We start from the raw sequence: 72,089 nt of genomic DNA, 5'->3' as shown, positions 1-72,089 counted from the left end.
CTTAATATTTTGTATTTTGTTTAGAACAATAAAAGTTATTTAAATACTAATGTGAGTTATTCAGATAATAACTAAAACTTTCCAATTCAGTTCTTTATATATTGTTTTGTGTTCATTTTTTATTTTGAATTCTTGATTACGCTTTTTTTTTATTTTTTTTCTTGTGTGTCCTGTTAAAGTCGTCAAATTTAGTTTTGAGAACACAATTTGACAAATATCCGTACATAGATAGAATACAGTTAATATTAAAGTTTTAAACTACATAGTCACCTAAAGTTAAATAAATAAAAAACGAGAACACCAAAATAAAAATTTTTGATTTATAAGAATAAAAAAACTGTAACTTTTTGTTACAAACATCGTTTTTAACTTTAAATTAAGGCAAGCATTTTTTTTTTAAATTTAAACGTAGTATCTTAATAAAAAGTAATAGAACAAAACTTAACTAAGCTAGTAATAATTTTGATTGATAAGGAGAAAGTTTTGAACCAAGTATTCAGGTTAACAAATTACTACGCAGATTTAAACGATTACTTCTTACTACTATAAAAGCTTAAGGCTATTCGCGTTAATGAATTTTTAGAATATAAATCTAAAGTGGTATTTGTCAAACGCATTGTTTTTATAAGTTACAGAATTTGGCAATGATGAACTTTTTTTTATAAAACTTTGAAAATGTTGGCTTTTCTGGGTTTAATATACTTACATCCAATTTTTAAAATTTTTTAATACAATTTTTAAAATTATAAATTTTTGTCTTTTTTCTTCTGATATCCATTTAAAAAGAAGCAAATAAAGAACTTAACAGTTAGTTTTAATATTTTCAATAAAACCATCTTCATTAAAAAAACTGTTCATTTTATAACAATACAATTTGGGTTTTAAAAAAAAAATTAAATAATAACAAAATTCGATTTGGAAGTTTATCAAACTCGATAAAATGCTAAATAACTGAAGCGAATGTTTACCTTAACTCAAGTTGTTCGTTCTGTATACGTTTTTATTATATTTAACTAGTTTAGCCCGTTCAAACTTAAATAAAACTAAAGTTTTAATAATGTATGAACATTTTAATTTCTAATGTATTTTATCAGTCTAAATTCATAATTTTTTACTTACCATATTTACTTGCTGTTAAAAACATCATCAGTTTTTCTTTGCTATTTTTCAAACTACAATATGCTTACTTTTAGGTTACATGGTTGGCTACAAGGAAAAAAATTTTAAATCGAATATCTCATTTAAAAAGCAATAGAAAAAACGATAAAACAGAAAGTTTTAAACTTAAAATTTTTTAGTATAATAAGGTTTAATTTAGTATAGGTTTTTTCTAACTGTTTTGTCAATAAACTTGTAAGTAACACCCTTTATAAACATAAATGATTATAAATTACATTAGAACGGTGGTTGTAATCTAAGTGATGCGCTTTGTAGTTTATAATTAGGAATGTCAAAAGTTATAAGTAATTACAGAGAAATTTTTGTTTGTTAATTTAATCAATGGAGGAAAAAGGAAAAGCATGATTTTTTTTCGATAAAATTTTCTTGAAACTTTTTTATATTAAAATCACCACCTTTTTTTTTTTGTTTTTTTCTAAGTTAAATTTTTTTCTAAGTTTTAATTCTGTCTTAAATTTATGTTTGACCAATTCAACTTTTGTTTTATTTTACATGACAAAAAAGTGTCTTAATATAACAAAAAAGTTTAAAAAAATTTTAACTTTAGAATAAGCTAAGAAACTAAATAGGTAATGATATAATAAAAAAAATATATAAAGTTCCTAAATTTTCAAAAATCATTATTTATTTAGAAGTAGTTTGAAACATTTTTCAGCCTAAAAAATCGCAAAATAACAATTTTTATAAAAGGTTTGAATAGTACTGAAATGCTGTTTTAAAAAGTATTAAAAAACTTCTGTTGTTTCATTACACACTTGTTAAACAAAGTTTTAAGTTTTGTTTTAACGTTACAAAAACTATTATTATTTAAGTCATGCTTTTAAAAATAAAATTATTTTTTACCATAATACTTTTTAAGGGGGTAAAACAATTGTCACACTATAACCACTGAGTTATTTTAACGACTTAAAATTAGTATTGGCATTTTATTGCCAAATTACCTTTAATACCGTATAAATTTAAGTTTAGTCTAAAAATAGAAGTACAATTAGTATGCGCAAACAAAATATAAGTATATAGTGTTTAGCAGTAAACTTAAAACAATTATTTTAGTTAGGCTGGTGGTAAAACTTGATTAACAAATTATCCTTTTTTTGACACTTACTTTATTAAATTTCAATTATTTTAAATTACTTGTTATAATAATTTACAAGTTTATATCAGTTTATTAATGTTTTTTCACGAGACAATCTGAAAAAAAAAGTATGTTGTGAGAAATACTTTCCTTTTTTGTGTGTACTCTCTCATTTTAGAAATATTAAACTTTAACTTTGTTTATCATTGGTCGTTTACTGTTTTTAGATTGAACTAGTATAAAACTAAAAGTTAGAATAACAATAGTCTGTTGTTGTTTTTAGAGAATAAAAATATTTTTTTTGACTAACAAAAAAAAAGATGAATGAGGATACGAGTGTGATTTTACTTAAACAGGAATTTCAAATAAAATGTTTTTCAACAAAACATTTTATAAAACAAACTAGTTTTAATAATTTTCAAGTTTGTGCTATTTTTATAATTTAAAATATAACTATTTTATGTTTAAAATTAACTTTTTTTTTTGAAAATTTGTTAATCTATACTTCTTCAACTGAAATAAAACTTAGTTAGTTTATTTTACAGTGGTCAGAAAATAAACGGATATACTTGGTATACAGAAGTTTTATGATGTTGTATTCACTATCCTGGTTTTTAGTTGACATTATCACAAATGAAGATAAAATGTACTTCTTTCATGTTAGTAATTGGACAGAAATCGTTCAATGTATTTACTTTGGTGAGTTTTATGTAGTCAACAACATTTATGATGAACATAATAATATTTGCATAATTGCAAGTTTTAAAAAGTAAACCAGTAATGTTTATATATATGTTCGAATAAAAAACAGCTTATAAAATTTTATATTTTTAGGTTACAGTTTCATGACTGCTATTGCAAGTGTAGTTACCACAAATAAAAGTTACGAAAATGAAAACGACCAAACCTGCTACGGTAAGTATAAATCTTTGATAAAATTTTCATATGGTTTAAGAGGTTTAAGTTTGCATGTATAAATTAAAAATACGGTTTTAATTGGATTAAGCTTTACAAAATTAAAAAAAAAGATTTCTAAGTCAAAAGTTAATCTTCAAAAATGTTTAGTAATAAACTCAGTTTAGAACATTTTTTCTAAGTATACTTACATTAAAAGATACTAAAAATATTTTTAAATTAGGTAATGGGAATCAATTTTAATGAAAAAATTAAAGAATATGTAAAATTTATTTAAGATCTTTATTTTATTTTTATTTTATTATTTAAAATCTTTTTACTTCATCGATATCTTAATTATGTTTTTCAAAATAATTTTCATTATTATTTTTTTTATTGCAGATAAAAACAACAAAATGAGCAAAACCAACCAAGCAAGATGGATTTTATTGAATATATCAACAACTAGCAGCATTGTAATTTGCACTCTTTATTGGATAGGACAAGCAAGTGACCTTATTAACAAACAAACCGTTCTATTTAGTGTCACAATTCACGTTCATCTTATCTGCTGTGTGATGTCCATTATTGAAATATTTGTTGTAAAAATACCCATTAGAATACTTCATTTTTATCAACCAGTTTTGTTTTCAATTCTATTTATCATCGTTAGTTTAGTAATTAGACATTCATACCCACCAGTCTATAAAGTCTTAGATTGGATTAACGATCCATTTACAGCAGTAGTTTGTTCTTTATGCGGGACATTTTTAGTTGTACCGTTTGTTCACTGTTGTATTGTTTATCCGTTCTACAGACTTCGTGTTTTTATTGCAAAGAAAACAAAGCATTGCCAGACTCAAACTGTTAAAATAGACAAAGTGTTTTCAATTTCAAACAACAAGGTAGTTCAACAAGTGTAAACATTTTAATGAATTCAATTTTTTAGTCTTTTGGCTTTTTTTATGTTTCAATTAGAAAAAAAGCAAATAAGACTTTATTGACCGTTATTAGGTTTACAAAGTATAATAAATGTGTAAAAAATAAAACTAATTCAAAATAAGAATTTTAATATGTTACTCAACAACTTTAATTCTTAACATTTTTATAGACTTTTATTAAGTTTTCAAAATAATGATTTCTTTTATTTTCTTTTTAGACTAAATATTTTGATAAACTTCATTGTTTGTCATGCTAATTTGAATACAAAATTTCACGTTTTCAGATAATCATATAAACACTTATACTCTAAAATAACTTTAGTTTAATAGCATTTTTTTGATACTTTTTGTTAAGCTTTTTTTAATCGAATTTTGTACTGTAAAACTATGTCATACAAAAAAAACAAATATTTAACTAGTGAAAATTCATAACTAAGTAGTTAATATCTTACACTGTGCTTTTGATTTATATTTGTTTTTATTTTATAAACTTTTTAAGGCTTTTTTTAAATAATATTACTAGTTTTATGTTTTTTTTTCATGTTAAGTTGTATGTTTATTTTAAATTTCAAATCACAATATTAAAAACTAAAATTGCTATTTGTTATATTTGATTCAACTTTTAAATCAGTTTTAAATTAAAATTTATGTTTTGCTTTTAACAATAAAATGTTTAAAATGTAGTTATAAAACAAGTTTTATTTTTATTAAGAAAATAAAATTCTTTTTATACAAAAAAAAACTTTTATTTTATTTATTTCTACAAGTATTTTAAGTTTTGGAACGTAATAAGACAAAAACAAAGTACAGCTTTTTATTAAACAAAAATATGTTATTCCTTCTGTTCAATCAAAAAACTTTCGTAAACAAAAAGTTTTGTGTAATTTTCCTAAAGCTTTGACAATCCTAAACACAGATTACAAAACACATTAGCTGATATACATAAAAAGTTTTGTAGTAGATAACTTTGATTTAGTATTAATACTTTAATGGAAATAACTATAAAAACTTAATTCCGATATATTTTTTAATACGTAGTTTTACATATCAACTTTATTTTCTAATTCTTTTAATTTATTCTTAAAGTATCCAATTTGAATATGTTCTATTAATTTGTAAGAACTTTAAACTGAACTTTTATAAAAAAATAACTTTGACAGTTTGTAAACAGAGCACCACAGATGGTATAAAGATGTTAACTTTATAGATAAGATTCATATCACTAATACGCATTAGTGGTCGTAAAAGTTTGAAGATAAATTTTAGCTAATACCTTTCATATAATTTATTGCAAAGAAAGTAGTTTCTTCTAATCATGTTCAATTTTCATAGGTTACATGTATTAAAATTTTCTGATAAATGAATATTTTTGTCAGTACTTAAATCGATTCTTTAATAATAGAAAGCTTTCTGATAGTCAACGTTATTGAAATTTTGCTAAGTTATAAGCTATAACTAAAAGTAGTTGTCTGTTTAATTTGTAATTAACATATGCAAAGTACGATAAGTGAATAATAACATCTTGTATGAAAATAATTTAAATCTGTAGAAATTACGCCAAAATTAAAGTTAAAAGTAATAATCATAACAAACCAGTACAAAAGTATTAAAAAACACGTAATAAATTTAGATCAAATATTTAGGCAATACTGTAACCTGAACCTTTAGCTTTAACTAATGACGAAACTGGCAAAATTATGGTTCATATCAAAAATAGGACAATAACTTTTTAAGTAATTAAATAAAATCCCTAGAAATCTCTGTGAAGAAATAAATTTATAAAACCAAACACAATACCTGTCTTAAACAGTACTGTTACAACATAAAGTATTACTCTGTTTATTTTTTGAGTTATAGTTAAGTTGTAGTAGTGTTTAGGATATCAATTCAAAGTTGAATATTTTTTGTTTTAAAAAGGTAGAAAAAATAATTTTTAAATACTAGAAAATAACAAAAAAAAAATCTTTTTATATCGCTATTAATCCTCCAAAGTTAATGTTCTACTACGAAGTGATAAAATTTCTTAATCTTAACAAAACTATCACGCTCTAGGCTATTTGCGTGACTAAGGTTATAAAAAATGACAATATTTAAATTATTGTTTGTCATGTGGGCTTTATAGATATCATAAATACACTTCTCTTATGAAACTTTACCAATAAAAAACACTAAAACTACTTAATAAAACTTTACATCTTTTTAAACTTCATAAAAAAACAATTCTGTTTTTAAAAATCGCTGTATATTTAACTAGAGGTGTGATGCTTTATTTTTAGTTCAAAGCATAACCTGAATTTACGTCAATGAAGGAAAAAAGCTTTTAAAATACCAACTAAATTTTAACTATTATTTTTATTAGGTTAAGATATGATAAAAATATAAACAAAAAAAATTATATAAACAAAACAACCTTAAATGAAAATATTAAGTTAATATTTTAGTATTTCTATTATGAGTTATAAAGAAATGTTTTGAAGGAGATTAGATTTTACTTTATGTTGTATCTAAGAGAAAATATTTGCAAGGTGTTTCACGTGTTTCTTGTTTAAGAAAAAAAAAACATTTGAAAACAAAACCAGAAAATATTATTACTTATATATTCTCAAAACGTTTTATTGTAAAGAAAATTAAAAACACTTAAACTAACTAAATAACAGTTAATAAAGGTTTTTCTTAATAGAAATATGTTATGTTATACTTCTCAAAAGTTTCGTTATAAACTATTAATTTTATCAAACATTATACGATATACTATTTATTTAAAACGTTAAATTGAAAACTACTATTTTTAACTACGATTTATTTAGTCAAATAAATAAAAACGTTGGATCATTACTAGTAATGAACTGTAAGTAAGCTACTTGATTTTTCTAAATTTTTTTGCTAATGCTATCACATAATACTACCAAAACTTGTGTAAATTATTTCTATAAATTTAAACTCAAACATTTCAAAACTAATTTTAACTTAAATGATAAAAGTATAAATTAACTAAAACTATATAGTATAAAAGTTTGTAAAGTTAAATTCGAGCCATTTTTTTAGTTATTGTTATATGTCAACGTATGAAAACAATTCCAAAAAAATATTATTAATGACATTAAAAGTATTTAGAAAAAGAATGTAAAATAAAATACTTTAGTCTAAGTAAACAAAAGTTAAACTCTAATGAGCTTTTTATTATTATTTCATAATTTTCATATAAAGTTTATTTTTTGTTACAGTTCAAACATTACATGTATGGCAATTTAGAAACTTTAAAAGTTTTTTTTTTGACCAATTTTGAAGTTATAAATAGATTTTAAAAAAAGAAATCAAGATTTGAATTCATAATTCAAAAAAAAAAAACAACTTTAAAACCACACAGTATAAAAATTTATGCAAATTTTAAATTGTCTACATAGTGGAAGTAAATGGTAATACGTAAACTGAGTATTTAGATTAAATTTACTTAAATCCACATCCGTCATGTAAAAATAACGACGTGTACTACAAAATCCTTCATCTAAACTGCTTTAAAAATCGAGTTAAAACACATTTTTCTTGTAGACCACAAAATACAGATGTAATACTAATATGCTAAAAAATAAAATTTTTAGGTCTATAAAATCATTGCGACAAGAACGTAATTTAAGTATAAGTAAACTTATATTACATTTGAACAACAAACTAAAAACTGATTAAAAGTAAAATTCCTCTATTTATTTTTTTATAATTATATATTCGATTTTAGAACATCTTATCATTTAACGAAAAAACTTAAATTATCACTTATTTCTAGGAACATTAACAGTGTAGCACTGTGAAATATCATATAACGTTTAGTTTTGGACAATGTTGCATAAAATAGTTTTTATAGTATTTTATATATGGCTTCTGTTTATTTGTTTGTTATCTAATGGTTCAAAACTTTAGGCCATTAAACTAGTTCTAACAATTTAGAACCCAAAAAAGATTAACAAAAACACTATAAAGTGAGACTCATTTATTAATTTCTGCAAATGAATTAAAAATTGGTTTTATTTACGTTTTAAATATAATAATATTTTTCAAAATTGAAATTCAATTTTATTAAAAAATAATTTAACACTAAAATCCAAGGTTTCATTTTAATAAAAAACAAATATTTGTTATACAAACAATTAGAAACCACTGTTTAAGTCTATTTAAACTTTTCTTTATTTAAATTAGTTTGTTTTACTTAAAGTTAACAAAAAAAAGTGTTCTTAAAACTTTTTAAATAGTATATTCTAATCTTTTAATATGAAGTTTCTTTTGAAACTTAATACAGGGCCGACAAGCACCAGCTGTCAATTTATTATCTCTTTATTGATGATACATATGGATAAAATATTCAAGTTTGTTTTTTCTTACTGCGTACAATGCATATAAATCGAGCGTAGAAAATTTTCACTTGGATATAAATTACTTTTAAATAACTTGGGAAATTAGTATAGTTCCAACTTTATAAAAAATATATCTTTGTCTAAACTGGTGAAAAGAAAGACAATTTCCAGATGAAAGAAAGATGTGCGTTTAAAATTAACCGATGCGATTTGTAATCTGTGTTTACGACTGTCAAGCTTAGAGAAAATTACACAAAACTTTCTGTTTACAAAGGTTTCATGATCGAGTATTTGGGAATATCATCTTTTTGCAGCTTATAGTTTATTTTCAAAGCTGTACTTTTTGTCTGTTTGTCTTCGAACTAAATTACTTTTGTTTTTTGTACTGTAATTCCTAACTAAACGTTTAACCATTATAAATTTTCTTCGAGAATTAAATTTTAATGTCGAATCATTTTATTGATGTGTGTTTGGTTTAAAGTTATTTGAGTATAATATGTTTACATTTTAAACATTAAAATAAATGAATTAAATTCAGTTCAAATTTTTTCAATTTGTTTAAATTCATAAAATATTTCTGTTATTCAAACACAAACAAATACAATGATAAAAGCGATTGTAATAAAAAGAATAAGAAAAATGCTACAAATTTTTTTATAGTTCTCAAAACTTATATTTAATACAACAGAATTTTTGATTATCATAAACTGATTAACAATAATAAATTTAAAACACGTTATTAATTTCTAACAAAATTAACAAAGGTTTATTACTTAAAAGCATCTAGATAAATTTATTTAAATTGATAATGAAACATCAAACAACGAAAGACGGCAGTGATGCATTTAAATAGCTAGAATTACATCATTTGACAAATTACTTTGTTACTTAGAAATACTAATTAAGTAAAAATAGTTAGATTGAGTTAGAAACTAAAATAATGTATTTTAAAAGCATTTTACTTTAGATAAAAAATGTAAATAATTTTTGAAATTTTTACGATATGCATTTTGACAAGCTTTGGTAATTAAAATCTTTTAACTATTACCATAAATAAGTTTCAAAACGGTCTAATGAAAAAAAAACTATAATTTTTGTTTTATCATACTCTGTAGTATTTAATATTAATTAAAAATGTTAGCAGTTGAACTTTTTATTAAATAGCAACGTGTTCATATTAGATTGTTTATACTAACCTTGTATTATTATGCGAAACTGATGAAAAAAAGCGATACATCATTTTTATTAAATTGAATATAAAATACATGAAATGCAATTTAAAAACGTTGAATTGAACTTTTACAGATAAAATCTGTAACTTAAACTTTAATAAACTAATATTGTAAAAACCTATAAACAAATTTGAAAAATATAGTTTAGCTATTTATTTTTTTGCTTTAAAGTGCATAGTTAGTTACGTGCCTTTTATTATCATGTTGCTAGAGTTTTAAATGATTTTCAACATATAGTATGGTAATGAATGAAATTTTTTCAAACATTTAAAACATAATACTTATACGAGTGAAAAATATATATAATATAAAGTATTAAAAAAGTAGTATAAGTTAAGTTTACCTTCTTTTTATTAGCTACTCCTATATAGTTTTTACGTAATCTCCATTCTAAATTAACATATAAACTATCGAAAATTTAAACAAAAGTTTTTAAGGCAGTACTATATGTGAAATTAATTTATTCAGTTTTTAAAGATGTAAAGATTATACAGTTTGTTTTTCAGTAGCTGATACAACAATTTCTACAGTTTATTTTTCAGTAATCATTCTTCAGTAAATTAGACTAACTCTTTATTGTTAAACACTAATATTTAACATATAACATTATGGATTATTTCTTGAAAAGGTGAAAACTTAACTTTATACATTAAAGTTGATTTCAAGCAAAATTTTACAACCTCAATTGAAGAGGTTTTTGTTATTCCATTTTGATTTAATTTTTTTTTTAACAGCTTAAACAATTAAAATAGTAACAAGTAACACAAAGTTACTAAAAATATTATTACTAAACATATTTAACAACTTATTATTGTAGTCACGCAAATAGCTCATCAATAACTTTTTGTAACATAACATTTTAAGTTACTATAAAACAGTACAACAAAACTTGAACTAGTTTCAATAGTTTTATCTTTTACTCAAACACATTAGCTCCAGTTCAATAAGTTAATTAAATTACTCTGATACTTTAAACTTTTTTAAAAATTATCGATCTTGTACGTTTTAAACGAATAAATTGAGTTCAATCTGTGCTTTAAAAGGTTTAAATTAATATATTTTTAGCTCATATGATAATTATTACTAACTTATAGTTAATTTTTTTAACGAATTATCAATCATAAAACAAAATAAGATAAAATGATAATTAACTCAAAAATATTCAACTCAAAAATAAGTTTTATATAAACACATAAGTTAAACCAAAACATTTACAACAGCGATTATAGGTTAACTTTAATTCTATTTTATTAAAGTTATTTTCAAAACAACTTTCAATTAACAAAAAAAAAAGTGAAACTACAATTTTTCTTTAACAGTTATAAACTAAAAAATAATTCAGTAGAATTTTTTATTAGTATCTAGTAATTTGTAATGAAAACTTAAATTATCGTGTCTAAATACGTCAATTGTCAAAGTAAATTCTTTCGAATGAGATAAAATCTACAATTAGGCGTTTATATATTGTTTGCTATTTTGTATTTAATGTAATTTTTTTGTATAATTGAGTGTTTTGAAGACTCTACTAAACAATTTATTTAAAAATGTTTGAAGAATGTTAAAAATTAAGTATATAAACTTAAAGAACTTTTTAGAAGATATATTTTTTGCCAATAAACAGTAAAACCAATTTAGTTATTAAAAGCATATTTTAACTTAAAACTATAAACTGTGATTTTATGTTGTGTGTATAATAAACATTTTAACTTTATATCAAAACTAATACTTTAAAGTGTAATTTTCAACAGCTTAAAAAATAGTTGACAATTAAAACAAGCAACTAAAAGTGCTAATTCTATTTTATTAACAAATTTAGCTTGGTTCAATTTTATTAGCAGCGCATTTCCTCTATTAACGATGAGTTCTTTTTCAATATGTTTAATTATCATTTATCTGCCTTTATTATAATTGTTAATCCAAATGTTAAACGTTTGTTATTCCAAAATTTGTTGAAATGTTTGTTATTCCAAATGTAAAACGTTACAAATATGTTTAATTATCATTTATCTGCCTTTATTATAATTGTTAAAGCCTAGTGTACTTTTTACGTTGTGTTTAAATGTTGTTGAATATATATTAAATAGTTTTTTTTTGTTATAAAAAACTGTTGTGTAAAGTTAAAATAATAAAAAAACTATGTAATGCTTTGTTTAGTAAAATTGTTAGAAAAAATCATATGTGATTAAAATTGAAAAGTATCAGGCTATAGAAAATAATATAAAAAGTTTTTTTTGTTATTAGTATATTTTTTCTAAAGTTGTAGCTTCATTGTTGTTTTGTTTCATTTTGCTTGACATTATATACGAAGAAAATACGAAGTTTATATTTTGGAGAAACAAAAAAACTGTGAACAAAGGGAATAACTAGAAATATGCCACAAAAAAAAAACATGTAATTTCTGTAGCTGGCTTGAAAAACCCTAAATAAAAATCTGAACAAAATTAAATAAAAATTGTTAATTTCTAATATAATAAAAATTATATAAATTGAGACAAAGCATGTTGATAATACTAGAACTCTGACTGGCATCTTCGAGATAAGTTCTTCAATAATTGACATTACACAACAAATAAGATGAACGTGAATTGTGAATAGAACAGTTTATTTGTTAATAAGGTCACTTGCTTGTCCTACCCAATAATGAATACAAATTACAATGCTGCTAGTTGCTGATATATTCAATAAAATCCATCTTGCTTGGTCTGTAAGGCTAAATTTTTCTCATTTTTATTTAGAACATATTTAAAATTAAAAAAAAAATTCAGCAATAATGTTTGAAAATTACTAACTAAGTAAAAAAAGTCTTGCAGATAATGATAATTTAAGTTTAATTAAAACTGTAGCATTATCTTTTATGACGTTTAGTTTATATTCTTCTATAAAGTTATTTGTCTTAACTTAAAAAGATTGCTCAATTTGCTGAAATGTAAAGTGCTTATTTAATAAAGATCATAAGTTTGGTTAACTTCAAAAACTTAATGTTATTAAAACTTTTAAACACGTATTTCAAAAAACATTATGAAAGAATTATATTTATATATTGAGTTTTTTTAATACAAATTTTGTTATGAAAACTGCAATTTTTTTATTTATTTAAAATAATATTTTGAGCGCTTTATAAGATTAAACACGCAAGTTTAACCCGGTTAAGCCATAAAAAGCCTTCATTATAAATTTAATGCCGACCGCAGTCAATTTTTGTCTTGCACTTTGAAGTGTTTGTTTGTTGTTGAAACACTTTCTTGCGCTGTCACGAAACTATAGCCTGGAAAACAACTTAAAAATCGAAAGAAAAAAATTTAAGACAATTAAATTCACAACATTTTAAACATTTTTTAGTACTTTTTTAGTTAATAATAAGAATTATGTACTTACGTATTTTATTAAGTTTGCTAACTCAAAAATAACTAAGCATTAAGTTAATTCTGTCTCATTATTAATTTAAAAGCATCAAAATACTTATGTATATCTTTTGTATACTGTAAAAACAAAACATAAATAAGCTTAATTTTGATTCCAAATGTAAAACGTTACAAATTTTTAGTAAATAAAAACAAATTGTTACTATTATTTTAGCGTAATTTTAAAATGATTTTGCATATAAATAGAACAGCACAACTATTAATTACTTGAAAGTTAGTAAAGTTTATATATTTCGTACAATGTTTAGTTGAAAAGACATTTTATTTAAAACTATTGCTAAAAAGTCAGTTTTCTTTCTTTTCCATATCTTTATTTATTTTTCAACTATCTTAACTTGTAAAATGTTATGTAAACCACAACTAGGCAAAAATATTTATTAAATTTTTACACTTAACCTATTACAACATCAAGGTAGTGATTTATCAAACTTGTAATGATTTAAACTTATATTTTCTAGGAATTAGGAGTTAAGTAAAAACAAATACTTTTTCCAACGTCTAAGAAAACTTGTTTTTAGGTACATCATAGGAATACAATAAAACTTAAATAAACTAAATGATGAAGATTATATGTTAAAAATACAGATTGTATAAATTTATTTTATAGCAGAAACAGCAGTAAAATTAATTGTATATCTATTTTTCATCACATATTTAATTAAAAAGGTAATTATTTTTTATTAAACTTAAAAAATAACAAAGTTGACACTGCATAAGTAATAATTAAATCACAAATTAAATTAGATAAATGTTATTAATTGAACTTAATATGGTAGATGTCACACCGACTTTAAAATTAAGCTCTATAAAAAGCTCATACTTAACATTCTGAACCAATTTAAACAAATTTATCTAAATAGAATCAATTTTTTTATTCATTATTTAAAAATAAGAATTGTATTTAATAAAATGATAAAACTTCTTTTGAAGCTATGTTAAGAAATTTACTTTTATAGACTGCTCTAATTATTTGATCTTTTTTTTCGTTGTGATTACTTAAGGATATATAACAGTTGTTTAATTTTTCACATCAACAAATTTTTTAAAGTGTAATTGAAAATAATAGTATATACATTTTGTTGTAAAATAATTTAAACCGCTTTTTTTTAACTGGCTAATCCTGCGTAAAAGTCCTTAACGAACAAAACAACTGTTTTTAAGTTCAGTTATTGTAAGTGGGTGGTAACAAGTTTTATATGAGCTACTTATATAAAACTTTAAGATAAGTTAGACCTATGCAGGCACGTAGTTTCCGCAAGTCTGCAGCAATTGATTTCTTAAACAATTAAACTAGTATTTTTATTTTTGTGTATTGTGAAAAAGCTCTAATTTTACACAGAAAAAAAATAAAACGTTTTATGACTAAAAAACGTATCAATTTATTTTATTTAAAAAGGTGGCTATATTAACTGAATTGTTATGTTTGTTAAAAAAATAAAGTAAAATATAAAGTTTAATATAATATGTATACAATCAGTTTGTTTTTCAGCTTTTCATTAAATGAAAATTTTTTTCGAGTTTTTTGTTTCCATTACTAACTTTTAAAGTTTTGTCATTACTTCTTATTTTTTCTTCGTATCAACACGCTTTAGGGTGATTTAAAAAATTGTTTTAAATTTTAACTTAGCATTCTTTGCATTTTTCAGATATATTATTATTTCGATAAATATTTTTTAGTTTAACTTGTTTTACTACTGTAAACTTACTACACTATTAGTGGTTTTCAACAAGTTAAATAGTTTCAAAGATTCTTTTTAATGTATTTTTTTGAATTGAAATGTCTCAAGCCAACAAGTTGCTTATCCCACATTTTTGCTGCTTTTAAAATATTTTGAAATTATCTGTTTTTACAGATTTTGCTGCTGATTTTTTTGATCAAAAGTTCACGATTTTTTATGTGATAAAAATCATAGGGACTCCTTATTATGGTGTGTAAAACAACATAAATACCTTTCATACAGATATTTCTCATATTTTAGCATTCCTTATTTTGTTGAAGTTTTAAGATAATTGCAAGTTTCACCAAAAAACAGAATAACATTATATTATTAGAGGTAGTACGAAAACGCCATCACGCGTCGTCCCTTTACTTACCTGCAGATTCTTTTTCAAGCTAACTACATACAGCAGAGTTGCGTAGTGGAAGCGTGCTGGGTTCATAATCCAGAGCTCGATGGATCGAAACTATCCTGCTTTTTTTTCTAATATACATCACCTAATATTGTTCTGCTCCCTTTACGAATACATTTTAAATAGTTCGTTTTAATCAGTATACGTTTTTTATCATAACACCTATTTTTACGGTAACCTCTATAACAAGAAGATTTTATTTTTTACTATATCAAAGTCCTACACTTTATAACAAAATAGACAAAATATGTTTAGTCTAATATAACCTGCAAATGAAAACACATCCAATTGGACTATTTGAACAAAATAAATTAAAATATATTTAATTTAACTAAGTATAAGTAGAGTTTTATAACACTATTATTTCTCAATAAGAAAAACTAATTAAGAAGTTTACGCGTGAAGTATGAATATAAAATTCATAAAGTAGATAAAAAATTCTGACTGAGTTCAATTTTATAACATTTACATTTTGTTTATTTAACACTACTACATTGTAATTCATCTTAAGTAGTATCAATTAGTCTAAAATTTTCTTAAAACCTAAATTGTTTCAGTCTTAATATATAAACAAAAAAAAACGCGACTCACAATTTATTTCTATAGTATTGATGCATACACAATCAAACACTAACACGCTGTGTGATTCAACGCACATAATCCATAAGAACATTCAGCGTAATCTTTATTATAAACACTACCATCGCTGTACAGTACTGCACAACCGCGTTTTAGATCCGGGTTGCTTCCATGAACTCATTTAAAATCTTTCGTTTGAAATGCCGCTCCTGTTTCGTTGTAGTCTTCAGCTGACCCCATTTGAACCGGTCCTCCCCAGTGTAAGCGGTCGTTATGCTCATCCACAACCCGACGTCCTGAGTTTATTGGATCATTGCTTGCATTATACAATTAAAATTGTTTGTTCCAATACAGTGTTATAATTAATGAGTTTTTTAAACTAGTTGTGTTAAGTAATATTATCTTAACAGTGTGCTGCAAGCACTTATCTAAATATTCAATTTTTTCTAAAATAAAGTATAAACAAACAATTATAATGTATATCAAATAATTAAAACATACCTGGATCACAATCAGGATTCAGGGATGTTAATATGAAGTTTAGCACAATTTACTTATATTGCAGTAAATCTGATTAAAGTCAGTATTTTAGTAAAAGTAATCATTAGATAGCTTAGCTAATAATAATCTGTAAAAAATATATACCTGAAAAATAAACTTCTAACTAAACTGAACCTAAGTTTTAAACTTTTAATAATGTCAAACTAAATAAAATATTACTTTAAAGCAGAATATTTTAACTTCTAAAGTTCACAAAACTGTATTAAGATTTTTTTATTGTTTAAAAACTTATATTTTTTAAAACTGTGTTTCTAAAACTTATTATCTTCAAAAAATTTGTTCCACTTAATTTGAGACTAAAAGTGAAAACTACAGTTTTATTTTAACTAATAAATATACACATTTAGAAAAATTATAGCGCGATCGCATAGTAGTACTGTTTGTTAATCTTAGTATTTATTTTCTTTTAATATATATAAAGAGAGATTGTAAAATCACTAGTAAAGAAAATAACTAAAAGTATTTCGATAATAATATATATCATTTTTAACTTTACTTTGCATAATTTCAAAACGTTATCTAAAACCCTGTATACAAAGTTCAGTAAGTTAAGTCTACTTGGGGAGTTATTAATAATTTTGCTAAGCTCATGAAATTTCTCATGCAACTTCAAAAATACAAGATAAATCATATCCACTTATTATCAATTGCCTTATGCTGTAAATATGATTTTATACAAATTTAGAGATCATGCAAAAATTTTTAGTAGACTAATTGTTGTTGTTTAGTATAATTTGTATACAAAAGTTATCGTGACCATTGGGTTTCGCCAAGTTTCTAGTTTCTTTATATCATTTCAAATTATATAATACTTTTGTTAAGTAGGGTTCATTTTGTTCCCTCACTCTTTTAAAGATGCTGAAGTGGTGCCAATTTATAAAAATGGTAGAAAAAATGATATAATTAATCATAGACCTACTTTTCTTCCTTTTTTATTTTCCAATTTCTTAAAAATCTTGTACATGTGTTGACCACTGGGTCTGATAGAGTTTTAAATGATAGAGTCATTAGGACCCTACTCCATTATGCCAAACTGTCATTTTGAGTCATTAGTTTGTGAGAGACTTAAGATAGGGTTGCCAAAAAATCCAAAAACCTGGTAATACCTGAAATTTCTTAATAAAATAATTTAAAAACCAAAAAAAAATCTTGAGCGTTAAGCTATTATTACATTTAAAGTAACAAAATTTTGATTTGATACAAAATTCTATCATAATAATTACAAAATTTGTATAATTTCTTTTTTTTTTATTTCAAAATAAGAAACTTAAAAAATAATCACAATATCAAAAAAAGTAAGCCTCAAATTTTATTGAAGTCATAAAAAAAGGGTGACAAAACAAGCTTACACACACACTATGCTCTTTCCTATAATTAAAAACAATTTGTGGTGTCAATTAATTAAAATGGTAGAAAAAATGATGTAATTTATTAAAAGCCTATCTATCTTTTCTTTCCATTTCTAATTTTTAAATCTTGTTCATGTATTGACCACTGGATTTGATAAAGTTTAAAATCCTGTCATTAGGACGCTACTCAATTAGGCCACACATTAATTTGAGTCATTAGTGTGTGAGAGACTTAAGATAGGGTTGCTAAAAAATCTAAAATCCTAGAAAACCTTGAGTTTGACAATTTGGGCAAGAAACCTGGTAAAACCTGAAATTTCTAACAAAAATAATTAAAAAATGTAACAAAAATATTGTGTTTTAAGCTATTATTACATGTAAAGTAACAAAACTTTTATTAGATTGATACAAAATTTTATCATAAAGATTAAACAAATTGTATAATTCAATTTATTTTTTATAAAAATAAACACATTCAAATAAAATTAACAGTATTTTTCAATGTTTTTATCTATTAAAAACAGTTTTTTAAATTTAAATTTAATCTTATACTAAATATGTACAAAAAATACTTGTTCTGAAAAACCTGGAAGAAATTTAGAAAACCTGTAAGAAACTTACAAAAAACCTTTGACAACCTTGTTTTAATAGTAAATCTCTTAACTTTTTCTTGTGTATTTCAAAATTTTCTTAAACTATTTTCACTTTGAATAAGTAAAATCATAATATCAAAAAAAGTAAGTCCTAAATTTTATCAAATCATGTAAAAAAGGTGACAAAACAAGCTTACACACACATTATGCTCTTTTGTATAATTAAAACCAATTTTTGTTTGTTTATAAATTTAAGTGTGGCCTAATGGCATAGGAATCCCAATGCTGGCTTTTAAAACTTTCATAATTGAACTTGCAAGATCAGAATCCTGTGGTCAACATTGTGCAAAAAATAAGCTAGCCTTCATTAAATTTCAAAATAGGAAACTCTTTTAAAAGTTGATAGTCCACAATTTAATTAGTCTAAAATTACAACTAATTACATTTCTAAGCTAACATTGCTTGGTATGCAAAATTATTTCATTTACATAGTAAACTTATATTACTACACCGAAGTAGCTCTAACACTCTGATTAAGTAACTAAAATTGTTTGAGAAAATTTTTGTTCTATTTTAGAATCTTGTGTTTTATTCATTTTTGTTTCAGGTTTCATAAAATGATATTTAACTTATAACTTACTTACTAATCAAAATGATAAAAGCAAAACCGATTCTTAACTTCTGCTTGAAAATTAAATTTCAAAATCAGATATTAAAAAACAGATATTATGCAACAAAAGGTAAGTAGTCACTTTTGTAGTTTTATAATGTTAAAAAGTGAATACTCTTCTAAAAATAAAAATTCAGCACTTTGTCATTTAAGTTTATAGTATTTAATATATTTTACTGTAAAAAATTTTAATAAATCATGTGTACAATAGGCAATCTATTAGAATCTCTTGTATGTAATATTTTATATAACAATCAGGTTAGTTATGTACATAATATATTTATAAAAATAATAATGTCATAAAATTAGCATAATATTAACTGTTAAATGTTTTATTTAAGCAATTATAGATTTTAATTCAAAATTGTAGGTACCTCAAGAATATAGCAGACAACTGCATTTAAAACAAAATAATAGTTACTTATTGTGAACTTAATTTTTTTTTAATTAATTTTACAAGCAAACTCTAAGTAAACAATGTAAACAATATTAAATTAGTTATTTAACTTAAACTTAAAAGACTTGGTGGTAATTTATTTAAGCTTAAGTTTAATTTAAGTACATTGCAATTACAAACTTTGAAGTAAACAATTACAAATTAATTCAATGTACATAGCAAAATATATTAAAAAGTAGTATTTAAAAGTAGTTTGTTATACTCTTTTTTTAATTTAAACCTATGTCAAAAACCAATCCTAAATAAACAACAATTTAACTGTAGTTTTGCAGTCAAGTACATTGAAAAAACTTGATAGTAATTTGAAAGACTTAATTATTATTATTTTAGTAAGAATTCCCAAGTAAACACTAACAAAATAACTTTAGTTATAAATATTTCATACTAAAGTAAATTAAAATGGACTTTGTTGTAACATATCTCAAATTAGCTTTAATTAAAAAACTCAAACTACTCACCAAAGTACATTGAATAGAGTTTTGTAGTGATAAATAAAAAGAAAATTTAATTAATGTATAAATATACACAGTCATAGAAAAGGACTTGGTAGTGATAGGAGGAGGGTCAGGGGGGCTCGCTTGTGCTAAGGAGGCTGCTGATCTCGGTATGAAGGTTGCAGTGTTGGATCTTGTTACTCCTTCTCCCCAAGGTTTGATAAATAGTTTGTAAGTATTTTGTAAAACTTATCTGTTTTGAATATGTATCTTTTTCTGGATAACACATGTTGTTGTTAGTAGCATTACTTCATTTAATTTCCACAGGGTTTACTATTTGTATTTGTTATATTTTTTAGTAATTTTTATCATTTAATGCTATCAATCTTTTTCAACTATACTCAGTAAGTTTTCACTACAAGTACTATAATGAATTTAATCTTATACAATTTGATCTTTTGTAATTTTATTCTTATAAAGTTGTCACAAGTAGTGGCATAACTTTTTTATTTACCACAGGGAATTTTGTAATATATATACTATGATTTTAACAATATGTAAATCCAAATTATCAAAAGAAAATAATTTCTTTGTAAGCTTTTTATGTTAAATATGCTGTATACTTCTTGAATTTATAAATAGAATATTTTGTATGAAACAATAGCTTTCAAAATATATAAAGCAAACCTACTGACACTAAAATCTATTTTCATTGTATAGTCAAGATATATATTATTTTACATAAAAATTTTTATAACTTATCCAAATCATTTTAAATATCCCAGCTAGAAATTTCTACAGATGGCTGCAATTTTTGACAAAGCTTTTAAAACATTTACAAGAACTACTTATTTTTATTATGTTTATTAATTTCGTGATACAAAATGGGGGTTGGGTGTTATTAAATGCTATTTTTGTTTACAAACCACTTCCAGTGAAAAATTGTGCGTTTAAACAAGTTTGAAATTAAACTAAAACAAAAAATATTTAATTTTTTCTATTTTAAGGTACACAATGGGGACTGGGTGGAACGTGCGTGAATGTCGGGTGCATACCAAAGAAACTGATGCATCAGGCAGCCATACTGGGGCATTCGATAAAAGAAAGTGAAAAATATGGGTGGAAGTTATCAACTAAACCTACTCATGATTGGTGAGTTTATTAATAAGTATAAATTGTTGTCTTTGTATTGACTTTTATTTGTTTCCTAATTTGAATGGAATGCAGCATCAACTTCTTCTCATGATAGTTGAGTATTTAGTTTGTAGTAAATATTTTATTTTTTTCGTTCTTTGCTCTATGTTTTTAAATCAGGGGATATAAACTACTAAAATCTTACTTTTCAAATTGTGATTGTCTTTTAATTACTGTAAAATGTCAATATTTTTTTAGTACTTTACTATAGTATGCTTTATTACTTTGACTCTTTTTGTTGTGTTTTTTTGAGAAAAGGCGTCTTCAAAATCATAAAAAGTATAAGTTGTTGTAATTTAAATTTTCACTAACCACTCATTCTTTAAAGTTAACAAAACTTATTTGTTTGTGAATGTTTTTTTTTCAGCTAAAGAGTATGAAACATTAAAATTGTACTTTAAAACTTTAAATAAGAACACAACAGTGATTTATAGTTGCTTTATCTTAAAAAACTTTAAGTTTCAATAATAGGTCTGTAAAAAACTAACCAACCTAATAAATTAGTTTTAACATTATAAGTTTTTTTTAGTGATTTACTAAGTTTTATTAAAAATTAAGTTTTAATTAGTTATAAATACCTCATTTATATAAGATATAATACAGTATGAAACTAAAGATAATCTTTTTTGTAAATAAAATAGTTTTTCCATCTTTCAAACCAATATTAGTTTGTGTCCTTGTGTAAAGTAAATGTAAACAGTGTAATTTTTATATTTTAATAGTTTTTGTGCTTAAATAAAAAAATGATTCTGTCAACAACTAATGTATCTTAATTGGTTTAATAATTTTACTTTAGGTAGAAGTATCACTGATATAATATTTATTTAAAATTAAAGCGCTTTTCTATTTTCAAGTAAACAATTGAGAATCTGTAAATTAATCTATCAGCAAACACTTTAAATATCTGTCACTCATGGTTTCAAAAATAAATATATTATTGTGATCAGTTTTGCAACTAATTTTTAACAAATTTTCTTCTTTGTGACATTTTTTTTCTTTATGACTTATTTTTTTTTAGTTTTGAACTTGTGTTGTTCTAAGATCAAGTTGCAACTTCTCATGGTTTGAAGAAAACAGCTAAAGTATTTTTTTGTAACTAAACTCATTTTTATAGGGAAACTTTAGCATCCGGAGTTCAAAACTATGTGAGGTCTTTAAACTGGGGACATCGCGTTCAGCTGAATGAAAAGTATTTACTAGTTTTTTATATTAAATTATTTTTTTGTATTGTTTTTTTTATGGACCATAGTTTAAATTAGTTTCTTAGAAAATTTTCTTTTGGTAAAACCTAAATATCTTTTAAAAGCAATAAGTTGTGATGTTTATTGTTTATACTAAGTTAATTGGTTATTCTACGAAGTTGTTACTATTTTTTTTTTTTGATTTTAAATTAGGTCTTTGTAAACTAAGTTTATTTGTAGTTAAATTGGGTTTAATAGTATTTCAGTAAAATTCAATTTTCATATAAATGTTTAATTTTAATAAATTAAAGTCTTTTATGAAATGTATAATAAATTTGATTATACATCAAGTAATCTTTTAGATAAGTAATACTAAGATATTTTTATCTGTAATTTATTAGTTACATACAAATATTTGAAGTTTTTTGAGGTGACTCAAATTGAAAATAAACAATTTAAAAAAACCATAAAAAATAATTTTCCGACATAATTTTTAAATTGAAATAAAACCAAAATAAATTCTTAGAACTAAGAGAAGCTGACTATAGTTATTTTTCAAATAAAAATTTTTTAGAGGGGTGAGTAATCATTTACCGAAAATATTTAAGTTTGAACACGGACAATTCTGATTTTCCTAACATATATTTTTAATTTTGCTATTAGCTTCATAATCATTGCGTGTGCGTATTAGATAAACGTTTGTTTTATTGACATCTGCTTATTATGATTTACAGCTCAAACTTATGTGGCTTGTAAAACATTATTATAATGAAAAAAACTTGCATTTTCTTGCCCAAACCTAATTCAATAAGTTCAAGAATATTTTAGCAACTTTTTAACAAAGTTATATGGGTATGAGTAGATATAAAGAAACAAAGCTGGCAAATTTTTAACAACATAATTTTTTACAAGAGAAGTTGAATACTTCAACGGCAGAGGAAGCTTTATTGATGCAAATACAGTTAAGTCGGTTAATAAAAGGGGAAAAGAAACTTTGATAAAAAGCAAAAATTTTGTTATTTCTGTTGGTGGAAGGCCATCCCTGCCTAATGTAAGTTAAAATTATCAGTTAGTTTTAATTGTTCTATCCTTAAAAATTTCTCAACAAAATATTTTGGTAATTTAAGTAAAAAAATATTATTACTGTTAGTGTTAAAATAGAAAATCAGAGTAATAATTTGTTTTGTTTTTATTTATTTGTTACAAGATTTTCTTCATTACAACTTATATCTTTAAAAGCTTTAAATTAAGAGTTTAATGGATTTTTTTAATTGTTAAGTTTATTTCTCTATGCACTGACATTTATTAGTTCAATGTCTTGTCACAGTAGTTAACATGAAATTATTTAATAGTTTCCAAATAGTGTAATTAACACTTTTAACATTTTAATTTATTAGATTTGTTTTTGATTTTACATCTAAATTGTGAATGATTTAAAAGTTATTTTGGTACTATTTTTTTTTGTTTTTTTCAAATAGGAAAATTTTTGAAAATATTTGTAAAAATACAATTTGCCTTAATGCAAGAATGACTAAAGTTATTTAAAAATTTTAGAAGCATTACATACTTTGCAGGTTTCACAAATAAGTAAATAACTGGGTTAAATTAAACGCACATTTTAAGATAAACTCAATAAAAAAACTTGTTTTTTATGTAAAGATACAAGGTGCTAAGGAATTGTGTATTACAAGCGATGATTTGTTTTGGAAAACCGATTCACCTGGTAAAACGTCAGTTTGTTAAATATAAATACTTAAAATATTTTATTTTGTGTTCTTAATAAAATAAAAGTTTAAACAGTTTACCCTTATTAAATTTTTTTTTAAGAAATATCAATAAGTCGTTTGAATAAAATGAATGTAACTTTTTATAAACATTTTAAGCCCATGCATAAACAATTATGAAAATTACTATAACTTTAAATTAATCAGATTTTGATTTAAACATTCTAACATATATTAGTTTTGGAGGTTTATTAGTAATAATTAATAATAATAGATATGTTTTTGATATCTAAATAACTTTTAATCTGTTAATTTAACTTTGTAGGTTGGTCATTGGGGGAAGCTGTTAGTTTTTTTTTAAGTTATTTCCTCATTTTGAGCTCATTTTATTTTTTGTACTATTTTTAGAATCTTTTCTTTTAAACTAAGTATTCAAAGAAAGTTTAAATATCTTTTATAAATCTTTTTCTTAAAATGCATTTATTTTTATCGGATGAACTTAAATTTGATTAAAACTTAAATGTTAGGATTTCTCTTGAAATAAAAGTCTCATAATCATTATTTTTCTACAAACAAAAAAAAAATTATATACATATATGATGTACAAAAAAAAAATTATGTTTCAAATGCATTAATTTTATTTTTCAATATAAATACCACTTTTTTACAAACATTCCTTCCTATTCAAATGAATATTTTTACACTTGGTTATTTAAACTTAATTTCTTATTTCCCAATTGTGCATAAAGCTGAAAAAACAGTTTTTCAACAAACAAGCAGTAATATGTTAATAAATTTTTGTTTTATGAACACCAGATGTCGGGCTTGAATGCGCGGGATTTTTGACCGGATTGAATTTGGATTGTGACGTCATGATTAGATCTGTACCGCTGAGGGGATTCGATCAGGTTTGTACTAATTAACCTTATAGATTTTTATACTAATCAAGGTGTTTTATTTATTCAAAAAGTACTGTTGTATTTGTTATATGTTTCACTAATTTAGTAAAACCTTTGTGATTTCATTTGTACTTCCAAGGAATTCGATCAGTTTGGTTCCGATTAACACATATATACAGGAACCAAAAAACCTGGAATCATGGAATTTGACAATTTAGGCTAAAAAAACTGTAAAAGCCTGAAATTTGAGAAATTCTGAAAAAAACCTGGATTTTGAACAAAAATCACTAAAAACCTGGAATGTTGAACTACTTTTACATGTCAAGTAGCAAAATTTTGATTTGACACAAAAAATATATTGTAAAGATTTTTTTGTCAAAAAAAAAAAAACTGTTTAAAAACTTATTTAAAGAAGCTTAAAGATATCTTTTCAATGCTTTTATACTATTTACTATTTAGCACAGTTTTTTACCTTATGCTTAATTTAAAACTAAAAATGGACCTTAAAACGTGTAATTTTAAAACCTGAAATAATTTTTGAAAATTTGGCAAAAACTTGTCAAAAACATTTGGCAACCCTGTATATAACATTCTAGTTAGGGTATTTTAGTTATTTAAAAACAACAATATTTAACTTTCACAAATACGTTGTGTGGTTTAGTTCTGATCAGGTTTGTGGTTTCTACAACATGTACATTTGTTTGATACAGTCATAGATACAAACAGATTTTATTAAGTTTTCTTTTTTTGATTCTGGTTTTGGAAACTTAATATCAAATTTTTATTGAATATTCACCAAGTTTTGTTAATCATTACTGAATAACTATTCTGCCAAATAAATGTTTTATAACATTGTTTTAAATTAAGTTCAGTAAATTATCACGCTCAACTCAAATAATATTACGTTTTTTTTACTTATTTTTTATTGAATAAATTAAATACTAGTTACATCCCAATAAGCATTGATCTGAGGAGACTCGATGCATTATAAAGAATCAAGCCCGAAATGTGTATTTTATGTTATGTGTAATAAATTTATTATAGTAACAGTTAAATCAAGTTTACGTTGAGAGCTTTTGATGTTTTCATTGCATCTACTTTTACAAACTTTTTGTGCTTTTATATTCTGTAGTTGTTTTCATATTCCCTGTAGTATCATACTCCTAAAAATTAAAAAAAACTTTTTTTATATTATTTTACAAAAAGCACTATACTCAAAACTAAGCAAATATTACACAGCAAGTAGCGGAGATGTTAGTGGATGAGATGTCGTGTAATGGAACTAGTATAATGAGAAACACTACACCACTGAGTTTTGATAAGAAGGATGGTAAAATACTTGTCAAATATAAAACTGGTGATGATATAAGTGAACAGTTGTACGACACTGTACTACTTGCTACTGGTTAGTTATTATATTTTTCAAACAAATATAAGTTTAAATTCATACTTGTTAATAGTATTTGTTCTTTTTGCTACTGTTTAATTACTGTTGTTGTTTTTTTCTAATATTTTTAAGTTTTGATTCATATTTGTGTTGCTTGCTGGTTAGATTTTGTGTATTAGTATGTTTGCTTATGATGTAACGAATTTAAATATATTCTATAAATGTTTAACTATACATATCTATCATTTAAGTTAATTTTGTGCTGAGAACGTGTTACTATCATTTAGATTTAATTGCTACTTCTGTTAAATTAAATAAGCACCAATGAAATTGTATAGCCATAAATTCTCTAAAAATATAAATTTTTATAATTGAAAAAGTATGAGTAGTTTTTAGCTTAAGGTTATTTCAAAACATATCTGTAATTAATTTACTCAGTAATGTATCTTATAAATAATTTTTTTTTTTTTGTAGCACAAATTTAACTATTTATTATAAAATATTGCTGAAAATATGCTTTTACTACTTTGTACTCAAACAGGGCGAAGAGCTGACACGGAATTGTTGGGTTTGGAGAAGGCGGGAGTCGATTATGACGTCACCGATGGAAAAATCCCCGTGAACGAGAACGAACAGACGAATGTTGATAACATATACGCCATTGGAGACGTTGCTAAAGTTTGTTAATTTTTTTTTATGGAAACACAAATATGTTTTATTAACGTTGCTACATTCGATTCTTTACAAAATGAAACTTATACACTGTTTTTGAGTAAAAAATTTGCACTTAATGCTAACCAATACTGTTTAATGTGCCTTACTATTATAAGCTTATCAGACAAATTCAAATTAGTTGTCACATTTTTATTGTTGAACTAAATCCAGGACAGATTAAGTCTGCCCTTTTGGCCTACATAATAACAGTTTCTACTTTTTAACAACTTTTTTTCGTCAACTCTTTCACACAGGACAAATTAGAACTGATCCCTAGGATGTCCTAATTAATGTTTTACTTTTGAAAGAGAAAAAAAATATCGCGTCATTTGCACAGGACAGGTTGGAACTGACGCCGGTCGCAGCGATGTCGGGCAGGACAGTGGCGCGCCAGTTGTCAGGGCAACCGGCAACGATGGACCACAAGCTGGTGCCCACCACAGTGTTCACGCCTCTCGAGTATTCGTGCGTCGGTTACAGTGAGGAGGACGCACTGGAAAAATATGGACTAGATAATATTGAGGTTTGTTTGTGTTTTGAATATTTATTATAAATATTGTAAACTTATTCTATTTAAACAAGAGTTTTATTCTTAAAGAGGGTCTCATTAAATGAGTAGAAACTCAAGAATAAATTCGTTTTTATTATAAACTTATAAAACGTTTGATAAATTGATGGAAGTGATAATATTGAAGTTTGTTTGTTTTGAAGAATTGTTTTAAACCAAGGTTACCCAACGTGGGCCCCTTGGTTGCCAAAGGTTAGTTTAATAATGGCCTCATTTGTTAAATAATGACCTCATGCCCCCTTTGCTACCCCTTGGTTGGAGTAGCAAAGGGGCCATGAGGTCATAATTTGAAACATACACTAGATATTCTGGAGTTGATGATGAGAAGCAAAAAAAAGTCTCAGGCGTTTTTAATTATAGTTTTGAAACTGATACTGGATGTTATGTAAATAATTTAGAGAACAACAAGGCCAGAATTTAAAATTACACTACCTATTATGAAATTGATGATGAAGATAGAAAAACAAAAAAAAAAGTATTAGGCGTTTTAAATGGTAGTTTTTGAGAAGTCTTGTTGAAAGGGGCTATAGCTTTTTTGATTTCTTTAAACGAAGCTGTTTATAAAAAGTTTTATAACTTTTATAAAAAGTCGTTTATACTAACGAAACATTATTACTTATGAACAATATAAAGCTATAAAGTTGCTTTAAGCAGATACGGAAGTGATATTATTGAAATTTGTAGAAACCTTTGAATGAATATTTATTATAAGTTTTTAGCAAATCTTTGCTTGTTTATTAGAACATATTATATAAATAAACTTTATTTTAATACTTAATTTAGTTGAGGAATGTTGTGTTTTTATGAATAAACAATACTTGTGGATACTATATAAATAAATAGTAAAGTGTTTTAGATAACTATAAGAATAATATTTGTTGGCTTTTAGAACTCTTAAAATATTTTATTTGAAATAAACTTTCCAGACACAAGTAACTATAAAAATAAATCAAATGTAATAAAACACTAATTATAAGTACAATAAGAAAAATAAAACAGTAAGTTATTTTAAAGAGAATTTCTAAGTTTTATATTAAAATATTTTTCACACTGGGCTATATTATGAATTCTATTTTTTTGTGATTAAACAAAAAAAAAGAAAGATATTTTTAAAAAAAGTTATTACTAGTGTTTTAATTTGAATCTGTTAAGTGTTCTGATAAAAGTGTTTTTATACAGCATGCAAACTTAATAAAAATAATTGCAGGTATTTTAAGAATTGTTATTTTTGTGGATAAACATGTTAAAATGATAAAAATGTTTTCAACAATATACAGTAGTACCAAAGCCTTTTTCTGCAAAACTGGCCGAACACAAATCATTACATGAAATACACAAATAAATACAATTACAGGTGTTCCACGCTTACTACCGCCCGCTAGAGTTCAACGTATGCGACAAATCGTCCGACAACTGCTACATAAAGCTGATATGCATGAGTGATTTCCCGCGCAAAATACTGGGGCTTCATTTCGTCGGTCCGAACGCCGGAGAAGTCATGCAGGGATTCGCGTGCGCCATCAAGTTCGTTTGATTGAACATTTTTATTTATATTGTTTTTATTTTGTTGTTAAATACAACTCTGTAGTTGTATTTAATAACAAATAATCTTCTCTTTTCTATAATTGTTTCTTAAATTTTTTCAAATTAAATTGTTTTGGTATACTATCAAAGTCCACCCGCGTTCTTAATCCACCCTATTTTTTATACTCTTTATTAGTTTGTTTTATATATTTGCTGTGTTTTTTTATTTATTTTCACTATCACTGTTACCCCTAACCCTTACCCTCGATCGGTAAGCGGTTCTCGAATTTGACTAAGTGTTTTTGATCGCGGGTTGATTTTGAACAGGACCCATTTTTTTAATTTATCGTATGAGTTTTTTAAATATCTTTAAGATTGTTTCGTTTCATTATTTTAAACATTAGTAAATCTTTGAAAGTTATTTAAATTTTTACGGTTTTAAAAAAGTGTAAGCAGGAATTTGTTTTAAGCTTTTTTTATTTGTTTGATTGTTATATAAAAGGGTTTTGAACTAGTATAAAATGGTAAACTAATATTTCTCAAATTAGCATATGTCTACAGAATCTTGCATAGAAAAATTTTTTTTTTTATCACATAAGTTTTGATAAGTTATTGAAATTTTACTTATAAACGTGTATGTGATCTTAAGTGTTTTGAAAACAACTATAAAATATTTAGATTTCATTCAATATCAGCATCCATGCATTCTCTCCTTTAAAGATTTGACCTTTACGCATGATTGGATAAAATCATCAATGAGAAAAATGTATCTATATAAGTAAAGAAATAAAATTAATGCTAATATATTTCCTCTGTATAGAATCGAATTAACATACGACCAACTAGTATTAACGATGGGAATCATATTCAATAACTAAAAATAACTAAAAAACACAAAAATAGTATTAACTTAATTAGTTTATTTCATTTATTCCCCATTTATCAGTATGGAATTTAACACACGAGCAACTTTTATCAATGATATAACTAAAAATAAATAAATGAATCCAAAAGCATTACTTAATCAAATATAATGTAGTCGTTAACTATCAATGCAATTTACAGAATGGGTCTCACCTACGAGCAACTAATATCAACGATGGGAATCCACCCGACGTGCGCTGAGGAAATTGTCAGGCTGAACATCACTAAAAGATCGGGCAAGGATCCAAAAGTTACCGGTTGCTGAGGGTAAATTCACCTGCTAGGATTGAGAGTCAGTTGAACCTACGTATTGTTTATATCAGTATTTTTTTACAAAACAAGTAAAATTTAAACACAATTGCTGGTTAACTGCTGTTTTTAATACGTTTAAACGTTTAAAGAATAATTAATCTTAAAAATGAGCGCTCAAAACAATTGTGCTCTTATTGAAAAGATTTAATTAATTTTAGATGTTTGTGAATTGTTTATAAAGCTAACACTTATGAATTCATTAACATTAGATGAAGATACTAAGAAACATTAAACATAAAACATAATTAAAGTTTCATATTTATTTTCAGGTCTGTAAAATTTATGTTTATCTTTATTACCAGGTTAACCTGACGTTAATTCGAAGCTTAGCAGGCTTTATAGAAGCTTCATTTATATTCTATTATGACGTCATAATCTTAAATTCTATGGAAAGGAGAATGACTGAGCTGAAATATTGATGTTGCTTTTTCTTTTATCTAATTTATTATGTTTTAGTTTATTTATTTAGGCAGTATGAATAGTGTTTTATGTTTTTTTTTGTTTAACTGTTTTTTAAATATTTATATTTGATTTAGTTTAAAAAATTATAAACTTATTAATTAGATAAAAATGATATATTATTTAATTATGAAACAATGATGTATACAGTTCTTTATTTAGTAGTATGATTTTATTTGGTATTCACTGTTTATCTAGAACCTAATTGGTATTTTATTTTTTTGATACAGAAATAATTACGATTCAAACCATACTTTTGATGATATTTTTTGATGAAAATTTCATTTTTTTTGGTATAACATTTTTAATTGCTCTTTATTTTAACAGTTGTTTGCAATATTTAGGCATGGTCCGTATATAAAATAAGTTAATAATTTTTACAAACTGTTTTTGTTCAATTGTGTTAGACTTTATCTGATAGCCTAAATTTTAGGTATTTATTTAATGTTAGGCCCTAAAACAATAAAAAGTAAATGAAAATTTATTATTTTAAAACTTTTATTTCTTCACTTAAAGAAAGGAAAACTGTTTTTATTTTACTTGTTATTAATAGAAGATGTTATTTAGTATTTTGATTTAAAAATGATTTAGAATACATATTTTCAAAAAATATTGTTTCTTTTTATTTGATTGTAGTTCTAAAATATAATAAAAAGCAAGAACGTGCTAAGGTAATTACTGTAAACTAGTTTAAGATAAATACATAACATGAAAGTTTGAACAGTTTTCATAATCTTTTGGTAAACAGCTTTATTGTTTTTCAATTTTGTTATTTTTTACATAATTTATATGACTTATTTTGTTGAGAAACGCTTAACATTATAGTTAAGTTAGTTCATAAAATTATAAAACATATTATGAATAATAATTATTAAAATAAAGATATTTATACTACATATATATAGAAAATTATACCAGCATCTTAACTTGTATACAAGTGTAACATGGGTACTATCATTGTCTAGTATAGTAACGAGTTTAGTTTTAATTAGAATTATTTTTGGTTTACTTAGAGCATTGTATTTCAATTTTGCATAATAATTTAGTTTACTCAAAAATAAACATATGATAATGAAACCAGCTTTGATCATTTCAATACTTCTACAAACTATTTTAATGTATTTTATTTAGAAATTGTAAAGCTTATATAAACTTTATAATTTACGCAAACTATGTAAGGTATGAATAAAATAAATTTTATTTGTTATTGATCTAAAAAACACCATATTCATTTAAACTAGATTTATTGAACAATATGTTTTAGACTTTTTATAAGTTGTTTATTAAACTGTATCTTTTTTATTAATTATACAGTAAATATATAAAGTGTTAAAAACTGTTGTTTTTTAGAAAATATAAATGTTATGTAAAATTTATTTTAAAATTGAACACATCAAAATTAAATAGCACAAAATTAGATTTTGAACTAAAAACTACCACAAAATTAAGACAGGGTTGCAAAAAAACCTGTAATTTGACATTTAGGCTAAAAAAACCTGGAATTTGAGAAATAAGAAAAACCATTGAATTTTAAACAAAAATTATTTTAAGGCCAGGAATTTTAAGTAATTCTTACATTTTAAGTAGTAAAATTTTAACTTGACTTAAAAAATCTAGCATATAGATATTTTTTTTTATCAAAAGCTCGTTTAAAGTAGTTTAACAGTATGTTTTCAATTATGTTATAGTATTTTACACAGTTTGAAACTTAATTTTGAAGTAAAAATAAAAACTTTGAAGAAATTTCTCAAGAATACTTGGCAACCCTATTAAGATCTTATTCTCTAATTAGTTTCAACGGTTAAATAAGTTTTTGAGTTAATAAAGACATTTTAACTAACTCTCTTTATGTGCAAATATACACACGTTAACTTAGCTCGCTTATCATTTTTTGCAATTTTAAAAAAGTTTACAAACTTTAGATCCAATTTTTTCTTTAAAGCTAGCTTTTATTCTAGAGAACGCTCCTTTGCCTTTTATTTAAAAAATCCATTTGATTGGGGTTTGAGTTTTTGAGTAGGGCCCTTAGAAAAATTTTTTTTTTTTGGAATTTACTCTAACGGATGTTTTAGCCGAAATATAAATAGATATATTTTCAATATTCTTACTTTGCTGTGTTTTCAAGAGTTGTTGATTTTTTTCCAAGTTTTCTAATATTTTAACAATATATGCAAATATAATATTTTTATTATATAGCTCCAGTTCGACTTTTTAAAATAAAAGAGTTTTGATAATTCTTTAATATGTTATTTAAGCAAAACTAAAACAAAATTAAACTCGTGAGCCTTTTGAAGTTAATAAACTTAGTTTTTCTACAAATCCTAACTAACAATTAAGTATTAAAGAAAATTACTTGCATTTTTTGTTGAATCAATTAACATTATCGCTTTTTAATTAGTTTTATATTTGTTTATTTTAAAACAATATTAAAAAAGTTCTAAACTTACATGTATCTTACACTTTTCAACAAATTTCGCAACTTTGTTAAACTTTATTGAAGTTTAACAGTAATTATCAGTTTAGAAATAATAAAAAATACTTAATTTTTGAATTTTATTTTGTCCTAGACAAGACATTAAAAGATATCGTTGGTTTGCAAAGTTGGTTTGCAATTCGATAAGCAAAAAGATATTTTGTGCACCATGACTAGAACCAAACATTCTGAGCCAGTTTATTTTTTGTTCAATAAACAATGTTTTAGAAAATAATTCTAAATGTGTTATACTAACTATCGCGCAATTAAAAGTTCAAAATATAAAACACGACAATTAAACTTAAGTGTTTTTTTATAATTGTACTTAAGTGTTATAAATCACAAATTAACCATTTTTAAACTAAAATCACACATTATCATAAGTTTGTTATTTTTTTACATTTATAAATAGAATAGTATTATTATAACCAAAAAGCAACAAAAAAATATATCACAAATCTTTCTTTAAGTTTGTCTTAATTAAACAATAAATAATTTTTATATTTTGATCACTTATATCACTAGTATAATTAGTTTGTAGAAAAACAGCATTTTACATAAACTGTAGAAAAATAATTTTTAAAAAACAATTATCTTAAAAAAACTTTTTTTGTAACAAACTATAAACGTAATGTTTAGTAATATTAATATTGTTTTTTGAACGGTAAAAAAAGTCGCTCAAAAAGTTTGATCTAAGGATCTGGTAAACAAAAGAGCCTTTCGGTTATCGAGTTTATCGTAGCCCTTAAGCTTATTTAGTAAACAAGAAAAGTAAAAGTTTAAAAATGATTACTAGTAGCTAGGAAACTTCAAAAGAAAAAATAGCTTAAAAGTTAAAAACGTTATTGCAAACTACCATGTAAAATTTGTTTTTATTTGTCAAAAGTTAGCAGAAATTGGTGTAAACAGCTAATCAATTGTTTTATGTACTGGTAATAAGAAGATTATTTATAGAAACTCTGATATATTTACATAGTTATAATTTACAGTAAAAAAAGTACAGAATAGAAATTTTAATCATACAGAATGCTACAAAAGTATTAAGTTGGTTAACTGTTTAATAGTTGCTTAAAAAAACCTTACTTGTTCTACATTGTTATGTAATAAAAGTTTTTAATTAGATAGGATTATTGCAAATACTTTAACTATATTTTAAAAGTTTCATAAAAAACTGTTACTTAGGTAAACTTTAAATAAAATACTTACTGAAGCTTGGTTTACATATGATAAAATTTTTGTAGTAATTTGATTTTTAAGCGAACTACTCAATAAGCTTTTAAAACATTTTTTTAGAAATAAGGTTAAACATCGTTGTTTAACAGTTATCAGTAGTTGTTACCTACAATCTTTAATTCTGAAATATTTTTCTGTTAACAAAAAAAAGAAACATTAAACAAAACACACAACTTTTACTAGCTAATATGCTAACACTGCAAAAAAGTTATATAACTATACTACAAGACAATTCATAGTACTCTTTTAATAAGTTATCAAAAATAAAATGTGTTGTGTACATCAGAAAAAAGTTTAGAAGTTTTCATGACCAAAAATTAGTTAAATAAAACAGTTATATTTCTCATGGATTAGTTACCTTGTCTACAAAATTAGAGATTCATTAATATACTTCAAAAACTCATTAAAAATTATGAGGGATTTTATGTTTATAGCTATTAAATAAAAACGCTAAAAAATGTAACGTTTTTATTTAATTTGGTAAAAAAAATGCAAAATTTCGATTAAAATAAAAGTAGGCAATTAAAAAAAAATAATAACGTGTTGACCTTTTACATAAATTTTAATTCAACTTTTTGTAAACTAACCAAGTACACAATTAAAAGCGTGCAAAATAAATATTTCAACGTGTAAAAGTAGAAAATAGATTTTTTCAACAAACATATATATATTCAGTGAATTTCATGTGCTCTCGGCTGTATTTAGTAGCACGAATATTTCTACAATCCTATGCTGATTTAAAAAAAAATCTTTATTAAACATTAAACAAATTAACTATTATCATTATTATTAATCTTCAAAGTAAGTTTTTCAGCATTAAATAAGCAGTGATTTATTGGTTTATTTACAAACAAACTGTTTTGAAAAAATGTTTAAGAATCTAATGTAAGTATTTTTGTTCTTTATACTGATTAATAGCATAAAGTTTTTTTATAAACATAATTATATATAACAAAAAATAAACTTAAATGTAATTAAATGTAAAATGCTTTGTATGTTTTTTATATATATAATTATGTTTTAATAAACACCATTGAATTCATTTTGATTAGAATTTATATCAAAAATTAATTATTACCAAGTAAAGCAGTTTTAGTTTTAGTAAAAGATTGCATTGAATTTAAAAAGTAAGTTTTAAAATCAAATAGTAAAAAATTCTCTCCAAAATTGAATGTTTTTAAAATCTATTTCGATTATTTTTTAAGAAACCAGCTTACATTATAGTCAAATGACTTATTAAAATTTAGTATTTTTTAAACGGTTTTTCAGAACATAGTTATTTAAAAAAGAGAGCAATGTAGATAAGTAACTTGTAGTGTTTTAAAACATAGTACTTGCATATACTTATTAAGAATGTTAGATTATCAGTAACAAAATAAAAATACTTATATACTTGATGATGAGAATTAAGCCAGCTTTGATCAACATTATTACATTTTAAGACTCTTTAAGTTTATTCTAGTTTCAATTTGTTACGCTTATATAAACTTTGTAAATTACGCAAACTAAAGTAAAGTATGGTTAATATAAATCTTATTTGTTATTGACCTCAAAACACTTTGCTCATTTAAACAAGATTTATAGAATAATATATCTTAGAATTTTTGAAAGTTGTTACAAAACTGTTTCTTTTTGACTAATTATATCATAAATCTAAAAAACTTTCAAAACAATAGTTTCTTAGGAAATTTAAATGTTATCTAAGGTTTATTTTAAAACTAAACACATAAGAATATAAAAAAAAAGCAAAAAATTTTATTTTTAACAAAAAACTTTTTTAACCTTATTTTTAAGCATTTTGTTACATGTTTTTATTAAATTTTTCGCTTAACTCTTAAATTGCCAAAGATATCACTATATCTTAACCAAGTTTTAGTTAGTTTTCTGTTCAAAAATTTTATAACTAGAGTTGTAACTTGATAACTTAATAAACTCTTTTTTAAAATTATAAAAAATAGTTATATGCAAAACTTTTTTCAAATTTAGAACTTTTATTAAATAACAATGTAAAACAAGTATTTTTTTCTAATCAGTTAGTTTACTGTTTATTAAGTAAATAGTTTAATATCATGATGTATAATTGGAATTTTTATTTTATACTGTATTTACTGTAAAACATAAGTATGTAAATAGATTAAACTTTTTATATCTAATCTGCTTATTACTAGTACATAAATAAAATTGATTAGTTTTTTTATCAAATTCCGATAAATTTAAAAAGTTAAAACAAAAAGTACACAATTAGTTGCTGATATTGTTTTAAAGTTGATTTACAACACATCGTTTAAAAACGTAAAGTAGGCAATTAAAAAAAGGTTAATATCGTGTTGACCTTTAGCATAAATTTGATTCAACTTTTTGTAAATTAACCAAGTACACAAGTTAAAGCGTGCAAAATAAATAATTTAACGTGTTTAAGTATAGAAATTAGATGTTTTCAATAAACATATATTCAGTTAATTTCATATGACCTCGTCTGTACTTAGTAGCACGAATATTTCTACAATCTACTTCTGATTAAAAGCTACTTTGTTATAGATCCTATACTAAATAACAACTAACCAACTAATTATAAAATATATAAATTTTGTTAAATCTTTAAACTTAGTTTTTTAGCTTTAAATAAGCAGTAATATTCGGTTCATTTACAAATAAAAATAAACTGCTTGGAAATATTTGTGTAGATCTAATCGAAATACCTTTGTTGATTTTATTAAAAACATTGAAGTTTTTATAATGTTTTAAATTAGATGGATATAAAACTTTTTTTTACGCACAAGTTATTGTGAATGTTTTTATATTTTTTTATATAATTGTTAGGTTTTTTATTCCTATATCGTTAATTTTATGTTCGTATGTTTTAGTAAAGTTTGATCAACAGCTTCTAACTAAATAAAATAAGTAGAATAGTTGATATAGCTTAGATCTTGTAATTTTTTTTAACGAAGTGTAAATGCCTATCTGATTATATATTTAAAAATATTTTTGATAATTTACTTCTCTAACTATTACATTTAAGATAAACAAGTACAAATATTAAAAGTAAAAATGTTTTAATTTTAAATATTGGCACAAATTAGTAAAATTTAGTGTATTTAATTAGCATTTAGCTTTTAGATAATTTAGATATGAATTAATTTAGTTAATTGAGGTATGAATTAACATTAAAAATGTTTTAAAACAAAATATTAAGTTTAAATTTTGAAAACTTTCATAACAAGTCTTAAACGTACTTAGAGTTAAAATTGCTTAGAAGTTGTTTAAAACAAATTAACAATGTTTCATTTAAAAAACAGTCGTTACATTAAATGTTGTATTAATAAACGTATTAATTTAATCCTAGTATTTCTGAAACGCTACAGTTAAGTTATGTAAGTGTCGCATTTTGAATATATATGCAAATTTAACAAGCACAGTTTTGAGACCCTAATATAAAAATTAAGCTTTTCATTGTATATTTTATACCAATTCAGTCAATCACTCGTAAAAAAAACAACATTTCAAATAAGTAATTTATTGATAAAAAACCCATAACTTAATTTAACTCAACTTTAAAACCTTGATAAATTAGTTATAAGGTTTTTAATAAATTAACCTAAGCGAAATAACTTAGCAAAAGTATAAAATTATAAAAAAGTTATTAAAAAAATATTTCATTACAAGTATATTATTTTTAAAGCACGCATTATACAAAAAACATCTTTAAGTAGGCTTGCAAATTTTAAAAATGTCAAAATTTTTAAATAATGATTAAAACTAATTTACAAAAATAATAAAATAACTTTATAATAAAAGCTCGAACTAGAGCTATGTAGAAAATAAAAAATTTATTGTTTTTAATTGTTAGGTTGAAATAAAGATAATTGGTTGTTTAAAAGCAAAAATAAGGTAAAACTAATACGTGCCGACCTTTAGCATAGATATTTAACTGTTTTCAAAATATTAATCCATTACCTAAGAGAAAGCGTGCAAGTTTCATACACGTGTTTATCAGAAAAAAAATAGAAAGCATATAGTCAGTAAATGTCATGGGGTCTCGTCTCTATTTAATAGCAAGAATTTTTACTCATATATGGTAATGTTCAAATAAAAACTTCGTTATAAACTTTAACACTAAACGACGTTTGGCTAACTAGTTATGCAAAGTTTAAGTTTTTTTAAAGCCAGTAACTTTTTTTTAGCTTTAGATAAGCAGATATTAAGCAGTTTGTTTACAAATAAGACAAAACTTAAAATACAATATAAATTGAAAATGATTTCGAGGATTTAGTCTCAATTTCATTGTTGTTTTTAACACAATCTTAAAAATTGATAATGTTTTGTGTTAGATTGATATATAATTTTTTTTCTCTGTTTTTAACAAATATTTTAGATTTCTTCATAATTATTTTGTTGCTTACGACTACATCATTGCTTTTATGTTTTACAAAAATTATAGAATAATTTACAGTTTTAAAAAAATAAGAAAAAATTAAGATTTAATTTAGAAATTGTATTAAGTGTTTTGACTTAAAATGCTAAGGCTTCTTTGCTTATGGTTGTTTTAATGTTTTGTCTATAATGTTTATATAATGTTTATGTTGTTTAAAAAGTCTTTCATAACATTAGTAACAAACACATTAATGAAAAATAAACGTAAAAACTAGAAATTAAAAATTTTAATTGTAAGAATTAGCACATACTTAAAATTAAAAAGCATTGTAAAAGTATAAAATTATTAAAACAATTAAAAAACTAGTTTAAAAGTTGTATTTTTCTTTATTTAACATTATATGACCAATTTTTTTTTAAATTAACAAAGTAGCAAAAGTAAATTTTATGAAAAAATTTATATAATAAAAATATTAATAGAAATTAAAACACACAAATATTAACATTTATTAACAATTCTAGGAAAAAAAATACAAGCATACAATTACAATAAGTTGATTAAGTTTTTTTTATTTAAATAAACTTACTTTATAAATAAAATCGTTTTTAAAAAACTAAACAGATTACAGTTAAATAATTAATTATTAAGTCTACGAGAATATAAAACTTTTAAAATATATTATTATTAAAAGAACAAGAAAGGTCTTCAACATTTTTTCTTAAAAAAATATATCAATCTTTAATTAAACTAGGAAATTTAAAAAAAAAATAGTACCGTGGTAATTTATTTGTAGGGAATAAATTACTGGTTTGATATTTTTTATGATTAATATAAACAACTTTTATTTCAAATCAGTACAACGTGTAAACATTGAAAACGTTTTAGCAATTAAGTTCTAATTAATTATGTTTTTTTTTGTGTAAATTTATCTAGTTTATGATAAAAATTAATTTAATCATGCTTTCATTACTTATTTCGATTAGAACTAAAAACATATAATCACAAGTTTGTCTAGTCAGTTTAAATTTGAATTTGTTTTCTTAAATTGAAATCAATTAAATGATATTTTGTAAAGAGAAATCTAATAAACAAAAGTAAATTTTTATAAGACCTATTGAAATGTTCATAAAAAATTATTGTTAAAAATACAAACAACTATTAACCACTATTTTCCCCTTTTTTTGTAGTTTAGACTTTTTTTCTCTATTTCTTATAAATTTGAGTGTAAACATTAAGAACTTTAATGTGTATTGTATACTTCAGTACAAGTACAGTTAACTGATTGTATATACGAGTTTTTTATATTTTATTTTGAGATTAAGTTTAGATAGTAAATAAAAACAGCTTATTTTTTATATTTAGACGATAATTGAAAAAAAAGAGTTAATTTATTTAGTTTTAGATGCATAAATATAGAGCAGTATACATACAAAAGTATACATTTTACATTAGTTTATTATAAAGTCGGAGTTTTGATAGTTACATTCAAATTCAAAACTAAAATCTAGCTTTATAGTATTGTATTAAAAAAAGTTAGTAAAATGTTAAACAACTAAAAATTAAGATTAAAAAAACTATAGTAAAAAAAAACCGTTTTTTTACTGAAAAAAGTTACCTATAAACTTTTCTTATGAATAAATCATTTAGTAAAATGTTTAAAAGCAATAATTAAATATAAAAAACATTTATCACATAAATCGATATTAATGATGTTATGAACCACAAATAATACGCTCTAAATTCATGGCCCTAGGACCTGGTGCAAGAAGAACCTTTCGGTTATCGAGTCCGTACATCACGGAACTTAACGTCTTGTTAAGGACCATATCTGTAAACCATTGATAAAATAACATGTAATGTAATAAATTTTATAAAGTTAAATAAATCTTAGCTAGATATATAAAGTTTTGAAAACTTGTTAATTTTTAATTTATAAATTGCATTATTTTATTACCGATTAGTCTTAAGCAATCATTATACTTTTATTATATTATTTATTTGTTAATTTTTATAGTAAGCTAATCAAAAATAACAAATTTACTAGCTAATAATAAGTACAAAATTTTAAGTAAACTGATTTAAAAATAGCAAGTACAATCTAAATACTACAAATTACTCATTTAATGAAATTGTTTACGTTTATGAACAATGGTTAAGAAATTTATTTTAAGTTAAAAAAATACTTTTAAAGTTAAGAAAAACAAAAGATACTAATCGAAAAGTTATGTTTTCCATTAAGTTTTTTCAATATAAAACTATAATTTTTGATATAAGAATTTTTCAAATACTTTATTACTTTAAAATACTTTGAATAGTTTTCATTATAACATTCTTTTAAAAATGACATGAAACAGTTAAGAAAAATAAAATTTAGTTTCTCAATTCTTTTCCATCAAAAATTCAATATTTTTTTAATAATTGATAGTCAAACATGATAAATTCCATAAAAAAAAATTAGTTTACAAATGGATTATCAACAAAAACTAGAATTTCGTCAAGAATTTCAAGTAAAATGCTTTTCAACAAAATATGCAGTAGAAAACAACTTATTTAAAAAACTTGAGGTAAAGTTTAAAACATTTTTCAAAACTTTAACGAAATTTATTTTCATATTAAACGTAAGATAATAGATTTTTCGTAACTAAGATCTGATTATAACCTTATTTTGTTCATTGGAAAATTAAATTTTTAACTAATTATGTTACATACAATAACCTTTTTTGACAAGTAAAAACGAAAATATTTTTATCGTTTATATAACCTATTGCATCATAACTACACTTATACCTCTTAAAAAGGATTATAGATTTATAACAAGGGATTATGAAACTATAACTAAATTTAATTTAGTGGTGTCTGTGTAAAAGTAAATTTTCGTGTAAGTTATGGCTTCTACTTAATAAAAAAATTAAACAAATATATTACAGTGGTCGAGTAAAAAGTGGATTTATATTAGCTACAGAAGTTTTATGGTGTTTTACTCAGTTACTTGGCTGATAATAGATTTCATTACAAACAAAGATAAGTATTATTTTATGTACATTAGTAACTGGGTCGAAATTGTACAATGTATTTACTTGGGTGAGTTTTCTTTTACATATAACTTTTGGTTTTTTAAAGTAAAACATATCTAAGTTTTTTTTAAATTCTTTTTTTTGTTTATGTTACCAATCTGTTATACATTAATAAATAACGGTTTTAAACTTTGATTTACATACAAAATTTATAAATATAAACTTTTGTTTGAAAGAAAGCAATGCAAGGAATAATAAATTCAAATTTAAATACATTACGTGCGAAGCAACAAGTTTTTCTCATATAAATTTTATTTGAAACACATGACTATAAATCTTGTCACTTTCATATTTTATATTTTCACCACAATCTGTTATAAGAATGCGCTTTAAAGTTTAAACTTTATTGTTCAATGTACTCTGTTTCAAAATGCAGGTCTCAGTTTTACCACTGCTGTCAAGGAAAACTTTACCAACAACAATTTCAACCTGACTACAGATAGTAAGTTTTGAAGCAATGCTTGTTTTTATGTTTTTAACTATAAATGAAATAATTTAATTACCAATAACATTAACCTATTATTAGAGTACATTTTTAAATACTGTAAAACTGTTTTTGCACTTAAAATAGTTTTGTAATTTTTTCAGTAGTTTAACTTTATTAAACCAATAGAAAATTTTATACGTCTATCAAAAAGTTGTTAAATTAATTGTACAACTTAGTATCAATGTGATTCTAATAGCAATTTGGTTTTTAATGGCTTTCAAGCAATAGTTTTTATTTAAACTTTATTCAAAATTTTTAGTAGTAAGAGAGTATTTTTACTCGTGTTGCAAAAACAAACTTTTATTTTAGAATTAAAATTTATGCACTTTTTACAATTCAAACAGGAACGTATTTCGCTTTAATTAGTTAAATTTATACGCTTTGTACGATTTATTTAGTTATTTTTCACGTAATATTCTTGTTAAATATTTCATTTTAAATTAATCTTTTTGTTATTCTAAACAGTTTTCTATGTAAACTCAGAAGTTTTTCTTTAAACAAGTTTTATAAATAGATATTTTAAAACTTCTTTCTTTAAAACAATTTAGCATGAATTTCAACTAAGGCTATTTAAAAAGAAACTTTAACGAGTTGAAAATATCTTTTATCGATTTTTAATCTATGTTTGATTATATATAGTCTAATTATATATAGTTATTCTTGTTTCGATATAAACCATCTAAAGACGTCGCATTTTAAGTTTTACAAACTTAAAAGTTTAGTTTTACTTATTTTTTAGCTTTATCGAACTATTACTGAATTAGCTTGTTTTTCTTAAATACGTTTAAGAACAAAGTATATAAATCTTATTTACAAACAAAATCATTTACTTTTTCGGTTACATGACAAATTAAATTCAGACAATTAACTCTTTAGAAAAAAAAATTAAGGCTAATATTCAACAATTAACAAGGAAACCCAATACAATATGTACTATTACGTTTAATTATAAAAAATATATTAGATGAGTACATTCGTAATTACTAGTGATAGCCATGTTTGATTAATTAAAAATGTAGTCATATATTAAATAAATACTTGAACATACATAAAACCAAAAATGACCTAAAATATTAAGCTATTGGTTTGAAGATGAAGAAAAAGTTTATTAAAAGAAGTAATTAAGAAAACTTATTTTGAAAAAATAAATTCTTACTAGTCGTGCAAATGTTTTTTTATTATAAAAATAATTAAAGACTTTTTACAATTAATTTTTTTACAACAAATTTTTTTAAAGTCAGTTTAATCATTTAGAAAAAGAAATATTAACCTTGAAAAATTATATCTAGCTGAGCAGTCTTAAAAAATATATATTGGTGAGTTTTGGGTGTAGCAAAGTACAAAATTCAAAAGTACAACTTATTAAAGTACTTATATAAATTATTATTTAAGTTGTTTTTAACAAAACAATTACTGCAATAAATGAATAAACATCTACTAGTATAAACACATTTTTAGACGAAAACAACACTTTAAGCAAAACAAATCAAGCAATATGGATTTTATAGAATATACCAGCAACTAGCAGTATTGTAATTATAAATATATATATATTTAAACAAATTATAAAAAATAATAAAATCACTTACTTTTCAGATGAAAACGATAGTATATGCCTGACAAATCAAGCAAGATGGATTTAACTGAATATATCAACAACTAGCAGCATTGTAATTAGTATTCTTTACTGGATAGGACAAGCAAGTGACCTTATTAACAAACAAAACGTTTTATTTAGTGTCACAATTCACGTTCATCTTATCTGCTGTGTGATTTCTATTATTGAAATATTTGTTGTAAAAATACCGATAAGAATTCTTCACTTTTATCAACCAGTTTTGTTTTCATTCCTTTACATTTTTCTAACCTTAGTTCTAAGCAGGTCATACCAACCAGTCTATATAGTCCTAGATTGGATAACTGATCCAGTAACAGCAGTTATTTGTTCTTTATGTGGAACATTTTTAGTTGTACCTTTTGTTCATTGTTGTTTAGTTTATCCTTTGTACAGACTTCGTGGTTTATTATTGAGTCAAATATCACATTAGAACTTTGAAAAAATTAATTAGCTATTTTAAAAATTACAAGTTTGTTATTATTTTATTTAGTTACTGATTATATTAGAAAATCAATTTAAGCAAAAAGACAAACAAAATTATACTTTTTTAAATTAAACTTTTATACGTATTTGTACTATAAGTGTAAGTTTGAGCTAATGTCGTTTATTAGTTGAAATGCTGGTAAAAAAGGCATCAGATTAAATTTTTATATAAAGTTTTTCTAAGATGTCTGTACTATTTTCTCTGGCTATCGTTTATCGAGTTATTTTTTAGAAACAGTTCTATTAAGCAATTATTTAGTATAATTGAACTTTAATTGTTTTATTGTTGTTGTTATTATCATTTTTTATTTTTCAATAAGTTAAAAAGGTCATTTTATTTGTTTTTTAAACGTTTAAGTTTCAAAACAAAATACGTACTAAAACTTAATGCTTTACAACAGAAAAAAGTAGGTATTTATGTATCGCTACTGTTCAGTTATGCAACCGTCGCTTAAAACAAATATGTAAATTTGCAACTACAGTTTTGAGATCATAAAGATTAAAGAAATCATAAAAAAATACCAAGATAAATCCTCAGGAAATTATATCCATTTTAAATTTCTTAGCCAGACAATTATAGAAACATTTACCTTTCAAAAAAAGTTTTTTATTAATACTAATGCTTGTATTTAAATTAACTCAAGTTTAATACCTGAATAAACCGAAAATTTTACAAAATATAAATAATTTGAGTGAAGCAAAAAGTTAGCAAAATATTAGATATAAAATCAACAGTCAATAAAATATGTTATAAGATAATTATAATTTTAAAACCACGTATAATTAATAAAATATTTGAGCAAGTCACAGTAATTAACAAATTGAAATTCAAATAAATCATTTCTTTGATTTCAATGTTAGTTTTGTTATTTTTGTGAGGTGAACCACTGTCATTAAAAACAGATGTTCAGTTTGTATTTAAGCTGTAAAAGTTATAAGAAGTGTTACAAAATTATATATTCAGAAAATTCTTTTGGACACCCACAAAGTGTCTATGTATAGATAACATCGACGTTTTTCAAAAGAAAGATTGAATGATAATTCAAAAGCGGCATTAATAAAAGGTTCTCATTAAATCTATTCTCATTGATGTTTTTATCGTCTTTAAAATTAGAGGTTATAGCTTTGTAGAGCTGCTCATACTATCATTGCATAACACTTTTTTTATACAGAAATTTTATATTACTTATTACTGTTTGAGAAGAAAAGCAGTCGTATTTAAGTGATGATATTGATATTAAAATATGATTTTCTTTAGTTTAACTGAATAAAAAAAAATTTTCTAACGTTAGTTTCTAGACTCATTGATATAGGCTAGTTTTAAATAAAAGTAAAAAAAAGTTCAAAAAGTTTTATTTGAACATTTTATATCCTGGTTAATTAAAAGAATTTAAAATTAAATTATATTTAATCTACTGCCCTTTACAAGTTTTATATATTTGAAAAAATTTAAGAAAAATGTGCAAAACCTAATTTTTTAAAAGAGTAAGAAAATAATTATTTTAAATAATTAATCTATTTACTAAAAATTGATGTTAGAAAGAAAAAACGTATTTTATTAAATTTCATGTGAGCTTGTATACGTTTTTACGATTATTTTTGTAATTTTTTTTGTTTTTAAATTTTGATGATGAAAACTAATTATTTTCCTATGAAGTCTAAATTGCAATAGCTTTCACAAAAACAATAAATTATAAAATTACGCACTTTAACAAGCTTGTCTTTTAAAACTAAATAAACAATATTTAAACAAACGAATTTAAAAGATATTGAAGTTTTACCTTAATTAACTAAAGAAAGGTATTGTGGAACTTAGCTAGGTGATTTAAATGTGTAAAAACTAATAAGTATTTTATATGGGTATGATAAAACTTACTTTTAAGAATTATTCAGTTTCAATTTTCTACAATCTTTAAAACTTATACAGTAATAAATGTAAAAACTAGTATTTAAAAACTTAATTTTATGAATTACTAGGAACATAAGGCTTAAAAACAGTATTTTAAGAGCATAAATAATAAAATATCTAAAAAATAATTACATAGTACGTTTTTTAATTTAAAACAATTGCTGTAAATTTTATGTATTAGACTTATTGTAATTCAATTTAATACAAACATACATAAGTTATATTCAGATAATTTTAATGAATTTCCTGTTCATAACATGTGTTTTCCATGCTACATATAGTGTAGTAAATTTAATAATACTAACAAAGACTGCAAACAAAGTTATTGAAGAGAAAATAAAGTTGTAAAAGAATATTAAAAAAAGGGTTTTTAGTATGTATTTTAAGAGCAAATTAAGAAAAGATTAAAACATTTACAAGAAATAGAATAAGACAAAAACATGGAATGAAAAACGTAAATAACGCAATTAAACAAAGCTGCTAAATCCACTATTTACAATAATTGTTAATTACAAATCTCAATCTTAACTTTAAGTTTTAAAACCTTTTATAGATAACAATCTATAGAGTTGTAAAATTGAGCACTTCAACAATTAATATTTTGTCTAAACATTTAATTCTTCCTACTTCCAATTTTTTTAAGTTAACATGTTTTAAACTAAATAATAAATGTTTAAATTAATTAAGAATAGAAAACAGTAAATCTATTTCTATTATCAAAACTAAAAAACATAAAAGCTTCAAAGTTTGCAAATAGCAATTAATTTTAAATATTTATCAGTTTTATTAATATAAATATTGTATATTCATTAATTAGTATAAATTTAAAGTCAATTATTTAATTTAGCACAGTTAATTAATCAGTATGTTGGGAACAAGTAAACTTAAAAACAACCATTTATATGCATATATTTTTAAACAATAACATTGTAACCTACTTAAACTAAAACAACTAATTTATAGCTATGTTAATAATCGATTATAAAAATTAACAATAGCAATGTCATAGTTAAAAGGTTAAAGTTAAAGACACAATTTAAGCACAAAAATAAAGAGAAAATCCAAAAAACCCAACTATAATTATGATCAAATTATATAACAAGTTTTGTTGATGTATATATAAAAAAATTAAATTTTATTTTTTATTAGTTTCAAGTATCATCTACTACATGAAAATTCTTCAAGTAAACAATTTCAAATGTTAAAAACTTTCAATAAGTCTCTTAATCAGTTTTGTAAAACAATTACAAATCAATTAAAAGCTTTAACGAATTATTCTTTTCAAATAAGTTTTAAAGTGTGTTGAGTTAACTTTTATTTTCAAACTTTGCACAAAAAACACAATCAACGACATCTGTGGCGTTTTCATGTATAAAATTTATTAAACTTGACGAATTTAGTACATTGTTTTCTGCACTTTGTATAACTTTTCTTCAGAAAAATCCTTACTTTGAAGAAATCAAGTATAAAAAATAACTTTACGCCTCTTCCAAAAGATATACTTTGTTGTTCTAATCTTTAATTATTTTTATAACACTTATAGCTACTTCTTTTGCAAAAACTTTAAACTATAACGACTTCTAAGTAGGATGAGTAAAAACTTTTAATTTGATTTAACCCCTTATACTATTTTTTGAACAGTCTCATTCTTTCAAAATTAACTAAATTTAAAATTAATTAAAGATATTTCTAAAAATTTAACTCAAAACTAAACAACTAGCTTTAACCAAACTGAAAGATTGTTAATCTGAACCTCAAAACTTATTTCATCCGATAGCAGTTTTTTTTTTAACTTAGCACAACAAAACATTAGAAATTAAAATAAGTGTTTAGGTTGTATCCCTCATTTTTATTTAAAATAAATTTATAATATTTTAAATAGTAAACAACGAAATTTCGTTCTAACAGTTTTTATTTTTGACTTCGGTTTTTTAAGCTTTTTCAAAATTCATAGTCAACATCTAAAAGTACATCTTCAAGCAGAAAAAACTGACTTGTTTATAAAACTTTGTGGAATGCTCAAAATTTTTACGCGGAAATCTCAACTTATTTCATATAAAGATGGCTGAATCACTGTAAATAGTATTACATTTCACCAAACGGGCTCAAACTTCCCTATTACTTGTTGGCAATTGGGACACTTGTGGACCGCATCTCTGGTTTCATTCATACAAAATGGCAGCAGACAGCAGCCTAGCAACAACCCCGTCATGGCAACCAACGCGCATGACAACCAAGCGCTCTTTCCTACTTTCGATTCTACTTCCGTTTGTATTATCTGTTATGTAGTACAAAACCATTAAATAGCTACAAATGGTTGTCAGTTGTAAACAATTATATAATTTATAAAAATTCAGTTTAAAGTTGTATCACTCGCTGTTTGTTAGTTTTGTTAGTTAGGTTTTAAAATGAATAAATATATACACTAATAAAGAAATTGCATAATAATTATTCATAATAAAGACAATTTAACATTTTATAAATGTCTACTAAAATTTATCTAATCGTTCATTCACATATAAGAACTTCATTACTTACCAGGGGCGTCGCGTGGGGTGTTGCTTGGCCGCAATTGCACCACCTTGAAATTTTGTAAGAAAAAAATAAGTATCTATAACTTTTTCGTTATTTTTTAGAACAAAATCTGTTATAAATCTTTAATTTAGAAAACGACCATTTTGCTCACTTCACTGCCGCAAACTCTTAGCTGACTGCCGCAAAGGAACTCAAAAAAGCAAAACTTCTTCAAGAATTACCGCAAAATCAACATCTTGCGGTAAGTAAGCTAAGTTGAAATTCCCTAAAACAGTAAAGGCTTAATTATCATTCCAAAAGCTATTGTAACTCGAGTAGAAGCAACACAAGCAGAGGCGATTCGAGCAAAAGCAACTCGAGTAGAAGCAACACGAACAGATGCGTTTCAAGCAGAAGTAACTCAAGTAGAGGCAACTCGAGCAGAAGCAACTCGAGCAGAGGCAACTCGAGCAGAGGCAATTCGAGTAAAAGCAGCATAAGCAGAGGTGATTCGAGCAGAAGCAACTTGAGCAGAGGCAACTCGAGTAAAAGCAACACAAGCAGAGGTGATTCGAGCAGAAGCAACTCGAGCAGAAGCAAATAGAGTAGAGGCAACTCGAGCAGAGGCAACTCGAGCAGAAGCAACTTGAGCAGAAGCAACTCAAGGAGAGGCAAATCGAGCTCCGGCGACTCGATTTTTTTTTTCTGCACCACCTACGAAAAATACCACGCGACGCCACTGTAACTAACTATCAAAATATTTTTATATTAGTTTAATAAATATTATTTTCACCTAAACTTTCAATCTTAATATTTAATAAGTAAAAAACTTAAAGCTCATTTGAAACATTATTTTAAATATTGACGATGTATCATATTTTATAACGATCTACTTAAACTAATATTTTTTTAATCTATATTTGTTTGCTTACAGCAACTTATAGTAATAGAATATTATTACTTAAACAATCTAACCGAACTGCAGAAAGGGCACTGGAGCGTAATGGGCTCGTTTGTGATTATTTTGATTGGTTCTCCCGGCGAAATTATGACCCCTTCCCGCCTCGTAATTGGACGAATTGGAATGACATTATTTATGTTGTCATGGTGATCGGAAGTTGGTTCTTCCAATCTGACGTAACCGATGTTTATCTGTTGGTAATTTATTTGTAACTTAAAAAATAAAAACTAGTACCTTTCAAATGAATTTAGACAACATAAACTGTTAATGTTTTGTTATAATTTTTTTTAGAAAAAAACAATAGATATCAAGCATCTAAGTTTCTAAAATTGACAATTTTACTATAAGCTTATTTAAACTTTACACTCTGTGAGCATTCTTCTTTTTTTATTTAAAATTTTCAAACTTTGAGTTTAAAGTTCAAATTTATTAAAACTTTAACAAATTAATTAGACTTGTGAGTAAGAAGGTGGTAAATCATTTCGGATATTTCTTGAATTTTTATTCCGACTTCTTGGCATTCTGCTTTTAAAAGTTTGAATATATGTTAGTTGGTTCTAGGTACTATAAAAACTAAACCACTAATTAAAAATTTTTATTTTGCCACACTAATTTAATGAAACTATCATAAAAAGACTAACCTTGTAAGTTTTTGTTTCAAAGCAAGCTACATTTAAGCTGCTGTTCGATTTTTAAAACTTTTGCAAAATTATATTTTAAAATATAGAATTTACGTCATTTCCGTTGCTAAGCATAAATTTATGCAAAAATTATTCAAAATATTTTTGCAATAATTTTGTCAATATTGTTGTGATTTATTGAACATATTGTTATAAAATTCAGTATGTCTTATTATAAGTAATCTAACGAACCACAAAATTTTGAATTCGGCCGGATCCGAATCCAAGTCTCATTTTCAAATTAGGACTCGGCCGAATCCGATTCCAAATCTTATTTTTAAATTTGGACTCGGCCGGATCCGAATATCTTAATAATTGGAATCCTAAAGATTTAACCTGCGTATAATGTAAATACCATACAAGTTTAAAAACAACAAAAACTTGTTATACTATTACTTATTTATAGACTAAGTTTGAAAAATATGTCTAACGTGTTAAGAAATATATTTTTATTTAAAAATATATTTTTTGAAAGCAAACTACAAAGGAATGTCCTGCTAAAAAAAATTAAAGCAACATACACAAGAAGTTAGTTTCAATATTTTGATATCCATGCAAGCAACATTAACAGTTAACATTTTTTTTTGTTATGCAAAACAAACAAATTATCGATTTTAATAACATTAATTTAGGTAAAAAGGGAAAGCGGAAAGTCGATATAGTGGATCAACAGCTGTTGTGACTAGTAGTAATTTGTTGTCATTCATGTTGAAGTTGTTGTTATTGGTATAGAATAGGAGTGGGCAATGTACGGCCCGCAATGTTAAATATTACAAAAAATTTATAAAATATTTTGTCATTTTTTTATAGAACAAAACCGTAATACTTTGACATAAAAACATGCTTAGGAATGGCTTTTTAAATTAATGTCTACTGATAAAAGAATATTTTGTACTAATATTTTGTGTTCTTCTAACTTAGTTGGAATATATTTTTGTCAAATCTTCCTAACAATTTTTTTGTTTAAGTCTGATGTTTTACATAACAACCTTTGATAATTACCTTGTCAATTCTATATGAAGACACTACAATAATATCTGACATATCTAAATCTACATCTTAAACTGTCTGAGAAATTTTGGCGAACTAGAAGGATTCAGAAAAGTGATTATCTGTATACATAAATTTCGATTGCGGCTAAATACAAAAATTTTATTTAAGTTAGAACCCGGCAAGACCCGGATATCGATTTAGAATTAGTATCTACTCAGATTCGGATAGTATTTTCAATTTAGGATACAACTGGTTCCGTATTAAAAAAAGTATTATCCTATTATCTGATCTGATAAGTTCTGTTTGAATAAGATTTAATCAACTGATGATCTCGTTTAATTTCGTTCAAACGAGTTAAACACTGTTTTGTTAGTAAAAGTTAAGATTTTGAATAGGTCTTGTAAATCACTAACTCGAAATGCTTCGGCCTGCCAAAGACAAAAAAAAATCCGGATCCGGCACAATTAAAAATGTTGCCCCACCCCTAGTATAAAACCTTCTTTCGCAAACCCCTCCGATATTTTTTGATCAAGTTTTACACAAACATTTTACAGTTCTTCTGAATTTTCATTAGTGTAAACAATCTTCGTCAGTGATCTTGCATGCAGGATCACGCATGAGAGCAATGCTTTCACTACACTCCTTTGTTACAAAAAATGTTTTTAGCAGTAGAATAATGTGATAAACCATTTGCCATTATTTAGCTATAACAATCGAATCTCGATAGTTTTTAGCCACATAGTACCGGACACCTGACTTTAGCTTTTTCAGTATCTCTAGCATAACATACTTCTTGTATTCAATTATTGGATTGCTTTCATTCATGATTAGTATCTTTTTTACCAACAAATCTATCAATGTAATTTATACAGACATTCAGAAAGCATTTGACTCTGTCTCTCATTTTAAATTAATTAAAACTTTATCTTAATACAAATTTAATAGAAATCTAGTTGAATGGTTCAAAGAATTTTTTCAGGAAAGAACACAAAGAGTAGTTATCGGTAACACGTTCACAGAATCCTTACCAATTTTTAGTGGAGTTCCGCAAGGAGGGGTTATAGGTCCACTGTTATTTATAATTTATATAAATGATATAGCCTTAGAGGTTGACTCTAATAGCAACATTAAGCTTTTTGCAGACGACACAAAAATATTTAGCCAATCTAACTTAGTTTTACAAAAATCTTTAGATAAAATCTACCATTGGTTAAATGAAAGGAAATTAAACCGAAATCCCAGCAAATTTCATGTTTTAAATATTCACAGAAGTACATCTATTCCTACGTTTGACTTTTTAACAAACAATGTAATTTTACCTAAAACTGAAGTGTTTAAAGACCTTGGAATTTCAATTTCAGGTAATTTAAAATGGAACAATCACATAAACTATATTTACCGTACTGCATCAATTTTATCTTTTCAAATTCTAAAAAGCTTTATATCTAAGAATTTAGAAATTCTTATAAAATTATACCAAGTTTACATCCGTCCTAAGATGGAATACAACACACCTTTATGGTCTCAATGTTCTATAAAAGACATCAACCAACTAGAATCTATTCAAAGAAAATTTACGAGATCAATATTTAATCGGTGCAACATTTCATATACGTCTTATATAGACAGACTAACAAAGCTTAATACAAAAAACATTAGAGTACAGAAGACTTGAATTTGATCTTATTAATTTTTTAAACTAAAGGGTTGATCATGCCAATTCGATCATCAGACCACAAGTTTCGGTAGACTGAGACCGGTTTCGTCCTTATTAGAACTCATATGAGGCTAAATCATTTATGTAAATTATAAACAAAAGTGGGCAAATAACCCTTCCTTGAGGAACTGCTTTAAAAATTAGCATAACATATGTTGATTTTCACCTTGCATCCACATCTTGAACAAGAAGCTTTTTTTGTGCTTTTAATGTTTTTTGTAATGTTTAGCAAAAAAATAACATTAAAACAATCCAAGGTAATATTCCAACTACTTAAAATATCCTGAATTACAAATGTTTTTGCCATTGTGCTCACCCTCCATTTCTCGGCACTGCCAACCACGGTGTTTTCACTCGAAATTTTCATTCAACTAACGAGCGGTTTAAGAAATATATGGTTTAAAGATAAATAATAGTAAAAGGTCTCCACTTATTGATAAATAGAATGGTATAACTTCAATTGTTTTAAAATTTTGTTTTCATAAAATCTTTTACTACAAAAACTAGAACATTAAATTAAATCAATTTATTAAAAATTAATTAAGATTTTCTTAAATTTTTTTTTTCTTTACAACATTGTTTTGAAAATAAATTACTAAAATATTTCAAGTTTTAACATGTATGTCTTAATAAAGATTATCAACAAAATATATTTAAAAAATATTAACATAAATGTATATATCTAAAACTATGCAAGCATCTGCTTAAATGTTATATATTTAAATTGGATATGTTTTCTTTGTATAAATAATTGATCTTTATATGAAAAAAAAAAAATCTTGTTGTAATCGAGAAATTTTATTCTAACTAACAAGCTCTCCAAAACAGACACAATAATATAACGAGTTTTTTTCAAATTAAGAAACAATTAAAATGAAACATATAAGTCCTACAATCCTTGTCACAAGTTATTTATAACACAATTATACAAATAATCAACAACATCTAATCTAAATGGAGACTTAAAACCATATCAAACAAACTAAACAAAAAAACTTTTTTAGTATTTACATGGTTTTTGTAAACTAGACATCCCTACTACAAATTCCAGAAATTTATCCATAAAACATATGTCATAAATTTTAAAGATAACCTTAATAGAAAAGTTTAAAAAAAATTCTGGTAAGACCCTGAGCTATGCAGATTAAATTTCACTGAACTGAGGTGACCTGAGAAAATTCATACTAAAATGAAACAAACTAAATAACTTACAAGTGTATTAATATATAGTCTATTAATGTATAGTCTTGTAAGAAAAAATGCAAAATGTTAATTGAACCGAAATAAGTTCACGAGCAAACATAAAAAACTAAACATATGATGAATAAAAAAGAGCGATTATCCAGGAAACTGAGATTAAACGCCTTAACTATGTACTTAATTTTATTTTAGAGTCTAACAAAAAAAATTAATTATAGTTTTCATACTTAGTGCAAACTCTAAATAAAAGTTGAGAGTGTGAAAAAAGCAATGCTTTATCAACTCAAGCGTAAATTCATTAACTTGTTTTACATTTCATTTAACTTTTGACAAACAACTGGGTAAAATTCAAAAAGTTTAAAGTGGTCTACCGGATCCGAACCCGAATTTTATTTTGAAATTAGGATTTGGTCGATCCGAGTCAGAGTCTTATTTTCAAAGCTAGGATTCGGCCGGATCCGATCTCGTTGAGAATTTCGAAGTGAATCCGAGTCCAAAGGACGAAACCGGTCGTAGGTTGTCTTGGATGCTGTTATTGTAGGTCGTGCAGTGAAGTTCATTGTTTATTATATAATATATTTCGTCATTTATAAAACATTAATCAATGGTTAATAATTATTTATATGTAAAATATAAAGCTATTACTATATCACGTTAAGTTGTTCTGGTGTTTATATTAGTTTTATTAGCGACTCTTTACTTTAAAAAAATAGCAATAAATCATTCAAGCTTGTTAGATTGTTTTAACTTCCTCTAGCAAAAAGTTAATACACACTACTTAATGCTAAAAAATACTTTTTTTAATAATTTTTACTTTATGTCGATTAAACTACATGACAAAAACAAGCAATCGATAAATCATTGAAAATCCACAGTTCTGTTAAAGGAAATTTGTAGTGTAATAATAGTTTATTAGTAACTTAAAAGTACCTATTTCAATGTAAACTTAAGTGTTTTTTAGTTTGAAATCATTAATTTTGAACTGTGAGTACATGTTTTAAATATAAAAACGTTGATAAAGTAAAAAATAAAATTAAACTGTGTGATTAAAACTAACTTTTTATTTCTGGTGTAAATATTTATATTGTCAAAATAAATGTTATGAAAAAAAAAAAAACCTTTATTTTTTGAGGGACCCCATGAAATAATTCAAACCCCAAACCAATTTTTTTTTTAATTAAAGACAAAGGTGCGTTCTCTAAAATGAAAAAAACTTTTTTAGATAGCTTTTAAGATAAGGAAAATAATTGACATTAAAGTTTTATGTTTTTTGAAAAATTTATAAATTTGCCTATAAAATCAACTTTATGCTCGTATATATTTATTTCTTCCAAATAACTTTCTAATTTAGTTGTCAGTTTTATGTTCATTTTCGGTTGTACTTACATGACATAAACATTTTTTATAATATCGCTACAATCAGTATATGATTTTCTTTGAGTATGTTTTACAAAATAAAGTTTGATTCTAAAATAATTTATGTTTTACCAACGAAAACCATTATGTTGTTTAATGATTAAACTCATGGTTGTCAAAATCATAATAGTTTTTATGTCAGTTGTAGACTGAGGCGTAAAAACTTTTGCTTGTTTTAAATCAAAACTTCACACTCGAATAATTAAACAAACTTGTTTTACAAGGATGGTTGAGTATGTTTTAGTTAAATCCCACACAATTTTTTTGAGCTCTGCTCATTCTAAAATCTATAAAATAAAAAGAGAGTTTTTGCTGATCAGTGAAGCATGTAAGCACAAAATGTCAATTATAATTTAGTGACTTTTTGGAATAAATACTGATAAGTAACCAGTTATCCTTTTTTATTTATCTTATAATTTTCTTCAAGTTGATTTAAAAAAAGCTATTAATGATTTAATGTTTATTTTGTACAAATAAGCTAAAACTAAGCAACAATAAAGTAAAAAGGGCAATGGTTTTAATATTTATTTAGCTAAAACTTGTTAAAAATCAAATAATGTATTAGTCCCAATTTTAAGCATAAGAATAAAATTTATCTTAGTTAAGTTAGGTATAACAAATAGTATTTTTAAGAGTAAAACAACACAAAAATATTCTTAGAAAAAAAAGTCATAGAAAAACTTGAATATGTTAAGCTTAGAATGTTAGCAGAACTTAAATAATAAATTCTATCATAGGTATTGTTTATATATTGATATTAAATAAAGGTTATATGCTTTTAGTGCTCTTAAAGAATATATGTAGAAGTTAATTAACTCTTTGCACAGTTTTCTACTATTACCGTACACAGCTTGATTGTAGTTTTATAAGTTGTTTTTCGTACCTTAAAACTTGAACAATTTCATTTAAGCACAGTTGTCTGAAATAATAATAGATACTAATTTGTGAATAACTAGGGTTGCTAATATACCTTGAAACCTAGAAAAACTTGGAAAAACATGGATTTTGACAACTCAGGCTAAAAACCTGGAAATTTGAGAAGCTTAAAAATAACCTTAAATTAGAAATATTAACATGTTAACAAGTAAAATTTCGAATTGACTCAAAAAATCTATCATAAAGATAAAAAGTTTGTCATCATTTAAAAGTTTTTTTAATTTAAAAACACAATTAAAGTAGATATAAAGTATTTTTCAATGTTTTTATACTATTTGACACAGTTTCTTACCTTAAACTTTACTTAAAACTAACAATAGACCCAAAAATGTGTACTTTCAAAAACCTGGAGAAAATTTTCAAAAAACATTTGGTAACCCTTAAATTACTACTAAAGTTGTCATATGTTAATAATTATGTTTGTATTTAATATGATAAATAAAGTTTAACCTTTTTATTAGTTATACTCCAATTTGTTAAAAAAAAAGTTAAGTTTTTATATATTCTGTCAAAAATTTTAAGTTTATGAACCTTTTTACAGTTTTTAATGTTAAGTTTTATTAAAGCTAGAAATGAATTATTTTAGTAAGATCCTTCTTTTTCAGATACACCTAGAAGTATTAAAAGTTTTTTGATTATGATTAGGTTTAACTAAAATGTGTGAATAAAATTAAAAAATAATTTTTCAACTCTACTTGGCTTTTTTATACTCAACTTTATAAAAAAAAACTCTATTTCATTAAAAAATAATTCTATCCTAAACTTTTTATTAGTGCGTATTTGATTCAATTTGTTATAGTGCTAAAAAAGCTTTTGTTAAAGTATTGTCTAATAATATATGGGATAAAAACTTATCATGACTCAATTTTTGCTTTTCTTATGTATTTCCTAATGATTAGAAAATTAAAATCATACAATAGTTTCATTTTTTTACTTTTAGCTTATCTACTTATTAGTTTTGTGGCTTAAATTTTAATTTTATTAGCATTGTAATAAATTTATATTTTTTATTTTTTTTTTATTTTTGACAACTACAATTTATTTAAGATCATTGTATTAAAAGTAAAATTTTCATAATCTTCCTAATCTTTATTTAAGATTTTTATTTTTTGACACCATAGTTTGTATAAGATAACAATTTTAGTTAATTAAAAAGTTCTGGAGTCCTGTTTTTAATTTTATCTATCTAATTATGTATGACTATACAATTGATTTCTATAATAATTTGAGTTTTCAGGGCAGCAAAATGGTCAGGATAATCAGTAAAAACCACGAATAACTAAAAATATTACAAAGTTACTTAAAAAGGGGTTTATATAAAAAGTCAGGAAAAGTCAGGAAATTTGTAAAAACTTTAGATAATGTCATTATAAAATTACCAACTTTCAATTTTCCAAAGCCTTCAGATGGTAAAAAATTAATTAAAAATTTTTTTTATTGAGACTACAATTGCAAAATTTTTCTATAAATTTTTAAAATTACTTAATTTTTAATGTCTTCATCTGGTAAAAATTGATGAAATATCCCTTATAAAGCTTCTAAATTTTTTTATTTACATCTTAAATAACTACCCAATTTGCACAAGCAGTTTTCTTATTCTTTATAGTATTGATGATCTAGATTCTAGGGCAAAGAATTTTACTAATTGAAACTGTGTTGTATATAAAAAGTTAATCTTGCAGAATTATAGAATCAAAGTGTCTTTGTTTTAAGGAATTAATTAAGTCCTTTGTATTTAAGCACTAAATTTTGTATTTTATATAACAAGTTTATGTGTAAACTTTACTTCTTTATAACTATTTCAAAGTTGTTTAAATTCGAAAATAAGTTATAAGAAAGGTATAAATAAAGGTTATAAGAAAGGTATAGCCATGGTTAATTTAGCCTACTTTATTTTTTTTGTAGAATAAGTTAAATTTTTAAAATAAATAATAGTAATTTTATTTGAACAAACTTTGTACTAAATGATAATAGGAAATACTTTATATAACAGACATATAGTTTGTTTTTTATAAATTTTTTCACATCTATAAGTATATTATTTTCAAACTGATTTTTATTATAAGGATTTTTTGTCATCTGATAAAGTTACTATTTTATCAAACTAGGTAAAAAAATTATATAAGTAGTACATGTTTTAGATATGTCATTTCTGTGATTAGATATTATTACCTTCTAGGTTATTGTAGAACTTTTTTATTCCAAGTCTGATTATATTTAGCTGATAGAGCAGTTTATTGCAAACACATCAATCAAACACAGATGTTTCAACTGATGTAATGAAAGTAAGATTAATGAATTCAGAAAAAAACAACTGTAGTTTTAATTAGTATAAAATAAATGTTTAAAGCTTTAGATAGTTTCAACAGTTTGATTATGTACTTAAGAGTAAAGTCAAATTAAGACTTTAAGTTAGATTAGTCAGGAAAGACTTAGTAAAAAGTCAAGAAAAGTAAAAAAATCTGAAAACCCTGATTTATATACCAATAAAACACCTTTATATGTATCTTTAAAACTCAGAAAATACTAGTTTATAATAAAACTACATAATTCCTTTACTTTATATAATTTTAATGATTTAGATTCCTTAATCATTGTACAGTTGTGTAAGGGTCGATACTATAACAAAATGATAGTTGATTGAAAAGCTCAATTTTTAAACAATAATTAAAAGTAAATCTTTAACGTTTTATAGTTGTATAAATAATTGTCATGATTTCACTTTAAATTTTAAATAAAAATGATATATACATATTTAAATTTATAAAAACTTACTTAGTTAAACAATGATATTTTTTTTACTTGGGCATAAATTTTTTTTTCTGGTAGTTATTTGAATATTTTTTAAAAGTAAGATAAATATATAATGGTTTAACTCTAAATAAAATTTTAATTGTTAGTTGAAAATTTCTATTTTTAATTAGTATTAGTACTTTTTGTTGATAATTTATAGTAATTAATCAAAATTCTAACCAAAATTTACCTTAATACCCTCTAATCTACAATAAAGAAGTTACAACTGTTTCATTCTATATATTTAAGACATTTGAAACTAATGAGCGGAAAAGAGTCAAAGCGAAGTCCTTACTGGCTGAGGGAAAGAAATAGTAAAATAGCTGATATGAAGAAAAGTAAATTGGAATGTAAGCAACAAGCTGATAATAGTCATCAAAATAAAATTTGTAGTTTTGTTGAAAAATGTATGGCAAAAGCACAAAAGAAAAAACTTGAACACAACGCCACTAAAAATTTTACAGCAAAAAAGGAAAATTTATATACAGGTATGGAAAATACTTATTATAAATTCTTCTAGTATTTAATACTTAAACTTTTTTTTGCACAAATTAAATAGATATCCAAACTAAAGTATATATCAATGTTTCTTTATTATAGAAAGTACAAAATGTTATTCATAAAAACTTCTTATAAAAACTAAACAAGTTGAATACATTTATTACGATTTTTTTAAGATTATCATTTAATTTTAGAGTGTTTTGTGCAACTTAATGCATAATGTTTTAAAATTGCCAAATATTATGCTGCTGCTCCTATATCTACATTACAAAAATGATTTATATTATTTTATATTTCATTTTTTACAGATAAACTTAAATTGGAAGAGTATTGCATCACCAAAACCATGCAATTAAACAAGCTTGTTTTGAATGCTAATGAAGATGATAAAGTTTTACAGTGTCTGAAAAGTAAAATGAACTATAAAAATGTTTATATACATCTTAAACTCTCAAAGTTGTTCTTATGTTCTTCAGATCAATATGCTTTTGAATATGTAGATAGCTGCTTGATGGCAATTTATAAGACTGCTGAATTTTTGCAATTGGATATAGATACACTTGAAAATATACTTTTAAGATCAAGTTTGTTAATTACTTCTGAGATTGATGTGTACCATGTAGCTAAGGAATGGATTGGTCACAAAATAAAAAAGAGAGGCAAGTTTACAAAACGGTTACTTCAAACAATCCGTTTTCCGCTGTTAGGTAGAAATGCCCTAAAAAAGATTCTAAAGATAAATGATTCATCTTTTAAAAAAAACAAAGATTTCTGTTCGGCTGTAAACGAAATTTTAACTGACACCAACTTTCGTAAAAACATTTCGAATAAGACCTCAATAAGAAGATACTGTTGTCATAATTCATTTGACACTTTGTGTTTTGGAGGTCTTAAACAGGGAACAGTGACTACTGAAAGTAGAAAATCTGTTTTTGAAGCTGTTGATAACAAAGTACAGCGAATTAGAAACCATTCCGATGGCTTCAACAGTTCTGAGGTAGTTTCTTCGTTAGTAGAAAAACGTTGCAAATCCAAAGTCGTTTATCTTAGGGGAAATTTTTACATTTTCGGCGGTACGGACGGCAGTGAAGGTAACGCCGGTTGGTATATTGACCGTATCATACAAGAGGTGGAAGTGTACAGTCTTCTTACAAAAAAATGCAAAGTAGTTGCCGACATAGAAGACGCAAATGATGAGTACTTAGGGTGCTATGCCGTCTGCGGTTTTGCTGATAAAATCTACTTGCTCGGAGGGTCTGAAGATGATGTTCATAAAGTAGATTATTGTTTAGAGTTTGATACGAAAGACTGTTCTTGGAAATACAAGTCTCCCATGCACGAAGTAAGAGAATTTCCTACCGCATGTGTTTTCGAAGAGAAAATAATCGTGTCTGGTGGAATGCATTATGAAGACGACGACTTTGTTCATGTTAATTTAAACGATGAAAGTGATCATCGAACTATTAACACAGTTGAGGCATACGATCCAATAGAAGACAATTGGAACGACTTCCAAATATGAACTTTACCAGAGTTCATCATCAATCAATTGCAGTTCGCAATAAACTGTTCGTAATTGGTGGAGGAACTAAGATGAACGAGGTTTATGATTCCACCTCTAAAAGGTTCACTGTTCTCAAACCACCATTGAGTCTACGCGATACTAGTCAGTACAATACGTTCGCATCATTCAGTGTTGGAAGTAAATTGTTTGTTTATTTCAATGATTTGTCAAGTGTGCTTAGTTATGACGTCATAAAGAAGAAATGGTCTGAAGAAACATGTGAACCAATGAAACACCTCACCGACTTTTCTGCTAACAAAGCTCCTCGACTGTAAAATCTAGAAACGGTTTATTCTATAATGTCCGGGAATGTTTATTTACGTTTATTAATGTATAGCAGGTATCATACTTAAAAGACAATTGAAATTTTAAACCTTTATATTAATTATCAAGCTCTGTCTAATTTATATTACGTTTGTTCCCATACTAGATGTTTTGATTTTTTTCATGTAATCTTAAAATAAAATTCTGCAGTTAAGCTAACCTTCATACTACTTTTAAGATACATGTTCGCACTTAATTTGTTGATACAATGCCATGGTAAAATTAAAATTTTTTATTATGTTCATCTTAAAAACTAGATTTGTAACTAAAAATTATTCTTTGAAAAGTATACAGTTTTTGATTTATTAAGTTATTGAAAAGTTATAAAAATCTAAACTTGTATGTTAATAAGTTCTTTTGCATAGATCTATTTTATATTTCATTTGATTTATGCTTTTCTTTCGATAAAAAATATTTCATATACAAAGCATAGTATTAATTTTTTTTTAATTTACGGTAGCATGTTTTTAATTATTTTACAGCTTTTTCGTAATTAAAATTTCCCATACAGAATATTTTTATAGAAAACATATGATTATAAAAGAAGCTCTGTTGAAAGATTTCTTAATGTCATAAGTATTAGAAGGTACTAAATAAAGTTATGTTAATATTTAATGGCATTTATAGCTTTAATATAATTTGAGTGCATAATTTCAATCCATATAAAGTTTAAATTATGGAATTGTAAAATACAAAAAGTAGATATATATATACTATTTACTATAAACTAAATTTTATAAAACTACTAGAAGCTATTGCTTTTTAGTTAAGAGAAAAGTTTTTTTTAACAGTACACTTAACTATAAACTAAACTAAATAATTACTTAGTACGTTTTTTTAAATTAGAATAACTGTTGTAACTTTATATGTCAGTCTTATTAAATTACAATTTAACATAAACAGTCAGCAATATATTCTACAAAACCATATAGTGTGTTTAAATTTTACAGTTATAACAAGCCTTTTACTGTTATTTGTACGGTTTTTTTTTCATGCTTAATTAAGTATAATAAATTTTACAATACTAATTAAATAAATATATCTTTCATGGTTGAGTTTATTCACAAACTAATTACAAGAATGATAAAGTCTGTAACACAAAACATAATTAAAACTAGGTAAAAACTTATACACTAATGAAAGCAGTGAAGAATTTTTTTGAGTAGAATATAAAGTTTAAAGAAAAACTAGTGATCTACCTGACCCAAATCTTTAATTCATTTTAAGATCCGGCCTGAAGCGAATCAATATCTTACTTTTTAATAAAGATCTGGATATAATTTTAATTTACGATCCAGCCGGTTGTGATCCTTAATGTTTTATATAGTTCAAATTAACAAAAGATTTATAAAGTTAATTCTCATATTACTACTAATTAGTTAAAATTGTCTAAATCAAATATTTAAAAAAAAACCTGATGTTATTATTGAAATATTTTATTTGAACACTCGGAAAAAGAAAGTTGCTCAAAAAAACTTCCTATACGAAATTTTAATTAACTAATAACACTTAAGCTATTTAAACGACTAAACTAGAGTATTTTAAGTTTTATGACGTAAAATATCAACAAATTGAATTTTACAATGTATCACGTTCGCCAGACGCTACCACACTACTCTTCGGCAAGGCCGGCGGTCACGATTTAACAACTAAATATGTAAGATGGTCAGGCAACGCGCCTAACCCAGAGCGAGTGGTCATTAGCTTGACCGCACGTTTTAGAGGTTTCATACTCATTGATATACTTACTTACCTACGAAATCTAGCGAATGAGTGGTCAAGTAAGTACTAAACGAAATAAGAAAATACAACGAAACAACAAAGTATTCATTAATTGTACTGAATGATATAAAATATAAAAACCAACATTTAAAACTCAAGTAACACGTAAATAAAAGAAATAAATATAACAAGAAAGACCAAAAACGAAGCAAATCGTAAAAACTGACTTAATGTATGCGACTTGACAAATTAATGACGTATTCGCTCATGCGAAGTTTAAATTTTTAATAAAAATAATTTCTCTACACATATATAAAACAAGGTAATAAAATTTTTATTTTTTATTTTCTTGCACCCTGTTTCTATATGAAAGTCTTAAGGTAAAAAAAAACAAAAGTTAATATAAATAGTTTTCACTATTTACAGTTTTTAAAATATTATTTTAGAATAAAAAAGATTTTTGTAAGTTTTTAGTAACCATTATCTGATTAGCAGCTAAACATAATGTTAATACATTTTTAAAACTTTCAAAATTATGATAATGTATATAAATTAGTCAAAATTAGTACCAGCATAAAAATTTTCATGTACTTTTTAATACTTTTAAAAGTAAATTGTTTAATTTTATTCGAAAACATTAATATTTTCTAACAATACTAAAAATATTCAACTTTAGACAGTTCTTTATTTAATTTTATATCTACTTTACTTTCTTTTATAGATTTTTTAATTGTTTTGTTATACATGTTTTATCAGTAAAATGTTCAAAATTAAGAAATTGAACTGCACAAAAAGTTTAAGACTTATTAAAAATGTAGTTTCAGGTGAATAAGAACTGTTTTACTTAAAATAAAAGTTATTTTAAAATTATTAAAAAAATAAACAAAAACAACAATCATTTAAAAACATATTTTAAGCAAACATGCTTATGTAGCATCTGTAGCTTATACATTGATAATTTATTTAAAGGCCTGTTTAAGACCTGCTAAAAATAACAGTAGCGCTAAGAAAAGGCGGTATGAATGAACGAAAGTAGCTTAGTATATGTACAACTCAAAATAAAATATTTTAAGCGCATTTTTATTACGTCATTACGATGTATTAGGATAACATATTAATTTACTAAAGAAAATTTGCGACAAGCTTTATAGCAATTAAGATTTAATAAGCGTGCAAGTAATTACATAAAATAATAATGTCGTATTCCGGCTTAAATTTTATTTCGTTCAGTTTAATAAAGTTTTTAAATGTTAACAAAATTTTAACATTTAATTACATTAAAATCTTTGCTAATGAACAAAAAATACACAATAATATGCCTTGAAAAAATGAGCATAAACTATTTATGTCTTAAATAAGAGATAAACCATTTCCTAAACTATAAATTTAGCTACAAATTAATTTTACCCTTGTTTAGAATTTTAAGTAATTTTTGAAATGTAAGTCAACAAAATAAAAAAGTAAAAAAGTCTTTTTTATTTTATTCTTCATCGATGTGGCAAAATAAAAAGCCAACATATGGTATTTTACATTAAAGGCATTTTTCTTCCCTACTTTTTAAGCAGTTGCTTTAAGAATTCAGTCTATTGTTTAATATTAATTGATCATTTTTAATAAAAAATATTTAATTTAAAATATGTAATTATCAAAAGTAATATGCATGCGTTTACCAGTAAAATCATTGAAGATCAATGAACAGAAAAAAATTGCAAAGTATTCGTAACCTTTATGAGCTTTTAATAGCAAAATTTTAATTGAATAAAAACGATATTCTTTTATGTTAAACAGTTTTTTATATTTAAAGTAAAAAAAATATCGATGACTCACAATTTTCTATTAAATTTAAAAAGGTGTTAGGTTCATGAGTAGTTTTGAATGAAAATAACTTAGTTAAAGTAAAGTAATGAATTTATTTTTTCTATTTGTTTTTAGAAACAAAGTTTCTCTCAAAGACCTCCTCAGTGCTTATTCCTTAATATTTAATGAACGTTTTAAATTGCAAATCTTTAATTTAAAATATGTAATTGTCAGAAGTAATATGCATACTTTTATCAGTAAATCCATTAAAGATTAATAAGCAGAAAAATATACAAAGTATTCGTAATCTTTATGAGCTTTAAATAGTAAAATTTTAAGTGATTAAAAACGATATTCTTTTATGTTAAACAGTTTTTTATATTTATAGTAAATAAAAATATCGATAACCCACAATTTTCTAATAAAATTATAAAGGTTCTAGGTTCATGAGTAGCTTTGAATGAAGATAATTTAGTTAAAGTAAAAAGATAAATTTATTATTTCTAGACTTTATTTTATTTAAAGACCTCGTCAGTGATTAAGTAAATCTAAAAAGATATATAACAGTCATGGAAAATAGCGTTAAAACAATTAAATAAAAACAAAATTCTATTTAAAATATTCTCTTGAAAACAAAACAAAATAAATTAAATTTTAATATTAAAATTAAATTTATGGTAAAGTTTCAGTTTTAGTTAAATTTTAACATTAATATAACAACTAGAACAATAATAAAAGCTGTATGTATTTTTTTTTATAGTTAATCATAAAAGTTAACATTGCTTCGGTAAAAGTGTAGTTAATAGTACTAAGGTGAGCTTTAAGTTGAGATGTATTTTTATGTAGCTAATTATAATCGTGACGTAACTATTGAAAATTTAAACAATTTTATTTTTTTAATAGTTAAAAAAAAAATTGAGTTTTTGCTTAAATGGCTTTTTATAAAAACTTTTAGATTAAAACAAATTTTTACTTATAAACAAAACAAATTAAATTTATCAATTACGATTGCATTAATGAAAAAATTTAAACTTAAGTTAAGTTTCAAAATAAAAAAACAACAAAAATAATAATAAAACGTGTATGTAGCTTTAATTTTTCCTTTAGTTAGTTTTTAAAGTATTTTCAAAGATGATTTTAGGTCTAACGCCTTAACCGCTCGGCCATCGGTGTTTGTTTAAATTTTCAGGTTTTGCTATAATAAATTTCATAACTTTAAGAGTTTTTTTTTACAAACTTCTGCAGTGCAATTATATTCTTAGATGTAAATTCAAGAAATATGTTACCGAACAATTAGTTATATATCTATTTGTTAATATTATAAATAAAACCAAGATAAAAAGAATAAAGAATATTTCAACAATAACGATTGTCAATTTAAGAAAAATAATAAACAATTTATTTCACGTTTGTAAATATGATAACATAAACCGTCGCACTTGTTTTATAAGAATAGAAAACTTATGTATCCTAGGATAACTGTTTACCAAACAATTTTAAATTGATTATAACAATTGAAATTGATACTACCTATACAAACTGTTGCTTTATTTCACTGCCAAACGTATTATGGAACTATCTTAATTGTAATTTATGTTGTCAGTATATGAATTATTTTATTGAAATTATTTCTGTGGTAAATCTGTCTTAACTATATTTTTAAATTTTTGTCTTGATGTAATAAAAGGATTCGTAGATAGAAATTTTTATTTGCTTTAGTGTCTGTTGATCGTAAAAATTAAATCGTTTTCAACTTTCTATATGAGTTGCTCATAAAAAAAAAATCTTAAACAATTGTTCACATTTGACATAAAAAAAGGCTTGAGCTTTTATGCCGAAATATTAGCTCAATAATTTAATTTAAACTACGATATATTTAAAAACTATGTTCCTTGCTGTTTTTAAGGCCGTTTTATATGGATCCTATAAAAGTTACTTCTTTATTAAGTATACTACTGATTTTTTTTTTAAACTTTGTTTAAAGTAACTTTAAAGACGCTTTAATTTTGTTTTTGTGTCTGTTAGAAAGATTATTTATTATTAGTTTTTATACTTTACCTGCTCAAACTATACTCATTATTAATTTTTATAATTTTAGTGCTAAAAACCTGTACATAAGAGGTTTTATAAGCGTTTTTATGTTTTTAGTTACTAAAATGTATATATATTTTCAATTCAACCTATTAATTTACCATAACAACTGTCTCTCAAAATTATGTACTAAAACAATATTTTAAAGTCCTGGACAAGACATTAAAAGGTATCCGTGGTGTGCGACTCGTTAACCGAAAGGTTTTTTCTTGCACCCGGTCTTAGAACAAAATATTTTGAGTGTTTTTTTTTGTCATTTAATATATACTTATATATATATTAGAATTTTGGATGCTATAATTGTGTTTTCGTGTCTATTAAATATTATAAGTACATTTATTCTCATATTTTATATTTAAATTGCCTATAAAACCATGCCTCGACAAATTATTAATGTTATTTGTATAGAAATAGAACATTTAAACGGTTGTTCGTGTTTCCTTTTACTGAAAGAAAAATTATTAAAACTTTAAAAATTATTACTAATAAAAACTAAAAATGAGTTTTAGTTATTACGTTTAAACATATTTTTTTGTTTTTATTTTAAGTATAAATTATTTTAATGTTGTTTTCAGGTTAAAAGCGATCAAATTCCAATCTTTTAATTTATAATTTTTTTATTACGTTTTAACAGTTTATTTTTTATTTTAACAGAAAAACGATAGCTGTTTACCAGTTTTATTCATTTTTATACCTTTTAGTCTGAATTCTTTTCTATATACTATTAATTATTAGTAAGTAATTGCTACATTTTATTAGTTTATAATTAAAATAGAAAGCAATTGATAAATTATTTTATGATTTTATTCTTTAAAGAACTTATTGTACATACTAAATTTCGGTCAAAGACTTCGTCGGTGCTTATATAAATCTATAAAGATGTGTAACAGTATTGGAAAACATCATTTAAACAATTAAACTAAAATAAATTAACTCAACTTTTTTACTTAAAAGCTAAACAAATTAAATTTTATTATCAAGATTGAATTGATGGTAAAGTTTTTAAATTTTAGTTAAGTTTTGAAATCAATATAACAACATGAATAATAACAAAAGGTGTATGTAACTTTCTTTTTTCTCATAGTTAATCATCAAAGTAGAAATGTAGCTAATAGTACTAAGTCAGCTTAAAGCATTTTTATGTAGCTTATTTTAATTGTGAAGAAACTATTGAAAATTTAAAAAATTATGTACTTGTGATGTACTCCGAATTACTTTGGTCTCTAACTTTATGTGAAACCGCCTCTGTAACAGGTTCGGCAGTTTTTACTGGAGTCGAATTAGCAGTAGCTTCGGGGCAACCTTTATCTTTAGTTGCTACCTCGGTCTGCGACCAAATGTGAGAGGGTTTAAGTGCTAAATCCTTATTCATTTTACTTTTAATTTAAGTTTAAATATAGACTAACAAATATCTATATGCTCTATTATACAATAAAATGAAACAATAAGAAAGGTTTACTACTTGAGAAGGCTTCTTGAAGTTCACAATTCTAGTTGTACTGTAAGAAATGGTTGCTCGTACAGTTTACTGGTTCAGAACGTAGGGACTTATACTTCCTCGTTGACACCGGATGTAGAGCGCGCAAGATAAAAAGATACAATAATGAAATAAACTAAATTAAAGATAATAGTAATAAGTTATGCCACCGAATGCGTGGGCTTATGAGTGGAGTTAAATGTTCAAATCGATCCCAAGAAGTTTTCTGCTACAGTATGCGTAGGCTTATGAGTATGGCACGTTAACAACTCAAACCGAGTTGTTCGCCCCGTCGACGTTGTTGAATAAGAAGTTTTTCTGAAGGTCATCTAGCTTTTACAAGATGGCGGCTAACGCTCAAATTTGCGAGCAGCAGAGATGTCACTTCGTGCTTGTTTCGAGGTAAAAGACCTAATTTACGCTCTGATTATGCGTCTTTATAGTTTTCAGTTCTCTTTCTGGAACCTTTAATGGACTTTGAACTTGTAGATCACGCGATCTCTCATTTGATTGTCTCATTTTCCCTAAGCTAACAAGTTATTTCTAGTTTAATCAAGAAATCAAAAACAAACTCATTATAAATTAACACATATTTTATTTGTAAAAAAAAGTTTATTTGGGTATTTGTTTTACTATAATTATTTGTTGTTTTTTTAAAGGAAAAATATAATATCAAGTGACAAACATTATTTCTTTAAATTATCAAAATTTGGACACATAAGGCAAAATAAAATTTTGCATAAGTGTCCAACACTTGTAATAGATATGAAAATTTTAAATCCTGCCCGAATGTTTTGTATAATAACTTTTAGTTAAAATAATCTTTTACTTAAAAACAAAAAAAGTTGAATTTTAATATTAAAATTGAACTTATGGTCAAATTCAAATTTTAGTTAAGTTTCAAAATCAAAAACAAAACAGTAATAATAACAAAAAAAGTCTGTATGTGGCTTTCTTTTTTCTTCATATGATTTTATATGTAAACATTGTTTAAATAAAATGTAGCTAAAAGTACTAAGTGAGCTTTAGTCAAGATGCATTTTAATAAAGCTAGTTTTAATTGTGACTTAACTATTAAAAAGTTAAATAATTTTTTGCTTTTAATAATTACAAAAACTTGAATTTTGCTTGAATAACTTTTATAAAAACTTTTACCTTCAAGAAAGTATTAGCTACACAAAAAAAATTTTAAAGTTACTTAAAATTATTTTTTTTTAAATGTCATTTTTTGAAATAGACTTTTTTAAATAATAATATTTTAATTTATGCTTTTAGTAAAATATTTTTTTAAATCGTGTAATTTTATTTTACGTTGAATGTACAAAAAACTATAAAAGTTTCTTCTTCAAATTTTATAATTTTTAATATAAGTTGTATTGAACAACATTAATTTTTACTTAAAACTTTATTTGTACATAGAATATTTTTTGTATAGATAAGATTGATTTTGACATGTAATTCTTTAAAAAAGTAAAATTTGTTTATATATTTTAATTTAAAAAAACAACAAAACCAATTAGTCTAAATAATGAATGATAGTTAAAGTTTAGTTTTAGTTTTTATTATAGTTTAAAGAAAGTAAAAAATAACGCTCAAAATATTTGGTCCTAGGACCTGGTGCACAAAGAACCTTTCCGTTATTCAGTCTCGCACCACATATAGCTTTTAACGTCTTGTCCAGGACTATATAGTGTAAGAATACAGTAAAAAACACTTGAAAATATCCAGTTTAAAACTAATTTTTATATTTTAAATTATCCAACACTATAATATTTAGATATTAGATTTACGGAAATAAAATATTTAAATTATATTTACGATAATGAACTTAAATACTAGATAATAATCAGCTTAATTTAAAAGTTTAAAATATTAGTTCAATGAGCCACAATATGTGAATCATTAGTTAGTGTTTTTTTGAATTGGAACTACTAAGTAACCAGTCACTCTTCTTGTTTTCTTATTTTCAAATTGTAAAATCATCTGGCGAGAACGTGTGAACTGGACTGGAACGCCTGTAAAGTTAGCTTGGAAACATTTTTTAAGAATTTTTAAAAATGTCCTAACTTTAAAACCAAATATATTACTTATATTTACTGCTAGAATTTTTTTCTTATTTTCTAGAGAACGGTTCTTTGTAATTGTTTAAAAAAATCCATTGGTTTGGGGTTTGATTTGTAGTGTTGGACCCGTTAGAAAAAAATAGGTTTTGCTGTCAATTTTTCTTAAGCTCGAATTAAAAAAAATATATATATACTTTTGTAATACTTATACTTTTTTGTGAATATATGCCGTACAGATTTTTTTTCCAACTATAATACAATGTACTATTAACCTTATTCCAGGATTCCTTATTCCTGATTAAGGCCTAATAAAACGAAATATTAACAGTTGGAAAAAAAATTGTGCAGCATTTATTCACAAATAACAAACTTTTTTTTTTAATTTGAGCTTAGTAAAATTTGACGACAGGAATCTTTTTTTCTAAGGAACCCACACTAAAAGTCCAACCCCGATCCAATGGATTTTTTAAAATTAAAGACAAAAAACCGATCTCTTCAATAAAAAAACGTTTTTATTTAGATGTTAAAATAAAAAAAATTATTTGGTCTAAAATTTAAATTTTTTTTTTTAATATTTGAAAAACTTTACCAAGCTAACTTCACACTCATTTAATGTTAAGCTATTTTACCTAAAAAGACAAAATAGTCATAAAACTTTATGAGCACCAAAAATGTCTTCCATTTGAATTTTTTTAGTTAAAGTCTTGGAGGGATTGTAATTTGCTAAGCTAAAATTATCTTTATCTGCAAGAAAGAATATTTACTTAAAAAGCATCTGTTAGTTCTTATTTGTTCTATGCTTATATTTATTCATTTATTGTTTGCAACTTCATAGTTAATTTCTTTGATAATAAATAAAGTATGTTTATAGTGTAATATAATTTATTAATGATTTTTAGTACTAATTTAGTTATATGTAAGGTTTAAGTTTTTTGTATTCATT

The 72,089-nt window shown here is 24.2% G+C and overlaps 2 protein-coding genes across 2 annotated transcripts; one reads left to right on the top strand and one right to left on the bottom strand.

The window, feature by feature from the left end:
* Positions 1 to 18,906: 18,906 nt before the first annotated feature.
* Positions 18,907 to 31,186, top strand: LOC145831377 (thioredoxin reductase 2, mitochondrial-like). Its single transcript, XM_082938620.1, has 14 exons — positions 18,907 to 19,041; positions 19,958 to 20,077; positions 20,870 to 21,014; positions 22,171 to 22,245; positions 23,150 to 23,288; positions 23,897 to 23,967; positions 24,287 to 24,306; positions 24,778 to 24,869; positions 26,100 to 26,265; positions 26,789 to 26,925; positions 27,299 to 27,484; positions 28,884 to 29,053; positions 30,119 to 30,269; positions 30,592 to 31,186. The coding sequence occupies exons 1-13, from the start codon at positions 18,954 to 18,956 to the stop codon at positions 30,240 to 30,242; spliced, it is 1,533 nt and encodes a 510-aa protein (XP_082794746.1). The 5' UTR covers positions 18,907 to 18,953; the 3' UTR covers positions 30,243 to 30,269; positions 30,592 to 31,186.
* A 17,303-nt stretch (positions 31,187 to 48,489) lies between these two features.
* LOC145832473 (lipopolysaccharide-induced tumor necrosis factor-alpha factor homolog) lies at positions 48,490 to 53,629 on the bottom strand. Its single transcript, XM_082939790.1, has 3 exons — positions 53,579 to 53,629; positions 49,887 to 50,063; positions 48,490 to 48,675 (listed from the first exon to the last, which is right to left on the bottom strand). The coding sequence occupies exons 1-3, from the start codon at positions 53,627 to 53,629 to the stop codon at positions 48,490 to 48,492; spliced, it is 414 nt and encodes a 137-aa protein (XP_082795916.1).
* Between the last annotated feature and the right edge of the window lie 18,460 nt (positions 53,630 to 72,089).

This window comes from Thalia democratica, chromosome 3, assembly GCF_965202585.1.
Source record: "Thalia democratica chromosome 3, ktThaDemo2.hap1.1, whole genome shotgun sequence".
NCBI lineage: Eukaryota > Metazoa > Chordata > Thaliacea > Salpida > Salpidae > Thalia > Thalia democratica.
The sequence above is the reverse complement of the archived record's forward strand: the minus strand, read 5'-3'. Positions and strand labels throughout refer to the sequence as shown.

Coding starts and splice junctions, on each gene's coding strand:
- LOC145832473 (XM_082939790.1), bottom strand. CDS start 53,629: ATGAAAATTTCGAGTGAAAACACCGTGGTTGGCAGTGCCGAGAAATGG. Junction 50,064..53,578: donor GCAGTGCCGAGAAATGGAGG/GTGAGCACAATG, acceptor AATTACCAACAG/ATAAACATCGGTTACGTCAG. Junction 48,676..49,886: donor AGTGCCCTTTCTGCAGTTCG/GTTAGATTGTTT, acceptor ACTACATAACAG/ATAATACAAACGGAAGTAGA.
- LOC145831377 (XM_082938620.1), top strand. CDS start 18,954: ATGATAAAAGCAAAACCGATTCTTAACTTCTGCTTGAAAATTAAATTT. Junction 22,246..23,149: donor CGCGTTCAGCTGAATGAAAA/GTATTTACTAGT, acceptor ATTTTTTACAAG/AGAAGTTGAATACTTCAACG. Junction 29,054..30,118: donor GGATTCGCGTGCGCCATCAA/GTTCGTTTGATT, acceptor TGCAATTTACAG/AATGGGTCTCACCTACGAGC.